Source organism: Phoca vitulina, unplaced genomic scaffold, assembly GCF_004348235.1.
Source record: "Phoca vitulina isolate PV1807 unplaced genomic scaffold, GSC_HSeal_1.0 scaffold23, whole genome shotgun sequence".
Taxonomy (NCBI): Eukaryota; Metazoa; Chordata; class Mammalia; order Carnivora; family Phocidae; genus Phoca; species Phoca vitulina.
This window is the reverse complement of record NW_022589726.1, coordinates 5,935,987-6,008,075: the sequence shown is the minus strand read 5'-3', so window position 1 is coordinate 6,008,075 and position 72,089 is coordinate 5,935,987.

The following is a 72,089-nucleotide window of genomic DNA, read 5'->3' as shown; positions in this document are numbered from 1 at the left end:
AACTTAAATGGCATTTGCTTTGTTCTTCATCCTCTCCCCTTTTCCTTTTTGCTCACCTGGAATACAGTTACAATGACTGCAAATGCAGCAGCCATTGCGTGACCATAGGGAAAATCTACTTGCAAAGGGTAGTGGAGACAGTCAAGAGAAGAAACCAGATTCCCTGATAAAATCCTTATGTTACTGCATTGGCACTGGGCTCCTGCCTCTAGACTTCTTGTTACATAAGCAAAAGTAATTATTTTATTTAATCCATGATTATAAAGGTTTTCTGCTGCTCACAATTGAATGCAATCATAGCTGATTTATCTACCCCTATAAAATACATAATCAAATATATGTAATGTTAATAACAGTAAAAAGTATGTGTTGAGTTGCAGGTGTCTGGTGGTTATGGGGCTCACCCTCTAGTTAAGTCATATGCTCATACCTACAGCCTCACAGCACATGAGGTTCAAATTGTGTTACAGCAAAATGGTAAATTTCTTCATGCAGCTGATGCCTCTTTCTTATCTAATGCTCACTTTTATAAATCATTTTGAAATGCTGGCTTCAAATACCATTGGAATCACAGTTTTCACAATTCAAATTATCTTCTTTGAGTTTTTTTAAAGATTTTTTTGGCCCTAAGTTGTTTTGCTCACCATCAGGAGAGCTTACAGACAACATCAGAGCAGCACTGACCGCTTTGCAAATTCAGGTACATCAAATTACTTCATTTCCTCTTCCTTAATTGAGACTGTTAATTGAGAATTTCAAAACTCCCTCCAGTGTAGAAAATCCTGTGACTCTCTTCTGAGTAGAGGTGTTTTGTCTATTTAATGATATCTTTTTGAGTGCTATCTTCCAATTAGTTGGACAAACATTACTCTTGCCCATCTCTATCCCAAAGGGGGAATGCGCTGGAGTAACATCTGCATCTCTGCAGAAGTATCTGACTCTCCTTTTATCCAGAGTTGATGAGGGTTACAATTAACACATTTGAACTCTATTAGCATGGTCTATAGGACTCTGAAAAATGTCTGGGGACATGGGGCAGGGCGAAGGGTGGAGATCAGCTTATTCTCAACTCCTACTATAAACAAATCAAGCAGAAAAGGACGCAGACTCCTCCACAAATAATGTAAATACTACTACCCAGAGTCAGCCTACAGAGACAGTTGTTAACATGGCAGATCAGAGTTAGAAAGGTCTTAAAGCTTTTGAAATTGCAAGAGTACCTGTTTCATAGAGTGGGCAGGGTATGTAGGAGAGCCTTTTTAACTAAATTTGTTGGGTTGGTCTTTCACTTACACCACATTTTTAGGCAGACTGCTTTTATTGTATTAATTTTGCAAACATTTACTGAGCACCCACCTTTTGCAAAGCACCATGTCAAAAATTCTGATAGTGTGGGAGATGTGTTTTCCAACTTGACCACAAAATTAACTTCCATCCCACATGCCCTTCTTAAAATGACTTTAACACTCCTGTTGGGAAATGTGGTCTCTATTCCCTCCTCCACAAAATTGCATGGGCTTTTGTGACCAACAGAGAATGGTGGAAGTAACACAATCAAGCTTCCAAAACTAGGTCATAGTAGGTGAGACAACTTCTACCTTTCTCACTGGAATTCTCTCTCGTAAAACTTCTAACTGCCATGGAATCAGTTTCTGGCCTGACGTTGTCATTCTGGGAGGAAGCCCAAACTAGCTCGTGTGGAGAAGACCACAGTGAGAAACCTTGAGATGACATGAAGTTGATAGCTGCCCAGCCGGCCCCCCAAGCTGTTCCAGTCCCTACTTTTCACAATCTCGGCTCTGGCCATCATCTGACTACAGCTGCATGCCACACCCTAAGCCAGAGCTGCTCCAACGAGCCCTCCCCAAATTCTTGACTCACAGAGAGCATGAAGCATAATGAAATGATTGTCTTAAGCCACTAAGTGTGGGGATGAAATTGTTACACCGGAACAGAGAGGTACAAAGAGAGTAGTTCATGGTCTTTGGGCTTCCAGGAACTTGAAATCCAGGTGGGAAGACCAAATACACATATAAGGAGAACAAAAGAGTAGAAGGTCAGAGGCAGACCAAAAAGGCTAGCAAGGGGCTAAATATGGGAATAGACTGACTGAGGTTTTCAAACTGGTATGCAGAAGTCACTTTCAAATTATCAGACCCATTGCTTGTTGTTGCTGAGAGTGCCAACAGGGCCTGAAGACCAAAGAGCTGTCAAAGAATGGGGCAATTTTTAAATACAACTTCTGATTTATAGTTGGTGGTAGAAATTCTTACAACTTTGAAGTAACATGAATTCACATTCCCATTTTTATGGGAATAATAATAATAAGCATTTGCATGCATTATCTTATTTGATCATGAGAAAACCCCAATAGATTATCAACTGATCCAGCTTTATAATTTTACTGGATCATTTATTTTATTTGTTTTTTTTAAGATTTTATTTATTTATTTGACAGAGAGAAACACAGAGAGAGAGGGAATACAAGCAGAAGGAGTAGGAGAGGGAGAAGCAGGCTCCCGGCTGAGCAGGGAGCCCGATGCAGGGCTCGATCCCAGGACCCTGGGATCATGACCTGAGCCAAAGGCAAACACTTAATGACTGAGCCACCCAGGTGCCCCTGGATCATTTATTTTAAAAATTTAAGAAATGTCTGGCTCAAATTAAGCAATTAAACATAACACATACTAATTCTGGGCAGAGAAGCAATATAGTAAACGAAATGGCAAAGGAAAAACAGGACATAATTCATGCCATGAAGTAGTTTAAAACCTCATTGGGCATTTGTAACATAGAGTCACACACACATATACACACAAATAGTTAACAACAGTAAAGAAGAAATGTTAGGTGTGCAACGTTAGGTACAAATGAAATACAGAGTCTGCCTTAAAGTAGTCTTTCACCTCAGGCGACCCTTGCACTAAATGCTATTTATGATTCTGACCCAGTCCTAATAATAAAAATCCAAGCTCAAGTAGATTGAATCTTCCATTCTGTATGCCCTGGCCTTTGCCCTAAAGATGATAATGAAACAGAAGCATTTCCTGGATCACATATTTTGCCTAGAAGGTCTTCAAATCACTAGGGTAGCGTTTCTCAAAATGTACTTCATAGAACTTTGTTCCCATAAGATGTCTTACTACACACACACACACACACACACACACACACACACACAGAATTTTAGAGTGACCTAAGTTCTTCATAGTATATCCTTTCAATGCACACTAATGTATTAAAGGTTCTGAGAAGTCTGGCAGGTAAGAAGCCTACATAACTTTGATTAATCAAAGGTTTCCCAAACTTTTTTGAACATAGAAACTTCCCTCTCTTCCTCCTTCCTTCCTTTTCTTTTCTTTTTTTTTTGTTATTGTTTCATGCAATACTTATTAAAACATTTTAGGCACTGCTACTTTAGGGACAAAAAGTGATAAAGTGAAGTGAGCTTTACCCCCTCTTTTGTGTCTTCCTAACTACATGGCCCTTAGGTAACTTACTAGTTTTTCTGAGTTATTCATCTGTAAAAGATAATTCTATAATAAATTCTACCTCATATAGTTACTGTGAGGTGATAGATAGATAATGGCTTTTGTTTCCCTTTCCTTGGAGAATTAATTTTCTTCTTAAAGGTGAGACCAGAACAGACCTCTCAGGCTTGCTGCAGTACAGATCCTTGCCCTAATGTTGGACCAATCACACTCTGCTCCTACACACATACACTGGACCCAAAAGGAAGTAAAACTTGGCCAAAATATTCTCCTTGCTAGAGTCTCTGGCTTTGACCCTGGCAGTCATGGACTGGGTTAGATTTGCAGAAGCACAGAGTGATTAAACCTTTAGCATCTTCATCAGAGTGCCTGGGTCCCAATTCCGTTCCCACCATATATTAGCTGCATAGCCTGGGGCAGTTACTTAACTCTGCACCCCAGTTTTTCCATCTGTAGCATGGGGCAATAGTAGTAGCTACCTCCTAGGATTGTTATGAATTTAAATAATTAATATTTTGAACAGTGTCTGGAATATGACATGTCAGCTATTATTATAGCTTTATAAATATAGAGGTAGGTATAAAATTGAATACCTGGTCCCACTTTAGATCTAAAATAGCCAAATAGTTGGGGTAAAATTTTTTTTGGTACTGTACTGTGCTTTGTTTTTGGAATTATGACAGTTTTCCACTTTGCTAGCTTGAACCTGGCCTCAGAAATGACACTACCACTATGATCTTCATGAATCACTGTAACTTCTTTGTCATGCTCTTTAGGCTCTCAAGCCTTGGGAGGTTCAAAGAAATCAGATAAATGTTTCTATATTACTCAGACAGACTCTATTAACCCTAATGGAACAAGGTGATGTCTTTTTAATGCATAATGATTGGGTTTAATAAGAGGAAATTTGGCTCAGTGTGGTTATCAGCATGGATATGCGGCATAAAAAGTTGGTGGGCACCATGAAAATTTCACAAGGTTGAAATGAGGGCAAAGCTCAGCATGTGGGGTGAGCTGCAAGAATGCTCTTAGCACAGTGGTTATTAATATCTGCTAAAGAACCTGACCTTTGTTGCTGTAAATAAGACCAGATAATGACACGTTCATTCTAAGAGCAACTTTGAGATGAAAATTGAGGCATTTGTCAAAAGGAAAAGGAAAGTAATTTGTACTAATATGAAATATGGAGCTTTAGCATTAATATCTGACAGCTTTGGCCCTTGTCATGAAAGATTTGTGACTTTAGGTAATGATTATAATTAGCATTCTTGTCCATGAGGGCTCGTATTCTCTCATTTTCTGGAAGAGAAGGCTGGAAGGAACGTGATATGTACAAATAGTCTTTGGGAAGGACATATTTTCCCCCCTCTTTTTCCAGATGAGTTTGCTGTTGTTCTCCTTACCTCAATAATTTATTCAAGATGAAAAGAACTTTGGGGTCATAGATTCACAGGCAAATAAGGTGGCCACCCTTGAGCACTGGAGTCGCTTTTTCCACCGCTGACTCACAAGCAGGTGAACAAACAAACAAACCTTCAAGGAAGCGTCAAGCCCAATTTGTTTATAGTTACAGTGTCCCCATGGCGCCCGGTTGCCCCTGTCTGCTCCTGAAGGTAAGATGTGTTTTCAGGGAGGCAGTTCATCAGAATGACCAAAGTTTAAAGGAATTCTTTTAATCCAAAGTTTGATCTTTCCCCCCATCCTTTGAGATGCACACCCAAACACACAGAGACTGTGCGGTAATGTGCTGTAAATCATCAAAATGTGCGAAAATGAGGACTTGTTTCCAAGTCAAATTTCATTTTCATTCTTCAGGGTTAAATCCTGTCTCGTTTCATCTTTCGCTCCATTCTCACCCTTTCAGGTTAAACGAAAGTTGGCGCCATATCAAGGACCGAACTGTGACTTTCATCCAGGTCACGCGGTCAGCAGGTGGTTATCTTTGCTAATAGCACTGACATTATTATAGAAACATGCCTGAGCGGCTGGAGCTCGGATGCATTGCTGTTACAGAGCCTGTGCCCGAGACCCTCCATGACTGCTGTCTGCCAGGCAACACATTTTGTGCTGCACAGGTGAGATGAAGGGGCGTAGGACGGAATTCCTCTCTAGTTGGGATGAAATAAAAAAGTTAAAAAGCATGCTAAGTTTTAAGTAGTGTATCAAGGCCCTGAAGTAGATAGGCCTCTAAGTCATGCACCTTAATTGGCAAATGAACTATCCCGAAAATAATTACTATTAGAGTATATGGTTGAGAGTCAGTACTTCAGTATGAATTTTCCAGATGATTTGGGAAGTGAAATTTGAGCTGGGTTCAATAGGAAGATAAGTGGCAGCTTTTAGGCTAGGCAGAACTGGGCCGAACTCAGGCAGTGGGCAAGCACCTGGTGTTTCGTAAAGAAAGTAAAACAGAAGTTTAGTGAGAAGGTGGTCAGGGATAAAATGGAAATGGGGGCTGTCAGATTGTGGAGGCCTTCACATTTGCAACAGAAACATTTGGATGTCTAATTTCTGGGTAATGCGGAGCCACTGAAAGCTTATTAACATGCAACAGTGAGGGCCAGAGAGTTTGCAATCAAACCTAGTATAAGAATGAAACAGAGAATTTTCAATTATTCAATTTAATCACGGATGGGAATTTGATTGGTCCCAAGCATGGACGCTCAAGGCCAATTTGCCAGGCTTCCTTCCAACCTGGCAGGCACAGGAGAGGAACAGCTGCGACACAGTGGCTGGTCTGTGGTCTGCGTGCCCACAGACCTGACTTCTAGTTAGTTCTCAGCTACATGCTTGCTGCTTGGCTTTGGGCGGTTAACTCCTCAGAGCCTCAGTTTTCTCATCTGCAAAATGGAGATATAGTATCTCCAATGGTGGTCACAGTAATGAGAAATGATACGAGTTCCTGGATCATAGCTTATACTCAATGAAACGTAGCTGGTTTTAGTTTTATTGTCATTATTACCATCATCAAGCCATCTCACATACAAGCTTGAAGATTGCAGCTGAATTAATTCTGATTTATTAACCCTGTTATTTGACCAAAAATGCTTATTAAAAATGTCTGATTGGGGCGCCTGGGTGGCACAGTCAGTTAAGCATCGGACTCTTGTTTTCGGCTCAGGTCGTGATCTCAGGGTCATGAGATCCAGCCCCACGTCGTTGGGGATGGGTGCTTAAAGGAGAGTCTGCTAAAGTTTCTCTCTCTCCCTCTCCCTCTGCCCCACCCCCTCCCACCAAAATAAATAAATAAATCTTTTTTTAAAAAAATGTCTGATTGGCAGGGGGCAGCAAAGTCATCTTCACATCTGAACGTCAACACCTTCCAGCTAGCAGAGTGTGCCCTGTTTGCAAGTGCTCTGCCTCCCCAGAGGAAAGTAGCAGGTGGGAGTCCAGAGTTTCACTGAATCTGGCTCCTAGTTTGTCAATTCCCCCTTAATGACTGAGACTCTGGGGGAGGAGAGCACAGGTGAGGGCGCTTCAGGAGCCAATTCACTCTCACTCTCACCATGGGGGACCCAGCATGGAATGGTGGAAAGCAACTGAGTGTTGAGTCACACAGACCTGGTTTCAAATTCAGACCCTGCAACTTATGAGCTGGGTGTCTCCGTACAAGTTGCTTAGACTCTCGAGCCTCACAAGTTCCATCTGTAAAATAAAAATGATTGTCCTTGGCAGGGTTGTTGTGGAATCAAATGAGCAAATCCTTCCTTCCCGCCCCCCGCCTGCCGGTCTTTCTTTTGGAAAAGACCATGATTCAGTGTAGCCCATGAGAGTTGCAAATGAAGGGAGAAATTCTTGCTTCCTTCTTGCCCCCTACTAGGGCCTCAGCTGTAATCTGCTGACTAAAACAGTTTCTCTCCTTCCATCCAAAGGGGGACAGTCAAACCAGGCACTGTGCTTGTCACCCTGGATAAAGCCTTTCAGTGACAACCCAACTGATACAGGACTAAGCAGAGTAAAATACTTGATAATGAGGTAAGTCTCCTTTGGTACCAGAAGAGACGTAAGGAGAAATGAGTGGGTGTTAGTGAGAGGTTAAGAGAAGAAAAAGTCTCAAAAATGGGAGGAGAAAGTAAAAGAGAACAAATGTAGGGCAATGTTTTAATTAAGTGTTTATTCATTTAATAACTAGAGAACAGATTTTTTTTCCAGCCAGTTGCTCTTAGAAAGTCACCATATTATGAGTAATAAACCAGCCATATTCCTTATTCAGATATCACCATGAAAGGGAAAATTTGAAATCTAGCTATTTATTTTGGGGGCCTTGCAAGAAAAACTCATTTTCTTACCCAGAATCAGTTGCTGGGAAAAATTATATAAAATTACATTATAATTATATAACTATATATAAAAATTATATATATACACATACATATATATAGTATATATATATTAGCATATATGTAGTATATAGTATATATATATATGCTACTGTATTATATATATATATATATAGTAGCAGGACCTTTCCCTTCTCTTGTTATTCAAATATAGCCCTGTTCTCTGGGCTGACTGAGGAAGAAGTTATAAGCAGGCAGTGAGCACAGATTAATGCCTTAATTGGTTATTAATACATGGTCACTGCTATTCTTAGAGATTACTGGTGTTTGGATAGCTACCTCAAAAATAGAGTCCGGATTTCATGGCTGTGTTTTATCACACATAAAACCAGGGACAGTTGATGGGTAAAAAGTTGGACCACGGTGCCATTTCTGGAAAGCCCTGTTATTGCTTTTAAAAGTCATGCTGGAAAGTCTCCTGGTAACCCAATTCATCTTGAATATTCATAATTCATCCATTAAGAAACTGCCTTGACTGTAACTCAGTGTCAGGATTGACCACCTCTTCATGCGGTTCACAAAGTAACGGTGGTAGGGTAGGAAATAAATTAGTTAAATGTGGTTAGACAAAGATCAAATAATCCAATCAAGAAATGGGCAGAAGATATGAACAGACATTTCTGCAAAGGAGACATCCAAATGGCCAACAGACACATGAAAAAGTGCTCAACATCAATTGGCATCAGGGAAATCCAAATCAAAACCTCAATGAGATACCACCTCACACCAGTCAGAATGGCCAAAATTAACAAGTCAAACGATAGATGTTGGCGAGGATGTGGAAAAAGGGGAACCCTCCTACATTGTTGGTGGGAATGCAAGCTGGTGCAGCCACTCTGGAAAACAGTATGGAGGTTCCTCAAAAAGTTGAAAATAGAGCTACCCTACAACCCAGCAATTGCACTACTGGGTATTTAACCCAAAGATACAAATGTAGTGATCCGAAGGGGTATGTGCACCCCAATGTTTATAGCAGCAATGTCCACAATAGCCAAACTATGGAAAGAGCCTAGATGTCCATCAACAGATGAATAGATAAAGAAGATGTGGTATGTGTATATATACACACACACACATATACACACAATGCAATATTATGCAGCCATCAAAAAAGGAAATCTTGCCATTTGCAACGACATGGATGGAACTAGACGGTATTATGCTAAGCGAAATAAGTCAATCAGAGAAAGACAAGTATCATATGATCTCACTGATATGAGGAATTTGAGAAAAAAGACAGAGGGCCATAGGGGAAGGGAGGGAAAAATGAAACAAGATGAAACCAGAGAGGGAGACAAACCGTAAGAGACTCTTAATCTCAGGAAACAAACTGAGGGTTGCTGGAGTGGAGGGGCGTGGGAGGGATGGGGTGGCTGGATGATGGACACTGGGGAGGGTATGTGCTGTGGTGAGCACTGTGAATCGTGTAAGACTGATGAATCACAGACCTGTACCCCTGAAACAAATAATACATTATATGTTAATAAAAAACTGTGGTTAGAAAATAAATCTAAACATGTGTTTATCAAATTTGGGAGGACTTTAGGTATTGTTAAAGGATAGAAAGTATATAGTTTTAAAGAACTGAAATGGGCAATCCTTTCCTAATTCCACATAATATTTGTTAATTGATAAACTTTGATGAACCCTCAGACTGCAAGTTCACTGACCACATAATTAATAGGAGTATTTATTGTTCATTATGGATGAACTAAGACCCTGGGGAGCTATTCAGTCCCATTTACGGAAGAATAAAATAGTCACCATGCATGAGATCAATACGTGATGAGTTGTGAGTGTGGTATTTACAACCTGAGAACCAAGTGACTCTGCCATTGCACAGTCACCCACTCTGAACTAGGAGCCCCCTAGTTGCTTGTCGAGTGCCCACCTGCTGAGTGCTCATGTGGGAAAAGTTCTAAGCAATGGAAACCATTTGCTTCTGCGGAGTTTCCCTAGTGATACCTGGTTGAGCTTCCTCCTCTATGTGGATGGCATGGGATGTAACAGAGGTAATCAGGACCAAAGACCATGGAAGATTTGGGAGTTAAAAACAAACACCTGGGTTTGAATCTAGCCACCCTTTCCCAAACACAGCTGGGTCCAAAATAACATCTGAAAAGGGCTCCTTCCTCAATTTGGCCCCAATCCTGTCCAGACGGAGGACTCCTCTGTTTCCACTAGAAAGAGCCAAGAGCAAAAACTCCATCCATCTGAAAATGTTTGGAAGAATTTCAGGGTCAGGGGAGACAAAAAAAAAAAAAAAAAAAAAAAGAAACCTCATGGTTGGTCTCACTGATAAGGATTTAAGTGTAAGGATGGAAAATGGCATCCATCAGAGATCACCACCTCTATGCGTCCCACGGGGTACCAGATACTTGCTAAGAAACAATCCACACTCCACCCTGAACTCCCAAATGCCATGAATGTCAGAACATCTGCCCCCAGGGGAGAAGTTCTCTATGAAGCTAAAGAAAAGCCACTGCGCCTCAATTCCAATGATGAAGGCAATGGGGCTTTAAATGATATAATTGATCACATTTGCATTATTATTTAGAAGATAAACTGCTTCCTTGCTTGCTTGCTTATTTATTTATTTATTTGCCACAACTGGCATAGCATTTAGTAATTTGGTTGAGGATATGAAGTAACCAGTGGTAATTTATTATCTATCTTATTAAGACATGGTGTTCAAGATGTGTGCTATATTTGTTCCCTTATCCAGAAGTGATCTCAGTGGTGAGGAGTAGAGCAAAGGAAACCAGAAAAGAAACCATCTAAGAGATATGTGAGCAACGGAAATACCTGTCACAAATCCCACGCCCTTCCACGCTCTGAGCTCCTGGGAGAGGGCCTGAGGGCACCCCTCAGTAGCTTTACTTCTACATTCAATGTAATTCTCCATAGCAAACTGGAAGCCAGTGATAGCAAAGAGAGAAAACGGATCCTGTTAGAGTCCTGCGGCTGGACGCGGCCAGAAGTGACAGAGAGCCAACGGTGATAAAGGAAACCGATAAATCAGAACGGCAGGGAAAATAACTCATCACCCTCTATCAGTATGGGGAAAAGAAAATAGTGGCGCAAAATGCAAGATTTGGTGTTTACATTAATAATGCTCTGATACTAAGGAAATGATATCTGCGCAAGGAAGACAAGCGATGTAGTCTAGAAAGTGTTCCAGCAGCAAAGGATAAACTATTTTCAATTCAGTCATTTTGAACATTCACTCATGGGCAACGCTCATTTCTCAGACTGGTCTGCATAGATAACAAAGGAGCGGTGGAAAACCATAGTTAAAGGAGTGGATATGGTAGCCAGCCTGCCTGGGTTCAAATCCCAGCCATAACACCTACTCTCTGTGAAACGCTGGGCAACTCCACCTCTCCGAATCTCAGTTCCTAAACTGTAAAATGGGTGGCAGGAAGGATTTAATGAGCTCATGTGTGTAAAGCACTAGAAGAGGGCCTGTCACACAGTAAGCACTAGGTAAGTGTTCTCTGGAAAGAAGTTCACATTTACTGAGCACTTACCGTGTGCCAGGTACTGAGTATGAGCTGTCCTCTTTATCATTTTATCCTATAAGCTGTTACTATATGAAGTATAGTATAATATCAGAATTTAGTCTTAAATATTCCTCAAGCCCAAAGTAATTGATGACAAAGAATGATCAACTCTAAGACAAGTCAGCAAGGTCTATTACATCTAACATTCATTTAACTTGTTTTCTGCTATAGTAAACTTTTTTCTTAAATTTTCTTAAAATTTTACATCCATTTAGTTTAGCTACTATTCTCTCTGTGAAGTGGCCTCTTAATTTTGCATGTATATTCATCATCTTTTCTGCAATGATTTCAGCTTAGTTACCATTTTAGACCTCAAGGATCCAATTATCTGGGAATATGAGGATAGGCATTAAATTCATCTGTGGGTATGCACTGCAACGATTTGCAAGATAAAAACAGTGTTGAAACAAGTTCTGGGTCCCTAATAATGTCAAGAAGAAATATGCAATCATTGCCGAGCAAAAGCACTGGAAATTTGCCTTTTGAAATAGGCCTACAAAAATCAAATAGGTATAGAAATAAAGTACTGTAAGTAGAAATGTGACATTTTTGAGTATCAAAAAATTTATTTTCAACACCTACAAAATGCCTGACCAGTACTCTTTAAAACTATCAAGGAATGACTGAGAAACTGTCACTAATTAGAGGAGAAACAGGAAGCATGATGACTGAATGTAATGTAGTGTCCTGGACTGGATCCTGGAACAGAAAAAGTCATTAATAAAAAGCAGATGCAATTTGAATAAGGACTGGAGTTTCATTAATGGTAATGTACGAATGATAACTTCTTAGTTTTGATAATTGTATGATCACAATATAAAGATGTCAGTAATGGGAAAAATGGGTGAAGTGTACACAGGAACTCTCTGTATCATCTTTGCAATTTTTCTGTAAGTTGAAAATTATTCCAAAATAAAATCTTCACTTAAAAATTACTTTCGCAGGGCACTGGGTGGCTCAGTTGGTTAAGCCTCTGCCTTCAGCTTAAGTCATGATCCCAGGTTCCTGGGATCAAGCCCCGAATCTGGCTCCCAGCTAAGTGGGGAGTATGCTTCTCCCTCTACCCCTCCCCCTGCTCATGATCTCTCTCTCTCTCATGTTCTCTCTCTCTCTCAAATAAATAAAATCTTAGAAAAAATACTTTCACAATAGCAAAATATGGAAAGAGCCCAGATGTCCATCTACAGATGAATGGATAAAGATGTGGTGTGTGTACACACACACACACACACACACACACACACACACACACACAATGGAATATTACTCAGCCATCAAAAAGAATGAAATCTTGCCATTTGTAACAACGTGGATAGAACTAGAGGATATTATGCTAAGCAAAATGAGTCAGTCAGAGAAAGACAAATACCATATGATTTCACTCATGTGGAATTTAAGAAACAAAACAGATAAACATAGTGGAAGGAAAGGAAAAATAAGATAAAAATGGAGAGGGAGGCAAATCATAAGAGACTCTTAATTCTAGGAAACAAACTGAGGGTCGCTGGAGGGGGTGGGGTGGGGGGATGGAGTAACTGGGTGATGGGCATTAAGGAGGGCACTTGATGTAATGAGCACTGGGTGTTGTATGCAACTGATGAATCATTAAATTCCTCCCCTGAAACTAATAATACAGAATATGTTAACTAAATTGAATTTAAATAAAAAATTTTTAAAAATATTTTCAGATCCTTGAGAACCTGGGCAGTGGGAACAGCTTGGATCTTAATATCAGAAGGTTGGATTTGAATCTTGCTTCCACCACCATCCCACAGGGTGACTTGAGGCAAGTTGGTTGAATATTTTGAGCCTCAGTATACACATTCATAAAATAGGAAAGAAAATTCCTACTTCACACAGTATTATTGAAAGAGCAAATGAGAACTCATAAACCCATATGAAAGGTGACCACAAATGCAAATATTTCACAAAGCCTCTTTGAATCGCAGCTTCAGTCCAACCTTAAAACTATTCAGTGAATCGACACATGCCTTTCTTCTTATTTTACTTTTAAAAAATGACCCATAAATGATCCATGACACCTTCAATACAAAAAAATTAAGAGTCAGATATTAATCTCATTAGAAAGTTCATATTTTCAGATTTTTCTTTTCAAAAATGGCATTTGGTCTGTTGGATTTGGGGAAAATCTGTTGCATTGATTCTGGTGTGAGTTTCCCTGAGTGTATATAGACTTGGACAAGAAATAGCTCAATAAAAATTAGTGGATTTGATGTTATTTTGTGGTTATCTGATTCTGATGATGAGCCAGAATCAGGTACAAGGAAATCATCACTGCAGAAGCTTTGAGGAAGTCCTGGGCAGAGAAAGCAGGCAGTCAGGAGAACTCCATTGAACTTTCCCTTCCATTCTCAGGGAGACACGGCTGCAGGTGGTTAAGAGTTAAGGGGAGGGTATGTGCTATGGTGAGCGCTGTGAACTGTGTAAGACTGATGAATCACAGACCTGTACCTCTGAAACAAATAATACATTATATGTTAAAAAAAAAAAAGAAGATAGTAGGAAGGGTAAAATGAAGGGGGGAATTGGAGGGGGAGATGAACCATGAGAGACTACGGACTCTGAGAAACAAACTGAGGGTTCTGGCGGGGGATGGGTTAGCCTGGTGATAGGTATTAAAGAGGGCACGTATTGAATGGAGCACTGGGTGTTATATGCAAACAATGAATCATGGAACACTACATCAAAAACTAAAGATGTAATGTATGGTGATTAACATAACATAATAAAATATAAAAAAAAAAAAAAAGAGTGAAGGTTTTTCATCCAGACTCCCTGGACTTGGAGTCAAGCTCTGACTCTTACCTTTTTGAATGTGGACAGGTGACTTAACCTCTCCGTGTCTTGTTTGGAGAGAATTGATAAGGATGTGATCTTATTTGTGTTTTGAAAACTCCTCTGGAAACAGCATAAAGAATCAATGAGAGCAGAGCCAGACCCAAGGCAGCAGTGGCAGTCAGGAAACCAGACCAATGTTGAGAAGAGATGACGAGGAGTCTGGCATGGGAAACATGAGGGAGGCAGACTGGAGGGGACCCGGATACTGGGAGAAGGAGAGGGGATCAGGGAGAGAGAGAAATGTAGATGGACTCTTAGGTTTCTGGAAAGGGGGTCTGGTCCACTCACCGAGACTGGGAGTCACAGAAGAGGGAGGGATGTAATACATATCATTTGGGACATGGTACAGGTTTGCATTTTGGGACATTCACGAAGACATACCTAACTGGCATAGGGGCTTGTATTTTAGCTTGTGTACTACTCTGAGTGAACAGGGGCTTAGAGAGAGAAAGTACGAGATGGTGCCTAAGAATCCTATTTCTACTTCTTACTAGCTGTGTGACTAAAGCAGTGAACTGCTTCACTGCCTCCATTTCTTCATTTTTTACACCATCATCCTCACCCTCATCCTCATCATCACTATCTTACAGAGTTGTTATAAGAATTAATACATAGACATCTGAATTGGCAAAGAAGAAGTGAAACTCTCACTTTTTGCAGATGATATGATACTTTATGTGGAAAACCCAAAAGACTCCACCCCAAAACTACTAGAACTCATACAGGAATTCAGTAAATTGGCAGGATATAAAATCAATGCACAGAAATCAGTTGCATTTCTATACACCAACAACAAGACAGAAGAAAGAAAAATTAAGGAGTTGATCCCATTTACAATTGCACCCAAAACCATAAGATACCTAGGAATAAATCTAACCAAAGAGGCAAAGAATCTGTACTCAGAAAACTGTAGAATACTCATGAAAGAAATTGAGGAAGATACAAAGAAATGGAAAAACGTTCCATGCTCATGGATTGGAAGAATAAATACGGTGAAGATGTCAATGCTACCTAGAGCAATCTACACATGTAATGCAATCCCTATCAAAATAACATCAACTTTTTTCAAAGAAATGGAACAAATAATCCTAAAATTTGTATGGAACCAGAAAAGACACCCCGAATAGCCAGAGGAATGTTGAAAAAGAAAAGCAAAGCTGGTGGCATCACCATTCCGGACTTCAAGCTCTATTACAAAGCTGTCATCATCAAGACAGTATGGTACTGGCACAAAAACAGACACATAGATCAATGGAACAGAATAGAGAACCCAGAAATGGACCCTCAACTCTATGGTCAACTCATCTTTGACAAAACAGGAAAGAATGTCCAATGGAAAAAAGAAGTCTCTTCAACAAATGGTGTTGGGAAAATTGGACAGCCACGTGCAGAAGAATGAAACTGGACCATTTCCTTACACCACACACAAAAATAGACTCCAAATGGTTGAAAGACCTAAATGTGAGACAGGAGTCCATCAAAATCCTTGAGGAGAACACAGGCAGCAACCTCTTCGACCTCAGCCGCAGCAACTTCTTCCTAGAAACATCACCAAAGGCAAGGGAAGCAAGGGCAAAAATGAACTATTGGGATTTCATCAAGATAAAAAGCTTTTTTTTTTTTTTTAATAGTTAGAGCTGTTTATTAAGGATTACAAAAAGAAAAGCCCAGAAACATTGGATCCCAAAAGCTGTGAGAAGCAATTTCCAAGTCAAATCTCAGAATGAGGCAATATTCAAGCCAGAAGCCAGGGAAGTGACTGACAACGAGTTGTTACGGGATACATTCCCACAAATGGTTTAGAAGTATGGCTGTGAATGTGAGAAGGTGCTAGAAGCACACTTTTACACGCCGTAGACTGTGTAACCCAAGCAGGCCCAACCATCCAAAGGGCCAGAAGAGCGTCAAGATAGTGTGGCCAGGGAGGGACAGGCAAGATAAAAAGCTTTTGCACAGCAAAGGAAACAGTCAACAAACCAAAAGACAACCAACAGAATAGGAGAAGATATTTGCAAATGACATATCAGATAAAGGGCTAGTACCCAAAATCTATAAAGAACTTATCAAACTCAACACCCAAAGAACAAAGAATCCAATCAAGAAATGGGCAGAAGACATGAACAGACATTTTTCCAAATAAGACATCCAAATGGCCAACAGACACATGAAAAAGTGCTCAACATCGCTCGGCATCAGGGAAATCCAAATCAAAACCTCAATGTGATACCACCTCACACCAGTCAAAATGGCTAAAATTAACAAGTCAGGAAACAACAGATGTTGGCGGGGATGCGGAGAAAGGGGAATCCTCCTACACTGTTGGTGGGAATGCAACCTGGTGCAGCCACTCTGGAAAGCAGTATGGAGGTTCCTCAAAAAGTTGAAAATAGAGCTACCCTACGACCCAGCAATTGCACTACTGGGTATTTACCCCAAAGATACAGATGTAGTGATCCAAAGGGGCACCTGCACCCCAATGTTTATAGCAGCAATGTCCACAATAGCCAAACTATGGAAAGAGCCTAGATGTCCATCAACAGATGGGTGGATAAAGAAGATGTGGTGTATATATATATATAATGGAATATTATGCAGCCATCAAAAAAATGAAATCTTGCCATTTTCAATGACGTGGATAGAACTAGATGGTATTATGCTAAGCAAAATAAGTCAATCAGAGAAAGACAAGTACCATATGATCTCACTGATATGAGGAATTTGAGAACCAAGACAGAGGATCATAGGGGAAGGGAGGGAAAAATGAAACAAGATGAAACCAGAGAGGGAGACAAACCGTAGAGGGGTTGCTGGAGTGGAGGGGCGTGGGAGGGATGGGGTGGCTGGGTGATGGACACTGGGGAGGGTATGTGCTGTGGTGAGCGCTGTGACTTGTGTAAGACTGATGAATCACAGACCTGTACCTCTGAAACAAGTAATACATTATATGTTAATAAAAAAAAATGTCAAAGAAAAAGAATTAATACATAGAAAGAATTAGCCCTGCCCCTGACCGACCACTCATTGTGAATCAATCCTCAGTCCAGCTAATTACTATTAGCTGTAATAATTTGTAGCTAAAATAATAAGTAACTTCCCTAAAGGGATGTAGCCAAAGTAGTCTGAGGTGTTATTGGAACCTAGAACTGCCTCTTTGCATTTAGCACGGGGATTTGAAGAACAAGTTGATCTCAGTGGGCTGCAGTTTCCAAAGTTGCACAAGATCAAGGCAAGTGACAACCTTCTACCACTCCCCCTCCCTAATTTTTCCATTTGAAAACTCCAATGTCAATGATGACCTTTAGTCAGAGGATCTCAGGAAAGCCAAAAACACAGTGAAGAGTTTCAAAAGTACTTGGGAGTTGAGGAAGTTTAAACATCAAGTGTAAGCCTTCGTTTTCTTCAATGAAGGAAGAAGGCACTAAAGGGGGCACAGGTGAGGGGTGGAAGTGTGAGTCAGGGAAGGGTAGAAACCAGAGGGAAGTAGCACTAACGAGAGAGATGAGAGACAGTAACAAATGGAGGCCCTAGGCCTGAAGGAAGCAGGCTGGGATGTGACCGGAGTCGAGAAAGGTCCCCTCTTCCACTGAGGGCTGGAAAGGAAGAGGGGACAAGGGCAGGCAAGAGGACGCCAGAATAGGGCTTTGAAGGGACTTTCAGCAAAGTCAAAGGTGAGGTTAAATGGTTCAGTGGAGAGGAGAAAGGGCAGAGTGGAGATTTTGAGTGCATTGCTGAAGGTCTGAAATAACCACTGGGAGGGAACCGAGAGGAAGTTGACTGGAAGCCGCACAGGATGTATAGATTCAAAAGACCACGTGTGTAGAGGCCTCAGTCTGCCTTGTGATGGGGTTTTCTCCCGTATTGCTGAGCACCTATTTAAGAAATCAGTAGACAAGGCTACGTTCTCATTGTATTTTGATATTTCTAAAGTATATCCATGACTTAAAAAGCTTCAAGAACCTTAAACTAAAATCTATGCACTTGACGAGATGATCCCCCATGTGAACAGTGGAGCACTTTTCTGATGAAAGGGCAGCACTGGCACAAATTCTTTACAAGACTGAAATCTAGAAGATTCTCTATCATGTATCTTTGGGCTCTAACAATCCTCCTTCTCCATCCAAATTAAAATGCAGCTGATTCCATAATTATATCCCTGTCCAAAACGTGTGTTCCTTTATTAAGAGAATTAATTGAGTTATCTCAGAAGAGAATATTGATCACATTGAGATTTGACTAATAAAAAATTCTTGCCAGAACTTGTCTAAAGTGAGGTCCAGAACTAGGTCACTGTCACTCATGAGAAAGCCCTCAGAAACCAAAATGAGAAAGAGGAAAAAAAAGTGCGTTCAACATGAGGGTCAAGAAGCCAGGGCCAGGGGCATCCTTCATGGGAGGAGTCAGTGATTGACAGCGGCCTCTAGAGAAAGTGGAAAACGTGCAGGGCTCACATCATTGGGTAGATTAAGGGGAAACAACCTGTGCGGGGAAAAGAACTGTGAAAGAAAGTCTGTACAACTGACTGAGGCATTGAAACAGATGACTGATTGAAAGAAATTAGGGCGTGGGGGGGCAGAGTGTTGCTTGTAGCTTCCACTTATGCTCTGTGCCTCTAAGTGGTTCCCCGAGTGGACCTTGCGACCACTCACCAGCATGTTGAGTCTCTTTCTTTGATTCTCCATTCACGCCAGTTTCTCTCATTTCCACCGCATTTTAGCCAGAATAAATGACATCTCCATGCCTGCTCATTAATCCACACAGCTCCGTAGAGGCTGAAAGCATCTTTGAGGTGTTTGCATTTAAATGGGCTAGACGCAGGCAGGGTTTCCCTGCTTCTGATCCCAGAGGACTGAAGAAGAAGAGGCTGGATCATATTTTCCCCCTTCTTTTTTATTTAGCAAACCTGCTTGGCGACCAGCAAGGAGCTGACAGATTGCATACTGTCATCATTTAATCTTAAGACTAAAATTCAATTTTCCTTTTTCAGGATCAGAATTGGGAACAGGGGGGAATAAACCACCCCGAAGACACAAGGTGACCAGTCTCAGTGGGGTGACCTAGTGCACAAGCCAGCTAATGATGCCCGTCTGTCAGCTGGGCCCCGGGAGCCAGAGCCCAAGGGAGAGGACACCAGCCCTGACAGATGGCGGTGGCTTTGCTGATTATAAAGCTCAGCTGGACCAAGGCTCTATTTCATTCCCAGCACCAAGGTCCCGTCTGAACATGGGCTGTTTACTTAAAACATATTCATTCCTGTTTCTGCTCATCAGATTCCGAGGATAAAAATGAACATGAGCAGCTGTTGGATTTTTGCTAACTATTCAAGTCTGCTTTGTATTAAGGAAACTCACAATCCATTTTACCCCATAATTATTCTTTATGAGCGAGAAATCAAATCGGAAGTGGCAAAAGAGAATGGACGCTAGGGAAAAAAAAATTCAAATAGGCACTGCCTTTGGTTGATGCTCTTTCCCTGCATGGGAAATTCAGACTTTTGTATTATCCCACTAAAAAAAGAAGCAGCACCAAATTTAGCAAGCTGATGTTTTCAAGCACAAAAGAATGTCGAGCCAGGAGCTCTGCTCTTACTCTGCCTTCTGCCTAAGAGATCTCGGCTTTCCTTCTAGGAGTAATGAAGAAGTGGCTTCAGGACGTTATGCCTCCCAAGTCACTGAACTTCACACCCAGTCACATATAGACATTTAGGACGAGAGGGAGTAAATGCCCAGTGCTGCTATGACAGAAGGGTCCTGAGGAAGAAAAGCAGCACTTGGAAAAGATCACTACCCTCTGCCACCCGAAACCTCAGGGAGGAAAAATGTTATTCCAGGCGGCAGCTGTGAATTACAACATGCCCAAGAACTTGCAAGGGCCCCTTCAGGCCAGGTCTTATGCTATTTGGAAAAGTGACAGGGGTTATATTTTCACACCCAGCTGTTGCTTTATGACTTCGTAGGCAAGGAGTTGTAGAGGTTTCTCTAGCTCCCCAACGCTGACTTATTTAGAACTCCTGTGGGAAGGAGATCAGGGCTGCACACAGTGGCTGATGGAGGAAGGGCGATGTGGCAGGTGTTCTTAGCAGACACATATTCTGGAACAAGTTGCATGAGGTAGGGTATGAGACATAGTCTCATTATCCAAGGCGAGGCTCTGTAATCCTGTTGGCCAGCTGTCTTGGGAGCCTCACAAGGCTGCTCCTTTTTGGCATAGCCTTAGGAAAACAGCCCCTCCATTTTTAATGAATGCAGCAGGAAAGGAAAGGTAGAGAGTGGAGGAAACTGCTCTCTGACTTCTTTTCCTGATTATCATCTAGGACAGGCTTTGGTAAATGACAAATGCTCAACAAAATACTGTGGCTGAGAGAAGAGACCCTGCATAGGGAATCTGGAAATTCGTATTTTATTCTCGAGTCTGCCACCAACTGGGTGACTTTGAAAGAGTGACTTGATCGCTCTGGACTTCAATTTTTGCAAGGAGTGAATTGCAATAGATAATGTCCACTGTGCCCTGAGGTCAGTTCGCCTTTTCTGATTCTTTGATTTATCAATAACAAGGTTTGCAACTAGCAGATCAGGAGTTAATAATCCATCTCTGAGCACTATGGATTCATTCAAGAATTAATGGGTCAGGAATCTGTAATTCTGATGACCTATCCAGTTTGGGGAACAACAAACTAGCTCTCCACTACGATGAGATGGTTTCAGATCTCCAGGACCCTTCGCCAGGGCAAGGGCATCAAGAGTGGAAATTCTACTTTTCTCTCAGCATCAATAGCATGACAGGGACCTAGTCAGCACCATCCAATAGAACATTCCACCATGATGGAAATGTTCAACATCTGCACTGTCCAGTACAGTAGCCACTTCTCATATGTGTTCACTGATCACTTAAATTGCAGGTGATGTGACTAGGAACTGAATTTTAAATTTTGTTTCATTTTAATTATTTTAAATTTAAGTAGTCACATGTGGCTGGTAGCTACCAAAATGGACAGCACAAATCCTACCACATTCTGCTGTAATAAACTCACAAGTGGTATGCTGTGGGGAAATGAAAAAACAGACCTTATTCTACTCCCATTTCCACATTTCTGGGTAGTATGGGGCAAGGGACAAGACTCTGTGACTCCATTTCCTTTTCTCTCCAATTAAGATGGTAATACCTACTTCACAGTATTGCTCCAAATGTTTACTTACACTGGATACACGAACCGCCTTTGAGAACCATAAAATGCTATCTAAAAGCAAGGTATAATGGGGATCATTCACTGTTGAAAGAGGATCTTGTTTCACTGCAAAACACAATGACGTCTGAGAACACGTGACTAAATTTGAGAAGAGGTTGATAGTACCAGATGGGAGAGGTTGAAAATAAAGTGGAAAAACCAAAAAGTAAGGGTTAAAGAAGGTGGAGTAGAAGGGAGGGGATGGAGATGATGGATTTGGGAAAGTCAAGACGTGTGATGTAAGGGCGGTAGTGAGAAGGCAGAGGCGGACCTGGCTTTTAGGAAGATACTTTGGGGTTGAGAACTACTCCTGATGACAGCAGCAAAGACCAATGCCCATCCTGAGCTGCAGGGAACTAGAAAATCACTGACTGGAATTAGGGTGCATTTTCTCCCCTTACATGACGGCCTCAGAGAAAAAAGTCTGGGGGAATTTGAGCAGCAGCTACATAGGCCAAGAGAGTTGACGCAGAAGAACGTGTTCAACAGTAATGTTCGGGGCAGAAGGGGGTTGACAACACTGGATTGTTTGCGATGAACCCATAAGCCTCTTTATATTTAAAGCAAATCTGGAATAAAAACATATACTCTAGTAGAGACCAAGAAATAATTGTTTGATAAAGAGTTGCTGCAACCCTATAGGAATCATAAAATGTGTGGCACATTGCCGTGAAGGCAGTTTGGATGGAAAAGGGTAATGATGTTGGGCTTGGCTTGGCACCACGGCCCCCCTGCTCAGGATAGAAAGAACAATGGGTGAGAGACAACAGGAGTTCAACAAACATCCTAGAGTCCCCTAGCACTTACAAAAGTGCTCAAAGTGGCCATTTGGACTCCATCTCATTGAATTTTTCTGTCTTTTTATCTCAGTCCCTAATAAGCATTACTTCCAGAGAATGCCTGGGTTCAAATCCAAGCACTCCCATGTAATCACTGTGACCCTGCGCTGGAAACAAACTCTCTAAACCACACAACCCTCATCACGAGAGTGTAATAGTACTTGCCTCAAAGGAGTACATAAAGTACTTATGTGCAAACTAGCACAGTCTCTGAGCACTCAGAAACCGCTCAAATACGTAAGTAATTTTTATTAAATACTAGATTATGTGTCTCAAACTTCCAAACATATCACTGAGGAAAAAACAGCCTTTCACTGGATCAAATTAAACTTTACAACCAGAAACATGACTTTTTATGAATCAATGCTTTTCGTTTTATTTTTGTAAACATAGTCGATTAAGTATTGCTTTCATTCATTCATTCAATCAAAATTTTTTTTCCCCTCATTTTGAAAATGAGCTGTCTTTTTTTTTTAAAGACTTATTTATTTATCTTAGAGGGTGAGGGGCTGAGGGAGAGGGAGAGACTCTCAAGCAGACTCCATGCTGGGTGCAGGGCCGGACATGGGGCTGGATCTCACAGCAACCCCCACCCCCCACTTCCCAAGATCATGACTTGAGCCAAAACCAAGAGTCAGAAGCTTGACCAACTGAGCCACCCAGGCGCCTGAAGAGGTCATATTTGAATGGAGTGAGGAAGTGAACCACATGAATGCTCTGGGGCAGACAAATGCTGGCCCTCCCTCTGGGAAGGCAGTGTCCCTGAAGCTGAGAGGGCAGGGGAAACAAGAGAGGAAGGAATCTGGCTGTAGAAAAGCCAGGAGTCAGGTCATACAAAACATTAGTTTCCAGAGTAAGGCCTGTGAGTTTTGTTCTAGGTGCGATGAGAAGCTACTAGAGGGATTTGAACAGGGAAATGACACAATCAGATTTACATTTTAAAAGAGGCTCTCAAGCAGTTGTTTAGAGAATAGACTCCAAAAGGTTGAGTGTAGGAACAGGGAGACCCCTGAGGAGGTCAGTGCACGCATGGGCCCAGCTGAGAGAGAGTAGAGGCTCAGACCTGCAGTGGACTTGGTGAGGAGGGATGAGATCACAGGAATATTTTGATGACAAGATTTCCTAATACCTGGATATGGGGCTTGAAAGAAAGAGAAGGATCAAGGATGACTCCAAGGATATTGGCCGGAGTCTCCTTAGGCTGGGGGGCAGAGAGGGAGGAGGGTGGTTGGTGTGGGGGTGGGGAGGTAGGAGCAGGCTTGACAGGGGTGGGAAGAGCATGAAGCAAGAGATCTGCGTTTGACATTTTTATTTTAGATGCTTATTAAAAGTTCAAGTGGAAATTGCAAGAGTCGTCCATTGTATGTACTCTCTTGAAAAATAAAGGCTTTGTAGTGGAGGATTTAAAGGGCAGGCAAAAAATGTTCCTAGAAGCCGGGATCAGCAGAGCTGAGGGCTCTGCCTCAAGTGTGTTGCATAGGACTCTGTATTACAAAAAGACAGCAAAGCCTCCAAGACTATTTGCTAAAAAACCAGCTAGACAATGAATAAGACAGAGAATATATGTGGCAAAAATTAGTTTGTCTTATCCCTTTAATGTGAGAATTTGGGAGGAGCGTGTTAGAGAGAGAGTTCTGATGACCTGATAAACTGATGGGGAAATAAACTAAGCATCAGATATCCTGAAGGCAAGAATGGAGAAAGATCTGTTTGAAAACAAATACCCTCTTGCTGTTTTATTGCAAGAAAACAAACTAGACATTCACAGCATGCAGGCTATAGGATTATTTTTCATTTAACACCAAGAAGCACTTCTTGAAATTTTTTAAGTTTTCTCACTACAAGATCCAAAGATGGCTGTTAAAACTGGGTGTTTTTTTGAGAAGGATTAAGTGTATTTCAGTATTTGTTCATTTCTCAATCCAGCAGTTAAGTCTTCAAGACAGATCCGTATTTCAGAGTATAACTTCAGTGGTTTTCAACTGCTAGGAGCTTATTTATCTGGAATGTCAAAGCTACAATTTTTCTTACTCCTTTCCTTTCAGGGATCAGCTTCCCCAAAGGTTAACCGGGAGAGCTGACAAATGCCTCCACTGAGTGGATGAGTTTAACAGTGAGATCTATACAACATATAAATATTCAACAGGACATCAGAAGTTCTTAACTATGTTTCTCACCATATATAGCAGTTCACATTATTCAAGTAAGAGAATGCTATAGGATCAGAATTTCTGTGATGTATCACGTGGAAGGGTGGGGTGGGTTCAGGCTTCTCTTTAGTCCTTATGTAGTTGGGGAGATAACTCCTGAATCTTAGCTCTTTATGTTAACCTCAAGATGTGGTTCCAGCCAATCAGAAAATATATTCTGACCATATGCATTGGGTGAGGCATTAGTTGACACTTATTCAGAGAACAAAAGAGGATTTGTATAACCCCTCTGTATACTTCTGTGACCCATCTAAACAGTATACTGTGTGTACTTGTGTGATTCCATCTTTAGATGGAAATTGGCCTTCTCTCTAAATATTAGACTAATACATGTCCTAATACCATAGGAAAATAGATTGTGAATGATTATGCCAAAGCAATCTATGGTCCTTTCAGGAATATGATTAAATGCTTAGACTTTCTTCTTTTCTTCTTGCCCCTCATATTTATATTTCCAAAATATTTAACCTGAAAGTAATGGAAAATTAGTGGATTTTTAGCCTCCATAACTCCTTTCATTCATTAGCCCTCAATTCTTGACCTTTTAATTTCCAAAGGTTCTTCTGAGATTGATAAGGTCCGCTCCTCTCATTACTCTGCCTAGGAAACTTAAGAACAAACAATATAGCCTCCTTATGTAATACTTGATGCACAAAGTAATTTTCTGCCAGCCAGCCTTGAAAACCCTGATCAGTCCACTCCCCAAAGGAAAGAAAACATTGTAGTCAATTATCAATTATTTATATACATAAAATATATATTAATAAATATTAAAACATTTATATAATATATATTAAAACATTTACTTGCTTCACATGGATGTATATGGATATATATTAAATTGATTTATATAAATGATAGAACATTTCCTTCAACATTTCCTATAACTTGTGTTCTACCCTCATTATGTTGTGCCTTTTATTCCCACATGACTTACTCATTCCATAACTGGAAGCCTGTATCTCCCACTCCTCTTCACCCATTTTGCCCAACCCCCACCCCCTTTCCCTCTGGCAACTATCAGTCTATTCTCTGTATTTATAGGTCTGATTCTGCTTTTGTTTTATTATTCATTTGTTTTCTTTTTTTTAAGATTCCACTTATGAGTGAAATCATATGATATTAGTCTTTCTCAGTCTGACTAATTTCACTTAGCATAATACCCTCTAAGTCCATCCATGTTTGTCTCAAATGGCATGAATCTCATCCTTTTAATGGCTATGTAATATTCCATTATATACACACACACACACACACACACACATACATATACATATATATACACATACATACATATATATACACACATATATACACAATATGTATATCACATCTTCCTTATCTATTTGTTTATTGACGGACACTTAGGTTGCTTCCATACCTTGGATATTGTAAATAATGCTGCAATAAGCATAGGGATGCATATATCTTTTTAAATTAGTGTTTTCATCTTCTTTGGGCAAATACCCAATAGTGGAATTATTGGATCATACGGTAATTCTATTTTTAATTTTTTGAGGAATCTCCATACTGTTTTCTACAGTGCTTGCGGAACCAATTTACACTCTCAATAACCAGAGAAGACCCCCAATAGCCAAAGCAAACTTGAGAAAGGAGAACAAAGCTGGAGGTATCATAATTCCAGATTTTAAGATATACTATAAAGCTGTAGTGATCAAAATGCTATGGTACTGGCACAAAAGCAGACACATAGATCAATGCAAGAGAACAGAGAGCCCGCAAATAAAGTCATGATTATATGGTCAATTAATCTATGATAAAGGAGACAAGAATATACAATGGGGAAAAGACAGTCTCCTCAATAAATGGTGCTGGGAAAACTGGACAGCTACATGCAAAAAAATGAAATTGGACCACCTTTTAACACCATCCACAAAAATGAAATCAAAGTGGATTATAGACCTAAATGTAGGACCTGAAAGCATAAAAATCCTAGAAGAGAGAACAGGCTGTAATTTTCTCTGATTCTGCGATCTTTCAATGTGATTACATATGAGTGCACTTCATTCTTTTATATATTGCATGGCATTCTGTATTTGGGTGTATCAGTTTGTTTCACAATTCTAGAAATAATGGATATTGTTCCTGCTATTTCATTATTAAAATGATCATGTCATGAATCTCCCTGTATAAGCCTCCCTGTGCACACATTTAAATACTTTTCAGGGTAAATGTGTGTAGCTCACATGTGCACAGACACATACACATATAAAGACACAGTTCTTCAATCCATCAAAAATTTATTTTTGTGAATGGATTATCAGTTATCTCAACAGCATTACTGAGCTGTTCATCCCTTCCACAGGGAGTTGAAACTCTATTGTTTTTCTAACAAAATCATATATGTAACTAAATATATGTGCACCCATCTGGACCCTCTAGTCTGTTCCATGTTTCTATTTATCTAATTTTAAGCCACAATTACATTATCTTCATTATAATACTTCATAATATCCTATTTTGAAAATCATCTTTGCAATTTTTGCACATACACTCTTCTATGACAAATGTGGGAATTTTGATTGGGAATGCATTGTATTTGAAGATACCTTTGAGAACTTTTATCTTTATAATATTGAGTCCTTACATTTGTAACTCTTGTTTCCATTTATCCAAACATTCTCTCACTTCCTTCAGTATACTTTTATAGTCTTCTCTATAAAGTTCTGGTATATTTTAGTTGATTCTTGAGTACTTTATAGTTGTGTGGCCCCTGTGAGTGGGAGTTCTTTTTTTAAGAAATTGCATTTTCTAATGGTTATTGCTGGTGGGTAGAAAGACCAACGCTGCCTGTGTGCTGCAGCACTCACCACAACAGCCAAGATGGAGGAGAGTCTCACACCTCCACGACACGATCTCTATAATGATTAGACGGACAACATATTTTAACACGAATGTCAACAGCTGGGATATAAGAAATAATCCTTAAGGTTAGTTTCTTTAACTCATCCCTTTGTCTTAAGATTGTAATAATAAGACAGAAGGGAACAAAGAATAGTGCCTAGGAACATGCTGTGTGCAATTAAACACATCTTCTGACACAGAATTGCCATATGTGACTAGGCACAGCACTCTGCTCACATCTCCAGACATTCGTTTGAAACAGCTTTACTTTGCGGGCGGGGATGGAGGGAGAATAGTTTTACATTGAAACTCCCATGTACAGTGGCATCATCCAATATCCAAATTCTTGATTCTTTTACCCGAAGATTATGCTTTTGCAGAGGCCCCTTCTTTTAAGGTACTTGTTAAGGTAAAGGCTATTTCATAAACATTTATTCTAACTCTCACTTTAAAGACTGAATTGCAAAGGAGTAGACGGAATTTTAAAATAATTTATTGGATGATTGCAACATTTTGAACTTTAACATACATATCAAAACAATGGGATTTATGATTATGACTGACAACTCAAGTTGCTCTTATAAATGCATCTATTTAGAAGCCAATTATATCTCTCTAGCTTTTGAAGAACCAACTTCAAAGTCATCTCGGGGGTCTGAGCATACCCAGGTTGCCAAGATGCAGTAAATGTTTTGATCTTGGTTTCCCTGTTTTCCTCTTTCTCATCCACCTGCTGAGCTCAAGGCTATATATATACATACATGGCACTAACCTGCACCTGGCAGGCAACTTACCCTGTAATTATAGCAAATTATCTAAAAGTAAATAAGAGCCTGGGGTATTTGAATTTTAAAAAATGTAGCTCCATAAAGTGATGCTGCCATCACACCTTCTTGGATTTGGCACTGGATGTCACTGACCCCCATTTCTTGAAAATCTCAAAAGTATGTCTTTCAGTTGACCAAAAAGACAACAAAACATTTTTAGTTGTTTTCATACTTTCCAGTGGTATGGCTATGCCTTATCTGATTATAGTGATATTCAATCTGTTGGCTTTCACTTTCAAAATGTACAAAAAATAATAATATTATGTGATCCCATCAGGCTTTCTGCAGGTTTAATAATTTTGATTGTGCTAAGCTACTTATATAAATCATATTTCAAAAGCATAAATTGCAATCTCTCAATGTAAAAGAGATGAACCTGGTATTAAAACCCCAAATGGCCCTGAAATGAGGCTCTTTAAATAGAAAATCCACCAGCTAATATAGGTCAAGAAACCAGTTTGCTCAAGCAATGAAACATTTATAGCATCTCTCCCCTGTACAAATTCTTGCATGTTGGAAAAGGTGATGATTCTGGCTGAAGGCTTTCCCACATTCATTACCTTTATAAGGTTTCTCTCCAGTATGAATTTGAATTACATCATGGGAAAGCTAGTTTCATGACTCCTTCGGAATAGTTGTGGTTTTGAATATGATAAGTCAATTAATCTGTAGCTTAAAGCATAATGGTCAAGAAATCATATGTGCAAGTTCTTTGTGAACATTAAAGTGTTATGCAAGCATCAGATATGATCATCCATGACCATCAGACTGAGCTTGTTCAAGGGAAGAACCATGTCTTATTATTTTTTTGGTACCAGCTTTAATTCCTGGCACAAAATAGAAATCATAAATGTTTTTGGCTGAACAAATAGACATTGAAAGTAGTAAGGTGATAGCTAAAGCTAAAAGAATGTTTAGGAATAACAGTTACAACAAAGGAAGTATTTGTGTCCTACAATCTCGGTCATTAAAACTGAGGTTTCGTGGATGAAGGGAATCAGTCAGATAGAGCCTGACCCAGGAGGCCCTACAAAGCTGGAAGAGAATCAGATGAGACCAAAGTATTAGACCACAGACGGAGATCCTAGAGAGACCCAAGAGAAGATTGTGGGCTTCCATCAGGCAATCTGAGTTTTGGGGAAGTTCTCCTATCTCTGAAATGAGTAGGAGGGAAAAACTAAATCTCAGCCACAAAGGAAGTCATTAGTGACCAGCAAACCAACACACGGACCCAAGCACAGAGGCACAAGATAGGAAGTCAGTTGTTGGAATCCCCACACAACAGGGCTGATTTAATATGAACCTGTTACATGAATGAGAGGATGGGAGTTTATTATGACTGTGTCCTAGACCTAGAAGAGTCAGCAATAACAGCAACCAAGAAGTATTCGTTCACAATGAGAAAGCCATGAGAACGTTGGCTGGAACCTTGGGCTATATCAAGGGTCCACGCAGGGAGAGCTGGGACAATGTGTTTGGTCCTTAGTTTTCTAATCTATGGATCTTATCTGAATGATCAGAGTCATCCAGAAAATGGAAAACAGAGAGTGTGAATCTCCCACTCTTGTATTACTAAGTATTAAGGACCATTAAGGACCAGTATACTGGACCTTGACCTCTTCTTCATGTATTACTTAAAATGCCTTATTTTTCTAGAATTCCAACTCTCTCAGCACTCACATTCAAATGCCACACCTTCTCCTAACACCACACACAAGGCGGTGATAGTTTTGTCTTGATTTTTTTTTTTAATTGAAATGAACACTTGGCCTCTTGAGATGAATGAATTTATTCACTACCATGCAGGGACTATTTTAAAAATGACTTTCCCATGTCATCTGATTTATGACACATAAAAAATAAAGCAGTTCTCTAAGCCCATTGGATAGGGATTACGTATGGTAAATGTAGCAATTGCCCCTCTTTGGCTGTTCTGTCTACACATCCAGTAGAAGAGCAGCTGCACCATTTGCCATCTGGCATTATACAAGAAGGGGCTTTGTCTGGGAACAACAACACAGAATAGACATTTTCCACTTAGGAAACGAATTTCTCACATTGGCTTTGAGGCACGTGTGGATAAATGATTTTGGATTGCCTCAGGATTTCCCTGCTGATGGGACACCATTGCGTGTTGACAACATTTGGTATCCCTGATAGCATCCCTCAGTGCCCATGCATTCATGATCCGTGGCAGTCATGGAGCCCGAGGGTGCCTGCCAAATGAACGTGCGACAGGTCACACTTGCAATCCCCGTGCGCAGTTCACCTCTGCAGAGCTTTGCTTTCCTGGAATGCTTCCATTCTTGGCTATTATCAGAATTTAATTACTAGCAGGCACTGCATCCTAAAAGTTACAACCAGAAGCTAATTTTAAGAATTTGAGAAGCCCCAGCATTATTCAGGAAGGCCCATTTACCCAAAGTCCCTAAAATAGCTGCAAGGATCTCACGTGAGTACTCACAGTAAGAGAAAAGAGTGCATGGTGGCCACGTTAGGAGTGGGGTGGGGAAGCCCGCCTCTGGTTCTTGGAAAATAAAACAACACAGCAGGCCCCTTTGTGAACAGCAGCATGGAGTAAACCGAGGACTCCTTCTCTGCCTTTAGAAAATGTTTAGTGCTGCCATTATAGAACTCTTTTCAGGCTTCCCGTTATGAATTCTGGTGAGAGAAATGAAAGCATCATTTCCTGACACGTTAGGAGGTGCCCAAGGCACACAGACAGAACAGGCTGCTTTTAGTCTTATTTCTTATCTTCCCCCAGGTTGTCTGTGCATCTCCTGCTGAATACACCTTATACTCTCTCCTTTCCCAACACTTGCTTCTTTTGATTTCTGCCAAATTAAATGACTGTCCTGCCTCACCCCACAACCTCCACCTTTCCAGATCTTTCCAGCCCTTTGCTTTGAGGCTTCACTGTCCCTAGCTCCTTCCTAATGCCATGGCCCAAAGTGTTCTCTACCTTTTTATGAAAACCTCAAGTTCTTGTCATCTGGCAAATCTCATGTAATGGTGTGGGTGGCAATTTGTTCACACGGACAGCTGGTGACCGAAACAGCTAGCTTGGCGAAGTGAAAAGTGCACTGGGTTAAGAATCAAGTAGCCTGAACTTTTGTTCCAACTCAGCCACAAATGTGACCTTAGACAATTCAGTTAATGTCATCATGCTTCCATTAGCTCGTCTTGAAAATGAGGTGATGGGACCAGATAATCTCTTTTTCCCCCTTCTAACTTCAGTACACCACAAATTGGGTTTATTAATGGCAAAGTATGCATATATCTTTTTGTTGTTGTTGCTACAATGCATAATATTTAGTATAAGTCATTTACATAGAAGGGGCTTAAAAGCAGCACCTGCTACGTGCCAGGAACTATTCCCATTCAGTTATATCTCCCAGTATTCCCAAAACCTCTTGCCCAGGATTACCTAAGTGTTGATGCATTAAAGAGATAAAATAGAATTATGCTGGGACAGAAAAAAGATTCTGCAGGAGGTGAATTTTGAAATGAACCTTAAGGGAAGTAAGACATAATCTGCCAGAGAGAGGTAGGAGATATAATATATGCAAAGAAAGAAATAAGTCAACCATGTGTTGGGATAAACAACACACACAGATTAGATTGACAGACATGAGTTATAATAGTGAAGACTGTGGAGTTTGACCGAAAGTTTGGAATGTCAGGCTATGGTATTTATATGTGATGGGTCGGGCAACATGGAGCCTCATGAACAAGGAAAGTAACTGAATAAACTGTATATTTCCCCCCCAGCTTTACTGAGATATTATTGACATATGACATATGTAAGTTTAAGGTGTGCAACATGATGATCTGATACATATATATATTGTGAAATGTTCCCCACCACAGGGTTAGTTAATACCTCCATCTCCTCATATAATTGCCATTTTTATAGTAATAATGTTAAAGATTGCTCTCTTGACAATTCTCAAGTATATAATACAATATTGTTCATGATAGCATGCTGTAGGTTAGCTCTCCAGAATGTATTCATCTTATAGCCAAAAGTTTGAACTTTTGACCAACATCTCCCCATTCTCCTACCCCTCAGCCCCTGGTAAGCACTATTCTATTCCCTATTTCCATGAGCTGTGAGGAAACTCTATCTTAAGAATAAGGTTCCATCCTGTAGCATGATGACATATCAACTGGAGTGGCAGAGGCTAAGAAGAGAGATTGCGTGATACGATGGGCCAAAAGAAGACAATGGAAGAGAAGCCAGAGGGATAGATATGGGGAGAGCATCTCTCAATGATGCTCTCACTGTTCTAGGGATATTGACAGATGTGCTACAAAATGAACACAACCACCACCAAAACCAACAAAAAGTTATGGGCGTAAGCACTGTGGTAAAATAAGTTTGAGAAACAGTAGTCCAAATTAAAATACATTTCTTTTCTGCAGGACTTTCCAGAGCCTCATGTAGACTGTGATTATCCAAGAAGTAGACATGTTGGACCTAAGATTCTTCCTTCTTTTTTCCCATGGCATCTCTTAGAACCAGTGTTCTGTGGCACACAAGTTTTAAAATGAGTTTCTCAGAAAAAGAGAGAACTCAAGCATATTACAGAAATGAAAGGAAAGAACTCCAAAGCCCAGGATGTCTGAAAATATGTATATTGTATGTAGGTAGACAGAATAGATATATAAATCAAAAGTCTGAATAAAGGACAAATGAAAAGAAGATAAAATATGAATTTACAAAAAGGTAGGTTTTGTGTATGGAGATAGTGTGAAGCCCTGGGGCCCCTAGGACCTCCCTCTGCAACAAGGAAACAATGGAAGAGAGGCTGGAGGGACGGATGTCGGGAGAACATCTGTCAATGACGCTCTCACTGTTCTAGGGATATTGGTTTATGCTAGTTTCCATCAAAGGACTCAGGGGTTCTCCCTCTTTATTATGCCCCTGAAGCATTGAGGTCCTTCAACGGTTTGCAATTCTAAAAGTGTGCTGTCAGAGTGAGGACACAATGTAGACACAGGTGACAGATTGACCGAGACATCCATCTACTAACATGTAAGCTGTGCGAGACCAGGGATCTATGTTCCCTCAGTTCACTGTTGTGTCACCAGCATCTAGATCCATTCTTGGCTCACAGGAGGTGTTGAGATGTAGTGGCTGATGGGGTGTGCGGACCGGATTCCCCATCCCCCTTCAGGACCGGGTGCTGGGGGCTGGGAGCTCCCAGCTGGGTCTCATTCCAGGAATTGCCCTGACTGAGGAGAGCTGAATGGCCCAAGGTTTTGTCACCTTTCCAGAGGTATAGAGAACCAGCACTCTTACCTCAAGGTGGGATGACCCTGAAGGGCTATCCCAACTCCAGTTTCCTGCGGGACTGATTGAAGCTTTGCTGTGACTAGATCACAAGCCAGCTCTGCCCTCTCTCCAATCCTACAGCCTTCCCTGCTCACAGGTGTTGATCCCAAAGGCTCCTGTCAATAAACGATCCATCTGAAAGTCTGCTTCATGGGGGACCTGACCCAAGACACTAATGAATATGTAAATGAATGAATTAACAAGAAATATTTATTGAGAACTTTCTATATGCCTAGCACTCCTAGTGCTGAGGATAGAGATGTGAATGAGACAAACAACATCTCTAATCTCAGGTAGCTTTCATTCTAAAGAGCGGACATGAACAAGTGTGATTTTAGGTAGTGAGGAGGACAATGAATAAAAGGAGGTGATGTGATAGAGAGGGATTAAAGGTACAAGGGCTTCTTCAAATGGGTTGTTCTGAAAAGGTCTCTCTCATTAAGTGTTGTCTGAGCTGAAACTTGAATAATAACAAAGAGCCAGACGTATAAAGATGTGGTGAGAGTGTTTCAAGTAGAAGGCATGGCTAGGGCAAAGGCCCTGAGGCAGGGATAAGGTTGGCACAGTTGAGGAACATAAAGGTCAGTATACCTGTAGCACCGAATAAGCAGAAGGGAGGCAGGATAATGCTGGAGAGGTAGGTTAAAAATCAATCACATAGGTCCTTGTAGATTAGTAAGGATTTACATAAAGTACTAGGACACAACTCTGCTATACAACTGAGCCTTTAATTCAAGATTTTATAACTGTCACTTTTCTCACTTGATAATTCTTCCTCGTTTGTTTCACTAGTCTAGAGAGAGTTGTTTTCTTCTAGGGATAGAGTATATTCAGACTCTTCTTAATATGTTATATCTTTACTCAGTCTGGCTTCTGATGTCCCCCTACATATTCCATCAGAAAAAATCAGTACATGGCAAAACCCCAACTGAGGACAGAGTGAAAGCTTTCCCTGGGATCACATGTGATTGGATTAGGGGTAGAGGGTGAGTGATTACTTCTCATGCCGGGATACCTGAACACAAACCTCCACCCTATAAGAGCCACCACTATAATTATGTACCCAGCGTATTTCAAATAAAAAAAAGAGTGAGAAGAAGCTAGAGAAAGATAATTTTATCAAGAACCAGAATTAAGCTATTACCACAATTAAGTACTAATTGATTCCGAGCTCATAATTACCCAAGGTAAAAGAGCAGTGTCACGGGACCTCTTTATCTAGTAGAAGGAAAGATGAGTTTTTAAGTTGAGAACAACTTTTTTACAGGTTCTAAAATCAAGGAGCAAATTATTCATATGGATCCTAACTGCAGAGACTCTGAGATAGACAATATCTGTTTTGCAAAAACATTTTGCGTGTGTTTCAAATGGCCATTTCTTATGTCAAATCTTGATTAAAAGAACTGAGATCACAGTCTGTAACTGTGGTTAAGTGAAGACATTTGGATGGGGCAGTGGGCTTATGTGTTCCAAATGTGTTACAGTTACTGATCAGAATGTTATCAGATGGACGGGTAGTATTTTCTTTGGCAGTTTGCAAATATCATTCATTTTTAATCAAGGTTTTGACAGTAGGTTAAGATCAGGATTTCTGAAAAGTATCTCAACTACAGATGGTCCATCTTATCTGAAGAGAGATCTGTAGGATTTTCAGATACCAAATGGTGAATTCATACCTGAAAAGACAATACTCCACAACACCAGCTTGCAATAATCTTTCTTAATAAGAGTCCGTCCCTTCTGGAAATAGGTTCAGAGGCTCAGGACAGTTCACATACCCAGCGTTCTCTGCTCCCATGGGCTCACTACCCTCCCATCAGGCTCCCTAAACAAAATTCTTTTACTTTTAGTGCCTGAACTTCTAACCTATCTCACGTTCCATAGTCAATATATATGGCATTGCTGCCTGGCCTTATTATTTCTTTCTGTCAAGTAATCATTACATTACCAAAAAAAGAAATGAGGGTTTTCAGTAGAACCTATAGCAGAAGAATGAGAAAGGTGTTCAGTACAACAATAAAATCACATTAAAACTGTGTGGTAAATCCTCCTCCCTTTAAAGATGTTTGTGCTATAAATAATGCTATCCAATAGAAATATTATGAGCCATATGTGTAATTTAAAATTTTCTGGCAGCCATATTTTTAAAAAATAAAAAGAAGCCAATGAAACAAATTTTAATATTATATTCAACTTAACCTAATATATCCAAAGTACTATCATTTCAATATGTAACCAAAATTAAAAACATTCTTAATAAGATCACTCAAAACCCAGTGCATACTTTACTTTTACAACATCTTAATGCATTCTACCCACATTTTAATGTGACTACTGGCTACCATATTGGAGAGCATAAATCCGTAACATAGGATATGTCTTTCAGGAAGCTTTTTTGGTGAGCCTCCATCTATAGTACTGAAAATTTTTAAGAATGAATAGTTATTGCTAAGAAATCAATATTCAAATTCTGGAGAAAGTTCCATGTGCACTTGAGAAGAATGAGTATTCTGTTGTTTTAGGGTGGAATGTTCTGTATATATCTATGAGGTCCATCTGGTCCAGTGTGTCATTCAGAGCTCAAGACTGAAACAGGAAGAAATTGACAACCTGAATAGGTCAATAACCAGTAACGAAATTGAAGCAGTGATCAAAAACCTCCCAAAAAACAAGAGTCCAGGTCCTGATGGATTCCCTGGGGAAAAGACCCTATCAAAAAGGAGAATTTCTGGGGCGCCTGGGTGGCTCAGTCGTTAAGCGTCTGCCTTCGGCTCAGTTCATGATCCCAGGGTCCTGGGATCGAGCCCCACATCGGGCTCCTTGCTCGGCGGGAAGCCTGCTTCTCCCTCTCCCGCTCCCCCTGCTTGTGTTCCTGCTCTTGCTATCTCTCTCTCTGTCAAATAAATAAATAAAATCTTTAAAAAAAAAAAAAAAAAGGAGAATTTCAGACCAATATCCCTGATGAATATGGATTCCAAAATTCACAACAAGATCCTAGCTAAGAGGATCTAACAATACATTAAAAGGATCATCCATCACGACCAAGTGGGATTTATCCCCAGGATGCAAGGGTGGTTCAACATTCGCAAATCAGTCAGTGTGATATAACACATTAATAAGAGGAAAGAGAAGAACCGTATGGTCCTCTCAACTGATGCAGAAAAAGCATTTGACAAAATACAGCATCCTTTCCTGATTAAAACTCTTCAGAGTATAGGGATAGAGGGAACATTCCTCAAGTTCATAAAATCCATCTATGAAAAACCCACAGTGAATATCAACCTCAATGAGGAAAAGCTGAGAGCCTTTCCCTTAAGATCAGGAACACGACAAGGATGCCCACTCTCACCACTGTTGTTCAACATAGTACTAGAAGTCCTAGCAACAGCAATCAGACAACAAAAAGAAATATAAAGTATTCAAACTGGCAAAGAAGAAGTCAAACTCTCTCTTTGCAGATGACATGATACATTATGTGGAAAATCCAAAAGACTCCACCCCCAAATTACTAGAACTCATACAGCAATTCAGTAATGTGGCAGGATACAAAATCAATGCACAGAAATCAGTTGCTTTCTTATACACTAGCAATGCAACTGTAGAAAGAGAAATTAGAGAAACTATTCCATTTACAATAGCACCAAAAACCATAAGATACCTCAGAATAAACCTAACCAAAGAGGTAAAGGATCTATACTCTAGGAACTACAGAACACTCAAGAAAGAAATTGAAGAAGATACAAGAAGATGGAAAAACATTCCATGCTCATGGATCGGAAGAACAAACATTATTAAAATGTCTATGCTACCCAGAGCAATCTATTCCTTCAATGCCATCCCGATCAAAATTCCAATGACATTTTTCAAAGTGCTGGAACAAACAATCCTAAAATTTGTATGGAATCAGAAAAGACCCCGAATCACCAAGGAAATGTTGAAAAAGAAAAACAAAGCTGGGGGCATCAGGTTGCCCAATTTCAAGCTATATTACAAAGCAGTGATCACCAAGACAGCATGGTACTGGCACAAAAACAGACACACAGACCAATGGAACAGAATAGAGAGCCCAGATATGGACCCTCAACTCTATGTTCAAATAATCTTCGACAAAGCAGGAAAAAATATGCAATGGAATAAAGACAGTCTCTTCAATAAATGGTGCTGCGAAAATTGGATAGCTATATACAGAAGAATGAAACTCGACCATTCCCTAACATCATACACAAAGATAAACTCAAAATGGATGAAAGGCCTCAATGTGAGACAGGAATCCATCAAAATCCTAGAGGAGAACATAGGCAGTAACCTTTTTGACATCGGCCACAGCAACTTCTTTCAAGATTCATCTCCAAAGGCTCGTGAAACAAAAGCAAAAATGAACTTTTGGGGCTTCATCAAGATAAAAAGCTTCTGCACGGCAAAGGAAACAGTCAACAAAACAAAGAGGCAACCCACAGAATGGGAGAAGATATTTGCAAATGACACCACAGATAAAAGGCTGGTATCCAAGATCATAAAGAACTTCTCAAACTCAACACCCAAAAAACAAATAACCAAGTCAAAAAATGGGCAGAAGACAGAACAGACACTTCTCCAAAGAAGACATACAAATGGCTAACAGACACATGAAAAAATGTTCATCATCATTAGCCATCAGGGAAATTCAAATCAAAACCACACTGAGACACCACCTTACACCAGTTAGAATGGCAAAAATGGACAAGGCAAGAAACAACAAATGTTGGAGAGGTTGTGGAGAAAGAGGAACCCTCTTACACTGTTGGTGGGAATGCAAGTTGGTACAGCCAAGCACTTTGGAAAACAGTGTGGAGTTTCCTCAAAAAAATTAAAAATAGAGCTACCTTATGACCCAGCAATTGCACTACTGGGTATTTACCCCAAAGACACAGATGCAGTGAAAAGAAGGGCCATATGCACCCCAATGTTCATAGCAGCAATGTCCACAATAGTCAAACTGTGGAAAGCATCAAGATGCCCTTGAATAGATGAATGGATAAAGAAGATGTGGTCCATATATACAATGGAATATTACTCAGCCATCAGAAAGAACGAATACCCAACTTTTACATCAACATGGATGGGACTGGAGGAGATTATGCTAAGTGAAATAAGTCAAGCAGAGAAAGTCAATTATCATATGGTTTCACTTATTTATAGAACATAAGGAATAGCATGGAGGACATTAGGAGAAGGAAGGGAAAAATGAAGGGGGGGGAAATCGGAGGGAGAGATGAACCATGAGAGACTATGGACTCTGAGAAAAACTGAGGGTGTTAAAGGGGAGGGGGTGGGGGGATGGGTTAGCCTGGTGATGGGTATTAAGGAGGGCACATACTGCATGGAGCACTGCGTGTTATACGCAAACAATGAAGCATGGAACACTACATCAAAAACTAATGATGTATTGTATGGTGACTAACATAACATAATAAAATAAAATTTAAAAAAAAGACATCAATATTCAAATTCTAAGTAAATATCTACCATGTAGAGAGAATTAGAGAATTAACGTATTGATTGATTACCCTGTTCGTTCAACAAATATTTACTGAATCCTGAAAATATGCTGTGTAAGTTAAGATGTTTCTAGATTCTTTGAAGGCACAGTCAACAGTTACTTCCTGATTGTTCTACAAAATAACAAGCAGCTTTGCCTCTTCTGAGTATATAGATAGGATACTTTAGTCTTCCTTGTTCTTCTGTGTAGAAGGGGGAAAGGGGAGCTCCGAAGGCCTTGGAGCTTGCTGGGTATCAGGTTAGAAGCAGGTATCTGAGAGCAGACAAAGGAATGATTCACAGAATGGAATAGTAGGAATGATTCCATGTACCGCAAGACTAGGAGAGGCTGCAATGTCACCAAGATTGAACAGTGCCTAGGGGGCTAAGACCAAACATAACAGATAACTTTTATAAGATGCTGCTATTTTAATTGTGGAAGAAATTGCACATGACTTGGAAATTACAGGGAAAAAGAAAAGAAAAAAGAAATTGCTTAGCATTCAACAACTTATATGTATTTCTATTCCACATTTTGATGCATTTCCTTTCATCCGGTCTTTTTATCCATGTCTATTCCCCACCACTTAATGTCCCAGGTGGCACAAGTCTGCAGCATGACAAAATGTTACACTTTTTATATCTAACTTGTCAGAATGTGAGCCCCCAACCCTCACCCCATAAGCTTAAGTCCCAGGAACTAGCTGCCTCCAGGGGTCTCCTGGCAGGTTTTCCGGGCAAGTGTCCTGCAGTCCCAGGAACAGGCCAGCTCCCTCCCTGTCCAGTGTCTCCATGCTGGCTCCTATCTTGCCACTTCACTGTGTCTCAAAGCCCACCATCCTTGTGACATCACTGCTCTTCGGGGACACCAGTCCGTAGCAAATATATGCTCAATCTAGCCCAGCTGAGGGGCTTCTGCACATTTCAGCCTTCAGTTGCTACTAGATGTGGTGACTCTATGGAGACCAGTTCACAGCCAGCGTCCTTCCTTCTGTGGTAGGGACTACCTCAACCATTAGCCATCAGAACCCTCTAGACATTTCCACACCTTACAGTTTAGGTTCAACTTAACCCCATGTTCAGATCCAGAATTAGCTTCTTCCCAAGATGGCTGACAGTGGGAACATGTGTTCCTTTATGGAACATGACTTTCACATAAGGGTGTGGTCTGGCCCTGTGACCTTAACGAGATAATCATAGCCACCCAACAATGTACTTCTCAAGGCCTGGGCTAGTCTTTTTCTTATTTTCTCTTCTCTTCTCTTCTCCTTCCTTTTCTTCTTTTTCTCTCTCTCTTCCTTCCTTTCTTCCTCCCTCCTTTCTTTCCTTCCCTCTTTTCTTTTTTTTCCTTCCTACCTTTCCTTCTTTTTTGTCTCTTTCTTTTCCCCCCTTTTTTCCTCCCTTACTTTTTCCTTTTTATAACTTCATTTATCTAAAATGGTATTAAAAGTATCTTCCTGTCATAAAAGTACAATATGTTCCCATTGTAAAAAAATGAGAAGATTAAAAAAAAGAGAAAATCCAAATGAACAACAAAAAAGAAAACAAACAGACTCATAAACTTACCATTTCAGAGTTTTGCCAATCTAACACATTGGTATATCTTAAGAAGAAACTTAAAACTAAAGTGACCTCAAGTATAAGAGACTTAGGCTACCTTAGAATGGAGAATGCTCCATTTGAATCAATAATAGACTAAGAGGGTGCACATGGGTGGCTCAGTCGGTTAGGTGCCTGACACTTAGTTTCAATTCAGATCATGATCTCAGGGCCCTAAGATCGAGCCCCGCGTCCAGGTCCTCACTCAGCACAGAGTCTGCTTGAGAATCTCTCTCCTTCTCCTTCTGCCCCTCCCCCCACTCACTCTCTTGCTCTCTCTCGAGCAAATAAACAAATCTTAAAAAAAGTAGACTAAGAAGGGAAATTCTAATAAAAATCTGGAGAAAATCTGAGGGCTAAATTAAGCTATGATTGATAATAACTTATTATTATCAATTAGTATTATCCAGTAAGTCCCAAAGTGTAGCTGAGATTTATTTATGTAAAAGTTTATTTGTAAAAATAATTTCTTTTGCTGCTTTATTAAAGGAATTTTAAATTTTAAAAAGTTACTTATCACTATGTTAGACTACCGAAACTATCACCAGAAAATGATCTAAAAGAAGAGAAAGAATTTGAACTTGAACCCCTAAGCTATCAGTAGCATCTTACCCACACTTGGGAAATGTGGACCTCTGCCAGGAATTTTCAGCTATTACCATTTCTTTTTCCTTTCTTTTATGAGCTAGCAAAAATAACACCAAATGGGGAATCAAAACATCTAGAATCTAGCCCTATCTTTCTTACTACCTGGCATCTGTTTCCTTGATGTCAAATGGGGATGGGAAAATCTGTCTTAGACAATTTTGTAAGGACAAAATGAGATATTTGATATGCAATAATTCCAAAATGCTAGAGCAACTGTATAAAATATGATACTTTTAAGAAAAATATACCTTTTAAGGGCTTATTTTTTTAAAAAAAAACACAGTTGTTGCATTCATTACAAATCTTTTTTGGGGAAAATGACACCTAAAGGAAAGAATCATTTTGCACCACTTTTTTTCTTATATTTTAAAATGTTGGCATCTAGATGCTTGAGACTGAAGATATGTGAGTGATAAGCTCTGTCTTTCCCATATGCATCTTTAATTCCAGCCTTCTAATTTTAAGCTAACACCATTAGCTTAGTTTTAGCTATCGTGTTTTTAAAAATGTACAAAACTCTCTTTTGTAAATATCTTAGACAGAACGCCACACTCACACCTCCATCACTGACACCAATTAATCTTAGACATGATTCTCAAGACTTCAGTTACAAAACTTCACGCAAAACAAGCAAACAAACAAACAAAAATTGCTTCATGCCATTTGAAATGAAATAGATTTAGTGTTTTCTAAACTTTGCAGGGCACTTGACTAAAGAGTTGATGGCTTCCTCATCTCAGGCGGTGGTATATTCAACATTTAGGTGAGCACACGTGACCAAATCCTTTGCAGCTCTACTAAATTTTGGATGATGGTAATTCTCTCGTGCAACGTGCAGGACACACATACTACCAACTGGCAAAGGAACGAGCCTTTAGCAGCTTCACAAATGCCCTTTCTGCCGCTGCCCCAGCTCTGGGGCCAGTGCGTCAGCAGGCGTAAAGCTGGAGGCACCTGGCGTGGGAGTGGGTGTGGGCACCTCAGACCGCCAACCCGCTGCAAGCATCTCCAACCGTTTTCTTCCTCCTTCACTGTGTTCACGCCTCAGAGCTCACCACCAGGTTAAAACAACCTCCACCTAGTGCCTTCCCATGACGGATTCTAAAGTTAGGCGGCACGATGGTGGATATGGTCCAATTTAAAGGATGCCCCAGAGCCTTTGTTTTCTCCTTTCCTTTCTGTCTCTCAGTTTCTCTCTCTTTCTTTTACACGCACACATGTACACATACATATATGCACATGTGCACACAGGTGAACCCATACACAGAGACACATGTGCGTAACACAGAACCCAGGGTACCTGCTTCGATTTGCTGCTCTCATTAGCCAACTCTCTCCTTAGAAACCTAGTTGTTCACAGAAGGGAATACAAACTAAATGAGGCCCCTCTGCCTTCCATGGAAAAAATCATGAAGTCCCAAATAAGAGTCGATTTCTGGAAATGAGAACACCAAGAGCTATGGGCTGCTGTCAAATGCATTTCAGCAGAGCTTCCAGAAAACAAGACAGTTGATAACAATTTGTTTATCAAAACCAAGGTAAAATGTAAGCCATGAACTTGAAGCAACAGCAGAACAAGTCCAACGGAAAAACATTGCTCACCTCCCTCCCTCCACACACTCGTCTTGCTTTCTGAGTAAAGTTGTATTACCATGGGGACTGTGCTAAGAATATATGAGAGAAAGCAAAAGACGGCTGTCACAGGGGGGTAAATTATCTGGCAGATCTGCATGGAAATGTTGCTTATGAAAGTGTGGTTGAAGTTGTACCTGGCTAGACAATACGCAATGAAGATTTTTGAGGTTTTCACTTCATTTATTAGCTGCAAGTCTGAATTCATATGAAAGTAATTTGCTCTCTAAACTCCTGTTTCCATATTAATTTCAGCTGAGAAAACTCAGCAGCTACTATATGTAAAAATCTGCTGAGATGCTGGAAGAATCTCTTGTGAGTCTTCCTTGCCCCCATGTCTATCCCACTGCTTGCCTCCCAGACATTCATAAGCTGCTTGCTGTGTGTGTCAGAAGCTGTGTCAGATACTTTGGGGGCATCAGTCAGACACATCGGAGCTGAGCAGATACACAAATAAACGTGATATCAAGTAGAAAGCAATATGAGCCCTCAGGAAGGCAGAGACATGGGGCTACAGGAATTCACAGGGGGCACCCCTGAGTAAAGCTCTCATGAAAGCCTTTATGGAAGAGGTAGGCTGAGTCCTGAGAGTGAGAGGGTCCTGCATTCCACTCAGAGGGGAGAGAATGAGTAAAGCAACCACCATGGTACGTGTGTCTATGCTAAAGCAATTCTGTCTAGCTAAAGCAAGTGCTATATGGAAGATTGTCAAGGAATGAGAGTGTGAGATTATAGTTTGGGGACAGATGTGAAGGACCTTGAGAGAGATGTAAGGATGTGTGGACTTTATTCTGAGGGCAATGGAGACCAATGAGGGTCCAGAAGCCCAGGGAAGTGCTGGGCCTTAAGAGTTTATGTTAACAACGATGTTGACATGGAGGAGAGATCCTTCCAAGGCCATTACAAGAATCCATACGAGAGGGATGACGGCCTCACTGAGGAGGAGTGGGGGGAGAGGAACAGAGCAAGAGACAGAAGAAACAGATCAATGCTGACTGATGCATTTCTTTGGCCTGATGTTCCATGACTCAGAAGCCCACAGCTGAAGGGGCCAACATGAAAGATTTTCTCCATGCATCTTGGTCTTCTCCAGCATATTACAAATAGCAGCAGTGATGTGGGTAACTGAGGATGATTGGCAGCACCTGGGAATTTTCCTTTTGTTCCAAGCAAGCTGCTTGTAAATATGCCTGGAGGAGGTGAGGATGAGCAAAGCAAAAGAGTAGTTCTACTCTCCCAACAAAAAGGGTAAGGACTGACAGAAAATATGGTGAAGTTGTTTTGAAAGAAAAAAATTATATGGAGTGCCATATCTCACAAATGTTTAGACAACGGACATATTCAGAATATTTGTGTCTTTCAGAAATAATGCTCAAATTAATTTCACCAGAGGGAATAAGGCTCCTATTCATGGCTTTTTAACCATACCAGCAAAGTATCAGTAGTGCAAGGGGGGCCTGGAGCCTGGGACACTTTGAGAGCCAGACACAGGTCTGGGAAACTAAGTTGCTTTAACACACTAAGTCATGATATAGATGCTCCTTTGAAGCATCATCCGAATGTGCCACGAATATAGAATATACACTCTCAAGAGAGCTTTTGTGGCATCTAAACTCGTTCTCAACTGTACTGGAGAAAAAAAAAAAAAAAGCAGACACTATGCTAGATGGAAGGATCTTGGTACCTCTTCGGTGGTAGGAATGACCAAGGAAAGGGAACTCACCTTAAGGAGATGCCGTCGGCCTGATGCACAGAGCAAGGCAGTTTTTTGTTTGGCAACCCTGGGCAGATCAGTCACCATGTGAAATTCAAACCAAACAACCTGGAGAAAGATTCATGAGGTGTCAAAGCAGATGTTTAATTTCCACAGAAAGTACAAGAGGGGAATATTTTGAAATCCTGTTTCACAGCCATAATTCACGCTCTTTGTACTTGTATGTTCCCACAGGTTTTCGGTCACATGAAGCAAATATGGAATTTAATGAGCTCTACACATAGAGGGAGACAAGAGCAGCCCCCCAAGGTGTCAGCTTTTAAATGATGTAGTGCATCTAGGGAGTAAATTGATAACAGTCTAGAACCCCTTTGGCCTTATGTGGCCTATGGACATTAAAGAGGTCACGATGGTGTGACTTTTTATATTACTATTTACGTATGCATGCATGAATGCCCACTGTGTGCTTGGAATTTATGTACATAATCACATTTAATCCTCACAGCCACCCTGTGGGGAAGAAGTATTACCCCTATCTTGCATTGAGAAACGTGAGAAGCACATGAGTGAAGTGCAAAAGTCAGAGCTGGGATTTGTGCCTCCAATTACTTGCCCTCAAGGAGCAATCAGCTTTGCAGACACTCCCATCTCCTGCTCTTCCCAGACACTGTATTCTCTTCCTACTTTCCTGGTTGATCCCCCTGTAGTTCTTTTTCTTTAGTTGTCTTTTAAACGCAGGTTGTTATGGGTTGAATTGTATCTTCCTCCAAAATTCTCTGTTGAATGTCTAACCCTCAGTACCTCAGAATGTGGCCTTACTTGGAGATCGGGCCTTTACAGAGATAAGCAAGTTAAAGTGAGGGCATAATGTAGGCCCTAATTCAATAGGACTGAATTTGGTGTCATAGAAGAAATGTGAACACAGACACACACAGGGAGAGCATCAACATGACATGAAGATGAAGGCAGAGATCCGGGTGATGCTTCTACAAGCCAAGGAAATCACCGCAGACGCAAGGAGAGAGGCCTGGAACAGACTGTCACTCGTGGCCCTCAGAAGTAACCAACTCTGTTGATACCTTGCTCCTGGACCTCTGGCCTCCAGAGGAGTGAGATAATAAATTTCTGGTGAGCCACCTAGTTCGTGGTACTTTGTCCCAGCAGGCCTAGTGAACTAATACACTGATGTTCTTCATTAAAAGGCCTCTCATGGCAAAAACAACTGCCTACCCCCTCAGGACCGCTTCAGTCCTTCCTCTCATATGCCCCCCCGACACACTCACCCCACCAAGTAACTAACTCCTTTAGTTTCCTGGACAGCTCATACCATGCTATGCCTTTTTCCTTAGTTATGGTATTCCCCCTTTCTGGAACACCTCTATCCCTGTTCCAGCTCAATTATCACCTCCTACAGGAAGCCTTCCTTCACTTCCTCTTATGCCCATGGACCAAGAAGAGTTAATCATGCTTTCTTGCATGCTCTAGCTGTTTCTTGTACCTGCTCCTATGGTTGTACTTACACCACAGTGTAGCCTCGGTGTTATGTGCTTACCTGTCTGTGTCCCTTACCGGGATGCCAGCCCCTAGAAGGCAAGTGCCCAGCTTATTCCTCTCTATATCACAGTACTAAGATGGTGCCAGCTGCTGGTCCTCCTTAGAAGCCTTAAAAAGGTTTCTCCAACTGCCCTCCCCAACCGCAATCTAAGGGACTTTAAATGAACACAGTGTGAGGAGAGACAGAATGGTACCCTGATTACACATGTGGACACAGCTAGTGAGAGAATATGTCCTTCCAGTGGGGATGGAGGTGGAAAAGAAGCATCTGTATGAAAGCATGAAAAGGAGAAACAAGAAGTGGTGGGACTCATCTAAGAACTCTCAAATAGGGAATCTTTATCAGGCTTGAAATCTTTGTAGTCACATTAGGAAAGTGATCTTAAGAGATGGATGCTTCCGAATACCCTAGCTCTTTGCCATTAAACCTTGTTTCATCTCATCACTCTTGATCTGCTTTCATGCTTACCAAACGATGTTCTCATTCCTCTCTGACCCCCATACAGATGAAGAATGTGTACTGTATGAACTCCATGTGTTTCTAGTCACTTGTGGTGAGCAGGTAAAGTGACTTTGGATTAAGTTTGGCTCTCGGGGAGTCTGACAGGGAGAGAAGGCCTGCATCACACCAATGGGAGCCTTCCTGGTCTGTCTGACAGATACACTTGTCAATTTGAATGAATAAACTGGCATTCTGCAAGCTACCCCAGTCCCTCTTGGGTTTTGGGTAGTGTGAGCTAGGGAGTCTAATCAATCTTCGTTTGTATTTATTAGGTAAATAATAACATTCTCTGCCAAAACAGAAACACCTTACACACTGATGATTTAACAAGAAAAGAGTCACTTCTCACTCATGGCCTCCTGTTGGCTGCAAGTTGGGGTGGGTGAGAACTCTCCCCCACACAGTCACTTAGACCTAGCTCTGAGGACACACTGAGGTGTGTCTTCCTTATTAAGCTTGCAATTGTGGAAAGAGAGCAATTTTGCTTTTATGAGGAGGATAAAAGGAACCTGAAAGACATATACAGGGCTAGACTGAAATGATTTGAGTATCATGACGTATAAGAGAGAAAGTGAAAAACACATTTTAAAATATTTTTAAATGTAATAAACATTTATTAAATATCAAACACTATTCTAAGAGCTTTTCAAATATGAATTCATTTCATCCTATGACAAGTTGAGTATCCTGAAGTGGGTACTATTATCATTCCCATTTTAAGCTGAGGCATAGAGCAGATAAACAACTTGCCCCAAGGGCACAGAGCTTAAGCTCAAACTGAGACAGGTTGGCTCTGGAATACATATCTCTTTCTCTCTCTCTCTCTCTTATTTATTTATTTATTTATTTATTTATTTGACAGAGAGAGACACAGCAAGAGAGGGAACACAAGCATGGGGAGTGGGAGAGGGAGAAGCAGGCTTCCCGCTGAGCGGGGAGCCCGATGTGAGGCCGGATCCCAGGACCCTGGGATCATGACCTGAGCCGAAGGCAGACGCTTAATGACTGAGCTACCCAGGTGCCCCTCTCTCTCCCTTTTTTAAAAGATCTTATTTTTAGGTAATCTCTACACCCAATGTGGGGTTCGAACTTATAGCCCCAAGGTCAAGAGTCCTGTGCTCTACCAACTGAGCCAGCTAGGCACCCCTAGAATAATCTTAATATTCTTATTCTTAGCATATTCTTAATCACTATGCTAAGCTGTCTATCACATTCATTTTATATTTTCAAAACATTAGTTCTGGTTGACCTTGTACCCAAAAGGACATTTAACTGCATGTCACATTTTTCCAAATGCAATAAATCCAAGATATCAAGTGAAGATTCTCTTGCCCATTTGCATTTTCCTTCTTAAAGAGGAGAGAAGGGAGAATTCCCACCAGTGAGGCAGGAATGGCACAAATCCCACAGCCCATCTCTGCCACAGGTCTTTGAGCAACCCTTACTGCTAGGTTCTTCATAGTCCCAAGCATTTAATTATTTCTCTGCTAAAACATCATTAGGCCTAACCTCCTCACAAGAATGTGGACTCTGGTCATAGTGCCAGGTTACTGGGCCTTTCCTGAAAACCTTTAGTTTTTGGTTGGTATGTGCTCCTTAGACATGAAAGCTGATGATTAGCTGATTCCATTAGCCTTTTCCAAAAATCGATGTTTGTGGAACTATCTCGGCCCATAGCAAAGACTTCTTGGATGAAATAAACTCAGGAAACTATTTTCTTTTTCCTTTGAAATTTCACAATATGCATCATCTTACTAAAGGCTCCAGAAACAAAACAAGAAACCTGATTATTTTTACATAAGGTGCTGTTCTCCAAATTAAGATTTGATCAAGAAACCCTTAAGTTTTTACTATGCATATTATCATACCACAGAACTAGTGTCCCATTGAGTGTTGAGAAATCTTGCTATTAATTTCCAAAAGAGACTCTCTTCGATGTTGAGAATTTCTCCATGGCCCTTGAAAAGAAGTCACCTTCTCATTGTATAGACCCAGAGACACAATTTGTACTTGTTTGGGGGGTTGTTAGGCAGGTAATGACCCAGCCCAGAGAAGAAAATGAGGAAACTGTGCATGAAGATTGGATGTCTTATGTGATCAACACGCAGAGAAGACATGGAAGCTTCTCCCTATCTTTCCAGCGTTCAGAACTCCTGCCGCTCAAGAATTCAAGTCCAGTTGCAGGAAGTAATAGAAGATATTTACATAAAGACCCTTGCTTACAACATTTACCATTTACACGGCCCCTCTTTCCTCCAGGTAATTTGTTACTGCTGTTACTAATGATGATGTTACAAAGGATAAAACACTTGGCTGCCACTTCTCACCACGGAGCGGCGCAGTATCAAACAAAACGAAAGACTTCTGAAACCGACAGCTGGAGAAAACCCTGTCACCACAGTCACAATGTCAAGTGTGGTGTGACACCTCTGTGTGTGTTTCCTCTGTACCTAAGAACTCCTTTGCCAGTGTGGGTCAAATTAATGAAAGAAAACCGAGTTTTGGCGGCACAGAGGATTAGCTGTACTGTTGAGAAAACTGTAGAGATATTTGGCCTGGGATTGTGATTAGAAAAAACTTTCCCCCAAGGACTCTGCACAAAGTATTTTTCAATGAAGGGTTGAAATAGAGTTACTTTTCCTCACATTGGTCATGGAAGAGAATTAGGATGTTAACTGTTGATCCAATTTATACTGCCATTTGATCCCATAAGTGCTATACAGGACTCGGTTACTCATGGAAAATGCCTTCTGCCAGAGCAAACACTCCCTAGGCCAAAGTCACAGGATTCTGACTTTACATGCTCTGCTCTGCCTCCGTTCATTTTGCCTCTTGGAGTGTCATGAATTCCCTGAGCAAGGAGGTCATCTACCATGCAGTCTAATCTCTTGCCACGAGAATTAGTATTCAAGCGATTTAGGTTTGGGCAAGAACTTTCCTCATGAAGATCTTCCCGAGTGCAGTCAAACCAGTGCCTTGTATCCTTTTCCCTTCTTGTCCTATTCGTTCATACCTTGGAACAAAACTGAAAGCTTAACCCTGGGCAGAGGAAGATCGATACCTAATGGTATTTGTTGTATCTCCAATCGTGGAAAGGGCTATGTGTGCATGTGCACGTGTTTATTTGGTTCTTGTATCTAACAAACATCCTTCTTTGTGAAATGCCTTGTGGACTATTGATATTTGGATGTCATCTCAGATTTAAAATTTCTACAGGGCAGGATAGATGCCGTTAGGTCTAACAGGCACTGGATCACGTTTCCCTGTGTTCTCTAGAACATTCGTAGTCATGGATGCTAAAGTTTTATGATGAAAGGGCTCATTTTTAAATAAGTTTGAGGAACACTGTATTTTCAGCCCTTTTAAAGAGGCATAGAATTCTTTAATGCTGAAAACACCTGTCATACCTATCATGAAGAATCATGTTTAACTTTGACTCAGTGTGTCTCTAATTTCTTTGGCTATGGAATTCAAAATTCTTGTAAAAATCCATAGGCCAGGCAAGACTTGCCAAGAGTCAAAATCTTTGAGAAAGAGACACATAACTGGGTAGCTGGGTGGTCTCCCTTCTTCCAGTTTCCTTGCCCATATTCTCTCCTCTCCGCCATCACCAGCAGGATCTTTCTAACGCATCCCTGTTCTCACTCCTCCGCTAATTAAGGTACAGGTTCATTGCTCCGATGGAGATACCAAATGGCAGTGGCTCGAACAAAACAGAAATTTATTTTTCTTCCACATAACAGTCTGTACATTAGCAGTCTGGGATTAGAATGGTTTCTCCAAAAAGATAGAGACCCAGGTTCCTTCTATCTTATTCCTCTACCACATGCAGGGTGTTTTCCCATCCATGTGGCCCAAGATGTCTCATCTCTATGTCTACATTCCAGTCAATAGGAAGGAGAGAGGGGCAGGGGAGGGAATTCTCCCTTTCAAGAACATCATCTGAAAGTTGCACTTATAACTTCTGCTCATATCCCATTGACCAGAACCTGATTGCTTGATCACACCTATGTACAAGGGAGGCTGGAATATGTAGTTTTCCTTAATCTGGTGACAACTGCTACACTACGAAGTTTCTATGGTATAAGAGAAAGAAAAAATAGCCAACAGTCTCTGCCACTTATATGACATCCAATTTGAGCCTTACAATGATTTTTTGAAGTAAGGATTTTCATCCCAAACTTACAAATGAGAAAATTAAAACTCAGAAAGCATAAATAGTGTTGTAGGAAAGACGAAAAGGCTAAAAAGCATAAATAATTTGCATATCGCCACCATGTCAAGAACTACTAATTTTACCCATTTCCAAACTAACAAGGTAGCTTGTCCCAGTGACATGGATTCTTGCAGAAGAGACAAGACTCTAAGGTCAAAGACAAAGGGCATTATGACTCATGGCACAGCAGACAGCATAAGCTTCATGTTCCTTTGGTTCTTCTTGGCCTCTAAATCCTAGAGAGCGACATGGAACAGTCCCCGTAGACGCTGCACACACAGTGGGTCTGCAGCACAGTCGAGGAGACTCCAGCTCAGGAAACACCAATCTTTTAAAGAGGCAGCAAGGAAACCTGCCCAACCTTTGCCTTGGAAGGAAACATTTTCTTTAATATCCTAGTAAGGAACAAATCTCTCTACCCTGGAGGGAGAAAACATCTCTAACCTCCAAGGTGTTTGCTAGCTACGCAAACATCCTTGAAAGACAGTTCAAGGTTCAGTCAAAGGCTCAACATCACTCATCATCAGGGAAATGCAAATCCAAACTACAATAAGATATTACCCCATACTTGTCAGAATGGCTAAAATCAAAACCACAAAAAACAAGTTTTCGCGAGGATGTGGAGAAAAAAGGAACCCTTGTGCACCACTGGCAGGGAGGCAAACTGGTGCAGCCACTGTGGAAAACAGTATGGAGTTTCCTCAAAAAATTAAAAATAGAACTATCCTAGATCCAGACACTACTGGGTATTTACCCAAATACAAAAACATTAATTCAAAGGGATACAGGCACCCCTATGTTTACTGCAGCATTATTTACAATAACCAAACTATGGAAGCAGCCCAAGTATCCACTGATAGATGAGAAGATAAAGAAGATTATATATATAAATATATATAATGGAATATTATTTAGCTGTAAAAAAGAATGAAATGGATAAAGAAGATGTGCTATATATACATATATAATGGAATATTATTTAACTGTAAAAAAGAATGAAATCTTGCCATTTGCAACAACATAAATAGAGCTAGACAGAATAATGCTAAGCAAAATAAGTCACTCAGAGAAAGACAAATACCATATGATTTCACTCGTATGTGGAATTTAAGAAAAAAAACAAATGAGCAAAGGAAAAAAAAGAAGAGAGAAAAACCAAGAAACAGACTCTTAACTATAGAAAACAAACTAATGGTTACCAGATGGGAGGTGGGTGAGAGGATGGGGGAAATAGGTGATGGGGATTAAAGAGTATAATTATCATGATGAAAAATAAGAATAATAAAGCAAAGGTCTCTCTGTTGACAAAGCATGTAGAAAATGAGAGACCCATGGAGAATTTTCTCCCAACTCACAGCTAGCCTTGTATTTCAATTACAGTAAAGGCACTTCGTCAACAAGTCCCCCTATGGAATACTGACCATGACTCCATCATGGCAATTCTCACTTTTTATTATAGCTGTTCATACCTCTGGCTCTCCACACCAGAATGTCAAGTCCTTGAAAGCAGGCGCCATGCTTTTACTTTTATATCCCTAGCACCAACACACTGTTTGAAATACAGAGCATGTTTAATAACTATTTTGAATGAAGTTTTATGACTACGGTATGTTAGGATGAGGTTTACTTAAGAGATAGAACAAATCAGCAAACATATGTTATTGAATTCAGTTAAAGTTCCTTTTGCATAGATCTCAGAATAGATAGCTAATTTTCATGACTCAGACCTCAAACCACTCGCCTGACCACTCTATTGAAAATATCACTCTAGATAAGTCTTCACAGCATTTATCAATATCTGATATTCTCCTGCTTGTTTCTTTACCTGTTTATTGTTTGGCTCTTCCTCCTGGGATATAAACACTAGGATTGCAGGCACTGACCTATCTAGTTCATTACTGTACCCTTACAAAGCTAAAACACTGTTGGGCCTATAAGAGGAGTTTCATAAATATTTTTGAATGAGTAAAGGAATGAGTAAATTCATCAAACATTTACTAGGTTCATACCACTTGCTAGGAATGAAATGCTTTACAGGGTCTTAGTATGAACGAGGAATGTTGTTACTTTAGGTGGCTGAAATAATTCTATACTAGAGTTAAGTGGCAGCATCGCTTTTGTTGGGGCACTGAGCTTTCAATCCTCACTACAGGCCTTCCACGGTCAGCTTGGCCTGAGCCACACACGTTGCCCTTCCCCAGTCTTGCTGGCTACTGTGTCCTATGCCAGCAGGACACCTTCTGGCTCCTCCCAGGGCATCTTCTGCCTCTTAGGGTGGCCATCCTTCTTAGTGGGCACTCTCAGCCCTAGTCAAGTAGTCTCAGAGACCTTCCTGATAATTCTGTGAGTCCCACAGATCCAAGGAAATTGGGTTCTTGCCGTGGGGATTAGCCTCTCAGTGATCTCCTGGAGCAATCTTGCCCATACATTCTTCCTAGGGATCCTTTGAGAAACCCTGTTGAGTGTCCCAGCACCCTTCTCCTGAAACAAAGTGGCCGATTTGTTTCATAAGGATGTATCGATACTCATTTTGTTCATTACTCACGACTTCCAAAAATGATATGAAGCAAAAAAATGTCAATAATGAACCACAAAAATAGTAAAAACCCTTGGTGAGGGAAAGATCATTATAATTTGTTTAAACACTGGCAAATATTGATATCAATGGTGAATGTGGTGGAGATGGGGCATGGGGGCAATGACCAGAGGGAAATTACAGGTATATTTAATTTTTCAAGCCGCCATTGATTCTAAATGAATTATGATAGTAGAGCTTTGTATAGAAAATTAGATTAAAGGCCTCATGATAATAATAAACATCAAGCATTTCCCCACTTTTATAGAAGAAGAGATTACCTCAGAGTCGTCAAATAATGTACCGGGAGTTAGAGCAGAAACAAACGACGGAGCTCGCGTTCTCTGACCTGGTGTCGGTGGAACTGGCTGCCTCAGAGACCACTGGAGCGCCGACAAGGGGCAGACCGGAAGTGCCGAAGCGCCGGAAGCGCCGGAAGCGCCGGAAGCAGTCAGTGTGAAGCCACGTCCAAGTGGAGGCACGAGGAGGAACGCAGAGCCTGGCTGGTGGGGCATTTTTGGTGCATTTTAATAACAAATACAACAAGGTTGTACTCGAAACTGAATATACCCCAAACTGTCTCAATGTATGCTAATTTAATTTTTTAAAATAGGAAACAGTTCGGGCCCATTTTATTTTAAAACTGTGCCAGTGATAAGAATCATCCAAATTTCAGTCACGGACAATTCGCGTCAGAGAACGAGCGCGGCCGGAAAAAAATCTCCCGGAAAAGATTCTTGCAACTCAGAAATACATTTCCTCCGAAAGTTACCAGGAACTAGAATTAAAGGGGAGATTTTTTTTAAAGAAATAGAACCCGAGTAAAACCCTGAGTTAAATGACTTTTTAACAAAATTCAATGGACTCACTTTGCGCTCGTGTTTGCCTATGTAATGAATCGAGTGTTATTGATGACAACCTACAGGTGAAAAGTTCTCAGTGGTGGGCTTTACTACAGCACATTAATTAAAATTAATTTGCCATCATTCCCTACAGTTACTCTTTAGTCTTTTCCTGAAGATCTTCAAACACACACACACATGCAAACACCCGCATATAAACCTCACACACTCCCCTGCCAGGGAAGAAGTGTAAAAAACATTTTACCCCCTATCCCATCACTGAGAAGAGGACTGATACCCGGTTTTGCGGGTAGGAAGGCTCAAAGATGAGAAGGAGAAGGGGCACGCAATGGAAAATGCGTGCTCAAGGCCCATGCAAAATAATGTCTACAGTTTTCAGATATTTGGTCCCTCTCTGGGTTTTTCATTTGGGTGTTTTAAACTATATAAAAAATACATGACTCAAAACTCAATATCCAAAGAGAGATACTAGTTCAATTTAAATAGAGCTTCAAAAATAGAGGCTCCTTTGCTTCTTCTATTTCTGATGCAATGTTGAGATTTGCATTCTCTTTTCCCGTTTAATGGCAGTCTTGCCATCAAAAAGTCAGAGTCCACTCTAGCATTGTTACTAGATGTATTCTGATAATGCCTTTTACAAACGAGCCAAAGCACAGAATGTGTGTGTATTGGGGGGCGGGGGGGACTATTTTGTTTCAGCAAGAACCATCCTTCACCTGGTATGAAGTGACAATGCTGGCTTCTGTTTCATAAGCAAGGAAAGTTATGATAGTTGGGCTGTGTGTACAGAGTTAGACTTGATTATTCTCATCTGCCAAGCGAAGAAATTACCCCAAGCTTAATTTGGCCCAAATGATAGGACCTTGCTTAAAATCATGAAGAAAATAGTTATAAATTTATTTTCTAATTATCAGAAAATATCTGAGAAGGAGAAATGACTCCAGAGACATAAGTAGCCTAATGGAATAATTAAAATTATAATTAAATAAAACTAAGTCATCCCAAGCCTACTTAGCTCTATAATTCCCTCCAGGGTTATTGTGGCATTTGAGGGAGAAGGGAAGAAGAAATCACTTTTCAGGATTTTCCAGTGTGAGGGAGCCTTCCAGACTTTCAGAGCCCGAGAAAAGGCCAAGAAGAAATAAATCCCAGGGTAGATGAGGCTGACATTACATCCCTCTCTAGTCAGTCCTACTTTATCACCATGTGTCCAAGGAAATTGACCTTATACTCTTCACCTTCAATTTCCTCATGTCCAAAACTTCTAGGACAATGACAACATGCATCACAGGGATGTTATAAAGATTAAATAATACCATGTATAATAAATACTATCGGTATATGTGGTATTTAGCTTCACTATTAATATGAGTAACACATCAAATGTGGAAGTAAAGAATATTCCAGAACAGCTGAAGAAGATGATTATAGTAAATACATTGAGTGTTAACAGTAGAAGAGTTTCTGTAGAGAGTTGGAAGTTAAAATTGGAGAAGCTTCCATGTACACTGGGAAGAGAGAGAGGAGGTGAGGCCTCCAGCAGCTTCTTCTCTCTTCTGTTAAGTGCAGACGCTAGAAGAAAGACAGAAGTCTAGCGAGGAAAGGGGTTTCTGTTCCACGGGCCACATAACCCACTCTCCTGGCTTAGAAAGTGACCCAATGTCTCTGCCTGCATATCTTTTTGTTATTGCTTAAAAATCAATAGCGACCACACTGACTAGGATGGCTATAATCACAATGAGAGACAAAACCAAATGTGGGCAAAGATGCAGAGAAACCGGAGACCCTCATGCAGTGCTGCGGGGGTGTAAAAGGTACAGCTTCTCTGCAAAAACAGTTTGAGAATTCCTCAAAAAGTTAAGCACAGAGTTACCATATGACTCAGTAATTCTGCTCCCAGGTATAGGCTCAAGAGAATCGAAAATGATGTATACACAAAAACTTGTACATGAATGTGCACAAAGGCGTTATTCATAATAGCCCCAAAGTGGAAACAACCCAAATGTCCATCAACTAATGAATGGATAAACAGAGTGTGGTATATCCCCATCCAATGGTATATTATTCAGCCATAAAAAGAAATGAAGTATTCATTTTGAAAATAGCATGCTAAGTGAAAGAAACCAGACACAAAAGGCCACATATTGTATGATGCAGTTTACAAGAAATGTTCAGAATAGGCAGATCCACAGAGGCATAAAGTAGATCAGTGGTTGCTGGGGGGCTGGGGGAGAAGGGGGGTAAGGGGATCAGCTGCTAATGAGGATGGGGTTTCTTTTTGAAGTTGATAACAATGTTCTGGAATTAGATAGTGGTTATAGCTGTACAACTTTGTAACTGTTAAAAACCAAACTGTATACTTAAAAGGGTGAATTTATGACATGGGATTTAGATTTCAATAAGTTATCTGAAAGAAAAATCTATTGCTGATTTAACACATTATACTTTATTACACTGAAAGTAAATGGGAGTGACGTTTTACAAAGGCTTTAGTGAGCCTGCATGAGTCACGTAACTCCTTTCTGCTTCTGCATTTTCCTCCCCTGGAGGAAGAAAGAAACAACACCTGCCACCCACACTTGTGATAAGACCAGAGTATTTTTTTGAAAAGCCTGTGTTTTCCAGCAAAAGGTGACATACAAACACAAGGCAACGAATACAGGCAACACCGAACCCTGGGTAGCTTTAAATAGAGTCACAATGTGGGAGCGGAATCTCAAATATATGGGCAGGTATTCATTTCTCACAGCCAGGGAGTGGCCCCTGTGATGCACCTTGGCTTTAAGTGGATCACTGTTCAGGGCAAAGCCTGAGACACCCACTCCCCCCTCCCCGGCACACATGCATACACACACACACACATACACACACGAGTGCATGCACACACATATGCGTGCACACACATACATGCATACAGACATGCATGCACATGTGCACACACATGAACTGCTCTGAGACTTAAGCTCTAAGTTATTACTCTAGTCATCATGGCATCCTGAATATTCAATTCTGTTTTCAAAATAGACAATCTTGACAAAATTCTCAACTCTGATGACTCTTCTAGAAAATAACACAGAACATTTTTCAACTGGCTGGGAAGGAAAATGATGCTTATGAGGTGTTGTTCAAATCACTTTTGGTGCAATGAAAAGGTTCTTAATCCTCTTCTTTCAGATTTCGTTTAAGACAGCAGACAGCGAGAATAAGATACTGAAATAAGGAAAGGGTACCTTACCCTATTCTAGATAGTAAACATTGTTAGCTTAACCTTCTATAAAAGGGAGGGCAGTCTGGGAAGAGCCGTGCCTTGAATCCTGAGTTCCAAACAGCCATCGCAGACCATGACTGCCTTTCCTTAATTCACTATAAAATGCAAGGAGACAGGACCATGGCATATTCTCCCCACAGAGCCCTTTGTGCACCCCTGCCCCCCACTGCTACCCAGACTCACATGGGAGAGAGCACGCGCACCATCGCTGAGTAGTGCTTGCTTCCTGCCTGCTTCCTGCATCCCCTCGCTCATCCTCAGAGCCACCAGCTGGAGACCTAAAGCTGGGTGGCACGTTGGGCTGAAAGGCGCTGGACCCAGTGACCCAGCTCTTCACTCCAGTCCTTTCCTCCCTTTAAAAACCTAGAGAAGTAGAAATGACAGGCCAAGACTGATGTAGAAATCGAAACATATGTAATGAAGTTGAGGATTTGTGTCTTTGGGGATATTTTCTCTTCCTCCTGCATTCCCCTCTTATCCTACAGATGAATTTCCACCAACACTACCCTTTTAGAAATAATATAAAGGAAATATCCACCCTTCTTGATCTCTCTTTAATTGCTCTTCCTTATGGAAATGGAAGTGATTATCAAGAGATAAGATCCTGCTGCCATCCTGGATACCTAAAAGCACATGGGACTCTAGGGTTTACAAATGCTGAATACCTACATTCAGTGATGGTAGACATCCTCTGTGCTTCCAGTTCTCATGTTTTAAGCAGGTCAAGGACAGGGTTTATTAGTTGGAGATGAGAAGCTAAAACCAGAACAAAAATTGGGGGCGGAGGGGTATAAAGTGGGAGGGAAAAGGTGGAGAAAAAGAGGCAGGGTGGAGCTATTTCTCATTAGGTGACTTACATATTTTTTTGCAACACATTAGGTTCTGCATTGAACAAAAATCCAAGTAACAGTGGTGAAAAAGATACAAGTTTACTTTTCTTCCTCCCAAGTAAGTGTGAAGATAGGTAAGCCAGTACTGATAATGTGCTCCACAATCATGGGGGACTGAGGATCTATTTTCAACTCCACATCCTTAGCTTACAGCTTCTATTTTCAAGGTCACCTTGAGTTTGTAAGATAGCTGCTATAGCTTTAAACATTCCATCAATGTTCTAGGAAGGAGGAAAGAAAAAGGGGCCGAAACATTCCATCAATGTTCTAGGAAGGAGGAAAGAACCAGAGGCTCCCAGGGGAGCTCCACACAACTTCTGCTTATCTCCCATTGGCCACTTCTAGCCACAAGGGAAGTTGGGATGTGTGGTCTATTACCTCAACATAGGCTGGCCCAAATAAAATCATACAGGTCACAGCATATTAGTAGGGAACAAGTGGAGAATGACTGATTAGTCCCAGGGACCAATCAGACTAATCACATCTCATCCCATGGGGAGATAAGGAGATAAGAGTAGAAGATGGAAAGAGAGGGGTGCCTGTGTGACTCAGTCAGTTAAGCATCTGCCTTTGGTTCAGATCATTTAGGGTCCTGGGACTGAGTCCCGCATCAGGCTCCTTACTCAGCAGGGAGCCTGCTTCTCCCTCTGCCTGTCACTCTCCCTGCTTGTGCTCTCTCTCTCTGACAGATAAATAAATAAAATCTTTAAAAAAAAAAAAAAGATGGAAAGAGAAGACTCAGTCCCCAGTGTATCCATGAGAGAGCAAAAGAACTGGCAAACTTTCCTTCCCCTGTGATCTAAAGATAAGTAGAAAACAGAGGGATATCTCTGAATAAAATAGGACTATCACCCTGTTACACACACACACACACACACACACCCATGTGCAAAAATGGACCCATTTTTCAGGGGCAAACACAAAGAAAGGAACATGATTAGGGAGGAAAATGCTCCCATTTGCAACTGTATCTTCCAGTCAAGCACCGTGTGTGTGTGTGTGTGTGTGTGTGTGTGTGTGTGTGTGTGTGTGTGAATGCAGTCCAACTCTACTGAGCTCCCACTGTAAAAAATTAATAACCCAAGTTTGTTCCTATACAAGGACATTTCCTAAAGTATAGATGGGGCTCAGCATTTCCTCTGGGTCCTATCACTAAGTTAACTCTCAAAATTACTTACAGGGTGAGCAGTCCATCATAGTATGAGACATTGGTGTGGAGGTTAAGCTTCAGAAAACAATGGGAGAGAGACAGACCAGACAGGACAGGCCATCTGGAACGCTGCCCAGAAAAATCCCACCACCTCTGCCAGCTCTTGAACTGTTCGTGTAGGGGGATTTCTGTTGTTACACAGTCAGCTGGTTTATCTCGCCGGCATGGCACGCTGAGGGGAGTCTGTTTAGGTGCCAGCTAACTCAGCTTCTCTGGCTACTGCAATAGCAGCTTTCATAAATATAAAGCTGAAAACCACTGTTAAAGCTAGAGCTATTGGCTATCCTTTTCAAGAAAATGATGAATCATATTATAAACAGGAATAACAAATGTTTCTGGGAAGAAATACAGCAGAGAAGTTCTGCTGGTATCCTCTGGATGAGGCAGTGGGACCCCCTGTGACCATTGTCCCAGAAGCAAGGGGACATGGCCCTGCAACTCTATTAACACAGACACGTTAAATTGTTCCTGGAAGAGAGGTATATACATATACTTACAAATATGCAAAAACTGGCCCATTTTGAAGTGGGCAAAAGCCAAGGCAAAAAAAATTTATGATCCATAATGGATGATATTTAACTCCTTTTTCAAAATGACACAAACACTTAAATCTGTCTAACGAGAATTTAATTTTAAGAAAATTCAGTTGCGGGCGCCTGGGTGGCTCAGTTGGTTAGGCGACTGCCTTCAGCTCAGGTCGTGATCCTGGAGTCCCGGGATCGAGTCCCGCATCGGGTTCCCTGCTCGGCAGGGACTCTGCTTCTCCCTCTGACCCTCCTCCCTGTCATGCTCTCTGTCTCTCATTCTCTCTCTCTCAAATAAATAAATAAAATCTTTAAAAAAAAAAAAAAGAAAAGAAAATTCAGTTGCCACTTCTTAAAGTTGTATTAATTACTCCTGTTGGTTTTCCATAACCATGAGCGTGGGTGTTTTTAAGAGTATCTGCTTTTGAGCTGAGGGTTCTCCTTATTAAAGGAATAACAGTGAAAGCCCTGCTTTCTTGTACTTCAGGGTCCCCAGAAACCACAATTGTCAATATAAATAAAAACAAACAAAACAGAACAGAAATTACAGTGCTACCCATCTCTGATGCCTTCAATGCTCCTGTAGCTTGAAGATCAGAATTTCTGTGTCTTTAGTCTCTGGGATCATCTAGGGTTGAACTTGGCTGACCTATCTCAGCCCTTCAGAGGTCAGCAAGAATTAGTGCTCCCAAGCTTCATCCTGGTTACATCCAAGATTGCCCTCGGGTATAATAAGTTAACTTAGCCAAAGTAAAGGATTAAGCGTGTCCATTTTCTACTTTGCATTTGGTTAAATCCTAATTGTCCATTTGCAAAAGGAGTGATTTGTACAAATGTAATCAATCTGTTATATCAGCAAATTGATTATTTTTAAGAGATGTCCCACCTCCAAAATGCATGCTGAAGTGAACTCCCTAACACCAACTACAAGACATGGTTGAGTGCTAAGTTTAGATTTTTCCACAACTGATTTAGGTTTGTCCATATTTCAGTTCTGATTCAGGAATGTTCGGGAAAGGCTTGAGGTCTGGATGGAGGTGGAAGAGATTGTCAGTTACAGAACTTGGTGCTCTCCTTCTCTGGAAATTAAGTTGTCAGCAGCCAGGTCAGAGCACAGGAGAGAGAAAATCACCATCATCTTTTCTTCTTAATGGAAATGACTTAAATAGTTACCTTGCAGGAAATGGTTTTTAAAAATTGATCCCTCTGGGGCTGAGATAAACTGGATATACTCAAGGGGGCAAAGAACAGGGGTCCCCAAATTTATTACTGGTTTCACCACTTACTAGATGCGTGGCCCTAATAAAATTTCTTAACTTTTCTAAACATTCAGTTTTCTCATCTCTAAAACTGGAGTCTTGGTGGTATTGCAATTTTTGAAAAAATGATCAAGATGCCGCCCTAGAACAAAGAGTAGAATACCAAATAAATGGTAAGTTTCCTTATCTCTCCTCAAGAAGAACATTCATTAGCAGATCAGAAGATAAAATTAGAGACCGGAGCTTGCCCTACAAAGCCAAGTTTTACCTCTAACTTGCCAAGTTGCTTATGTAGTGGTACTTCTACCAGCATCACAAGGAAGCCTTGTTAAAAACACATCACCTCTCCATACTCAGGAGGTTTGGATTCAGTAAATTTGGGAGGAACCTGTATTTTAACAGCCTTGCTGATGATTTTGAAGGACGCTTGAAACCTAATATGTTCGAGTGATGTCAATATGACAGAAAACAGTCATTTTGATTTACTCTCATAACTTTATCATTAAAGTAGATTAAAAGATACAGCTGATCAGTTAATAAAATTTTACAAACCTAGGCTTTTAAACACTCTGTAAATATTGCCCAAATCCCTTAGTGCCTCAATTTAACTAAGCCATGAAGTATAAACTGTAAAGCTTCCTGACTTCACAGATGGTAACATTCGAGTTCAAATGTCATGTCTCTCTCTGAAACCTCCCTGACGATCTCACCCTCCCTTAGGGATTAATCAAATCTCTTGGTTCCTGGCTCTTAGCAAATTATATTTAGATTCATTGTATACATGGCTCCACCAAGTGTAAGCTTCTGGAGGTAGAGACATCAGTCATGCATAGTACCAGGCACAGAAGAAGCATTAAATAAATGTGTGCTACCTTTCACTATAAGTTTCTTAAAGTAGTTTATACTTATTTTATAAAGTTAAGATATAGAAAATTTAAACATAACTACTTGTAACATTTTGAAATATTTGTTTGAATTTGCTAGTCCATTAACTTCTTTAAGAAAATGTTTCCCAATCTCATTACTTCTCTTAGAAAGAAAAAATGAAGTGATTTGCTTAAAAACTTCCCCTTGAGCTAAATACTGATTTAGTATCTCTTATAAATACAATCCCCTCTTCAATGCTGTGTAACTGTTTGTAAATGGATTGGCAATGGATGAATAATAATAAGCAACTCCTTTTACAAATATTTGAAGACATCATCCAAAAAAAGTCCCAAACAACCCAAAAACCTCTTTTCACATTAATTTAGTGAGCCCTGAATTATTCTTTCTAAGCACATAGCATTATAAAACACAGCACACACACAACCCGTTTTATCTCTTGCTGAAATGACATTGGAGAAAATTCTAGGGAAGTGCTTAGAGGACTCTGTAATTGCCTACTGACTTATCCTGCACCGCATTAGCACGACAAAGTATCTCTACCTTGGAGCTGGAAGCCAAGGGGCAGGGCGGCAGCCCTTTTTGTGGAGCTGGCCTCCATCCTTAGGGATCTCACAGTCTGGAGAGAAGATGGATCCATAAACAAATAATGACCAGGTAAGGTGAAAAATGCTTCATGGAAGAATATGCAGCTATGCCACGGGGCAAAGGAAACAGAGTGCTGCGTGGGGACCAGGTTTGACAAACTAGAAAACACTTGACCTGAATCTTGAAGGATAAATAGGACATTCCTAAGGACAGGTGTTACGTTGATCAAGTTTGCTTTTTAGGTAGTTCAGGTCAGCACCCTCAAAAACAGTCTTTAACAAAGTTTAACAATAAAATATCTGAACGAATAAAGGATCAAGGGAAGTACAGTTGCCTTAGCAGATGCTAACAGCCCGGCCGAAACGTTTAGGCCACATAAAATCTAATTATGCTCATGAAAATGCAGGCAGCAGGATGTCCAATTTAATAGGAGAGAAAAAAGGAAGAGCACATAAACTATAAAGGATTTATTCATTTTCCCCAATAAAGACTAAGCCCTCTCACGTGTTCTTGTTAATTCATGAACTTTCCAGTTCATATTCCAGGGACTCATCCTGCTGTTTTGAAATAGCTGTTATCGATAATCTACAGGATTTTATTTAGGCCACATGACCTTAATTTTTATTTCTGCCTCACTTAGTTCAGTGTCTTATTTGTTGGAGTCATAAATTGGTATTTAATTAGATTACTTAGTGACACCTAGTGGCAGAGGCTGGAACCAAAGGCTATTGTAACTGAAGTTTGCTCCTGTTTAATCTTCATACTTTGGTCCAAAAAAGCTCTCTCATATTCCAATTTCTCTCTTCAACTCATCTCACTCTACTGAAATGTGATGGTTAATTTTATGTGTCAACTTGATTGGACCAATAGATGCCCATATTAAACCTGATTTCTGAGTGTGTCTGTGAGGCAGGTTCAGAGATTAGCGTTTGAATCAGAGGACTGACTGACTCAGTAAGGTAGATTGCTCGCTCCCATGTGAATGGTCACCATTTCTTGAGGAACTGAATAGAACAAAAAGGCAGAGGAAGGAGAAATTAGCCCTTTTGCTTCCTGCCTGTCTGCTTGAGCTGGGACATTGCTCTCTTGCCCTTGGACTAGGATTTATAGCTTTGGCGCCCCTGGTTCTCAAACTGAAATTACACCACTGGCTTTTCTGGGCCTCCAGCTTGCAGACAGCAAGTTGTGGGACTTCTCAGCTTCCATGACCGTGTGAGCCAATTCTCCATAATAAATCTTTTCATATATATGTACATTGAAATATATATTATGAAATGGTTTTGTTTCTCTGGAGAACCCTAACTAATACATGATACTAAAGCAAATCTACACAAGCAATTTGACCCGAAAAGCAAATGCTTAGAGCAAGAAAAAGAGAAAAAGAAAGGCAAGACAAGAGAAAGGGAGAAAGAGAAAGAAATGGTTGGTTGAAGAGGTGTGTTGGAATTGCCGAGGAGGCAAGAACAGCCAGGAGGGCATGTATGTATGTATGTATGTATGTATGTTTTTGGCTGCATTCATATCAAGAAATAAAAAGAAAGGTAAGCCCACCTCTTGACGCAGAAGATGTAATGAGAACCTGTGGCAGTCTGAAGGAGAAAGGGTCAATTAATACTTCATTTTTGTCTTTTTTACTCAGATTTGAAAGTATAAGGTAAACACATTTAGGATGATTTTGAAGTCCAATATACATCCAAAGTTAGAATTTTTTAAACAAAAAGAGTTCTTATTTTCATAAATTATAATGTTTTAAATAATTGTCCACTTCTCAATTTCTGATCCCCTCATCCCTTCTTTATTCACCTTATCGTGTCACCTTGGTTTTTCCACTAAATGATCATTTGAGATGTGAATATTAATCCCATTTAGAGCAACACTGAGTGTTGCTCTAAAATATAAAGCAGTGATCTACTACCCTAGCATATATGATCAGAAAACCAATCTACCCAAGTAATAAAAAAGCAAAATAAGTATAATAATAAAAAATTTAAGATTTTATTTATTTGAGAGGAAGAGAGAGAGAGAGGGCATGAGCAGAAGGAGGGGCAAAGGGAAAGGGAGAAGTAGACTCCCTGCTGAGCAGGGAGCCCAACACAGGGCTGGATCCCAGGACCCCGGGGTCATGACCTGAGCCAAAGGCACTCTTAACCGACTGACCCAGGGGTCAGTGACTAACCCAGTCACCCCTAATAATAAAATTAATTTTAAAAATAAAAATGTAACAAAACTTCTAGGAGAAAGTGTGAATGCATGGGACAGCTCTAAATGAGTTGAAGATGCCAATCCTAGACATATTTCATCCAAGGGTTCTCAGGGAAATCACATGAGAAACCAATGCCATATATCTTTGAGAAAACACAGAGAACAGAAATAATGCTAAAGGACTGGATTCAAGTTTAAAAACTAAAACAGATTTTTAAGAATGCAAACCAGGGAGCCCTTAACCTGTAACATGATTTTAGTGCAGCTAATTGAGCAGTGGTCTTCCCCTGCTTTTTATGGTCCAGCTCCCTTTCCAAGAATAGGACTTACCACCTACAAGCTGAGTCCCTTTAAGGCTCTGGGCCAATAGGAAATTTATCTGAAACCTAAAGAACTCCTTGCCCCTTGAAGGTGGGATCCCAAGATGGTGTTGTACATAGCATGCCTGAATGCCTCATGGGCTCCTTGCTCCCCAGTTCCAGGCAGGACACTGGCCAGTCAGTCTTCACTCATCTGTTCCTTGTCTGCCCTCTTTCTTCTGTCTGAAGTCTTACACCGTGTGACCACTTAATACACTGCCATTCACCTTCAAGATGCAGAGTCTATCACCTCCTTTGGGAATCCTTCCCTAATTTCTCCTACCCAGCTATTCATTCTCATTCATAAAATAACCCAGTTATTGTACTTCTAATATTTATCATTGTATCTGTCTTTTCTATTAATTCATGACCTCTACCTGTAGAACCATTCAATGTAGCCTTCACCTACCAGTCCAGCCTATGTAGCTATTAAGTGAATATTGAATAAGCATCTAGTATGCACTGTGTATAAGATGGGCTGTGGGAACACAATGATGACTAAGATACAGATCCTACCCCCAAAGTGTTTATAATCTGGTGCGAAAGTCAAACAGGAAAATAGATCATTTTGCTATATTCTAGTAAATGCTAAGCACAGAGTTCTGGAGTGTACAGAGCATGACAACTTGGCTTATTTTTGGGAGGCTCCCTGGGGGAGAGGAGAGGGTGAGAAAGGGCCATGAGAAGGGCATCCCAAGCCGTGGAAAGACACATGGCCTTCACCAGCACAGTGTGTGTTGTCACACATGAGGCCTGGTGGTCTCCCTGTTGCTGCCCTTGATCCTACAGATCCATCCTCCACATTGTCACCTGAGTGGTGCTCTTAATATGCAGATACAAAGAAGGTCTTTCCATGATCAAGTTTCTTTAATGGCTCTCCGTCACCTTCAGGAAGAGTCCAGCTCCTTAACATAACCTGTGAGTCTCATCATGCCTCACCTCAGCTTTTCTGCCTATCCTGGCACAGTGCCTAGTACAAAATATTTTTGGATGAACAAATAAATGACTAAAAGATTGAGCAAATGGTTAGTGAACTGTAGGGGGAAGAGAATAGGAAGGAATAAAAGACACTTATTCCATTTTTAGAGTCCATAATTCTCCCATATACTATCTTCACAGAGCTTTGTCAGGTGTCTGAATAATGTTTGCGTAGCAATGTGTCAAAAAATAGTAATGAATAAAAATACATTTTTAAGTTACTTACTTATTTATTTATTTAGAACTCACTTTATTTTGGAAATGGCTTTAAGTGTCTGGAATAATATTGGTACTTTGAACTTTTGTTTTAAGCTTCCGTTTCTTGAACTTACTACATACCATAATATATTAGGTACTTTTCAAACATTTATCTTAGTAAAAAGTCATAAACATGCAATGAGGAAGGTATTATGGTAACCTCATTTTCCACATGAAGAAACTGGAATTTAGGGAGATTAAAGCACTGGCAAAATGTCACAGTCGTAAGTGGCAGAGCCGAAATTTGAACACAACACTGCTTGACTGCAGCATTCATGTTCTCACACCCTGGGTGTGCCAAACAGGTTAAGTTGGTCTAGACCTTCCTATGGATCAAAACAGAAGGGAGGAACCAAGATCATTTAGGTTATGATACAGGGATTGGCTCCCAGAGGGGTAGCAACCAGAAGCTTAATCTCTACTATCCCAAACACAAGCCCCATTCAAAGTAGCTATCAGCATGTGTATGCAGGGAATCTAATCCAGTGGCTGGGGGTACAGGATGGAAGGAAATCCAAACATAAGCTGTCCTTAGGTTCATACTAGTACTTGGGTCACGATTTAAGTGAGATATATCTATATTAAGTGGCATCTCCAAAGTGAACTGAGATTATAAAACCAAGGGTTTGGCCAGTTGACACAGAGGAACAAGTAAAGGATAGACAGGAATCAGTACTGCCCTCCCCACCTCATCAAGCCAACTTGGGATTTAAGAAACTGGAGAAAGAGGCAGAAAATTAGTGTGACAATCCAGTCCATATGGACACCAAGTACACGGGAGCTGGCAAAAGGCTGATTTTGTGGGCACCTGGGTGAAGCTGAGGTATTTCCAAGACACCAAAATACCAGGCAGCAAGACTAACTCTACCCTCCACCTGTTGGTAGCATGTGGCATCTGTTGGTCTTCCTATCCTGGTCAGATTGTCCAGAAGGACCAAGGAAAGCAGGGAAGTTCTTGGCATTGAAGAGTCTTAGCATTTTTACAGAATCTCCCCCAAAAGCCATGAAACGAGAGTGGATTTCAGGCAGATGTGGGAAATATTTGGGTAGAAGAGAACCATTGTCTGGTGTCCTTAAATAAAACCAATACCAAAGGTCCTCATTTAATGAAAACCATCTGTTCCTTATATTTTCAACATTTAAGGCACAAGAACAAAAATCAGATGCATGCTAATACTTAACAGTCTTACTTTCACTTGATGCTTTATCCTAAATGGTACCGGCCAAGTTAGTAATCATTTATTAATATTTTTGGTCAAAAGTTAACATTTTCAAGTTGTTATAAAAGTAATTAAATGTTAAAATAAACATACACATTACATTACATAGATATTTAATGCTAATCCTTAAATTTCCTCACCAGCAAAAGATAATATTGTATTTTCCTCAGGAGGGAATCTAACTTGTGGTATCTTTTCCTATAGAGTAATTTTGAATGAAGACTTGCTTAACTGAATGACACTATGCAGTTGAAATATTTTGTCACCATTAACATTAGTAATAGCAATAACATTTATTAAAGTCAATGTGTAAATATACTATGAAATGCATCAAAAATAAGATGGATTAGAAGATCATGGGCGGAATGATAGATGAATAGATATAAAATGTTGCCAGTAAACTGTCTACAGTAGAATCTAGATGGTGCATACCTATCTGTTTCCTTTAAAATTCTTCCAACTATGATGGATGCTTTAAAATTTTCATAATGACTTGTTGGGAAAAAGCATCAGTAGGAAACAAAACAAAATAGTTCTATGGTTAAAAAAATATTAACAGATCTACTCAAAATTGTTTTACCAGATACTTAAATAAAAATCAAAGACAATTTCAAGAGGTCTTTCCAATTTCAAGAGGTATGTGTGTGTGTGTGTGTGTGTGTATAAAATTATATATATGTATTATATATAAGTATTCACCTGGATTATCTATATATATGTATATGCATATATGCATACATCCTCCCATTACGAATTGAAAGGATGTTATTTTCTCCAAAGCTCCAATAAACCATCATTTCACACGTATACATACATATACATATATACATGTGTATGTACATATGTATTAGAAGATGTAAAGGATGAAGAGGTGTTGGAGAATAAAAGAAAGGACTCACGAAAGATTGCACAAACTTCTTAAACAGATCTGAAAGATAAGGTCTGACCATTTTAGATCAGAAAAACAACCAAAAAAGTTTCATCTAAAATATGTTGAAGAGGGCGCCTGGGTGGCTCAGTTGGTTAAGCGACTGCCTTCGGCTCAGGTCATGATCCTGGAGTCCCGGGATTGAGTCCCACATCAGGCTCCCTGCTCGGCGGGGAGTCTGCTTCTCCCTCTGACCCTCCCCCCCCTCATGCTCTCTCTCTCATTCTCTCTCTCTCTCTCAAATAAATAAATAAAATCTTTAAAAAAAAATAAAAAATAAAATAAAATAAAATAAAATATGTTGAAGAAAAATAATTAATTAATTAATTGATTAAAAAACATGTTGAAGAAAACCCAGGATGAATTGTTTAGTAACTCTAATGGTGCAAGATGAATGTTAATATGCCTGCTCCATGTAAGAAAGGGCTGTTGGGGTCAGGGGGACTTAATTTGTTCTCCCTGGCTGTGAATTCGATGCCCTGGTGAGGCACTAAAAAGGGACAGACACTGGACAGTTCACCCTCTAAAACGGACTCAGCAAGTCTGGGACGAGACTTGGGCATCTGCATTGCTGTTCATGCCAGAGGAGAGTCCCATGCTCAGCTGGCTTTGAGCACTATTTCCTTGCCCCTGAAGCGGCAGACAGCACATTACTTCTTAGTCATGAGATCAGCAGACCTATAAATTTCTCTTTAAATTATTAGTCCTCGCTGTGCTCTCCTCCCATTTTGCTCAGCTCTATTCTGTTAGTTGAAAAGATGTTATTTTCCCCAAGTCTCAAAAAAACGGTCATTTTGCACTTGAAGAAAATACATTTATAAAACCTAATTGTGGTCTTTCTTCTCCAAAGACTTGAAGTTAGAGAAGAGGAAGTTGGTGGAACGGGGTTTCCAAAGAGGATGTGAACATGTAGGGAGAAGGTCGGAGAAGGGCGATATCAGTTCACAAAACACTGGGGAAGAAACACTTTTCTGTCTCTTGTCATTCTGAAGAACTGGTCCAGGGTTTGAGGTAGAGTATCACCAGCTGGTCAGATGGGCAGCATGGAGGGCGACCATACACTGCCCTGCGCTTGGGAGAGTCCTGGCTTATTCCTACTGTGCCAGTGTCACTGGTAATAATGTCCCTCTTCACTCTTAGAGCTGCCCTGGACGTTAGACAATAAATTATATGTTTACCCTAAGGTTAAGCAGGAGTGTTTGGGGATCAGATTATAAATACAGACTTGGCAAGTTTCTTAACCTCTGAGCCTTTGTACCTTCCACTGTGAATTGAGAATGCTATCTTGAAGACTGTTGTGAGGGTTAAATCAAGGTGAGGCCTGGCCCGGAGTCGGGCACCGTGTGGGGGCTCAACAAGCAGGAGTGGTTAATGCCAGAGTTAATCCCACGGCTCAGCAGCCAGCCTGCCTGAGTTAACTGATTAATTAATTAATTTTAAAGATTTTATTTATTTAATTGACAGAGAGAGAAAACAAGCAGGGGGAGTGGCAGGCAAAGGAAGAGGGAGAAGCAGGCTTCCCGCCAAGCAAGGACCCTGGGATCATGACCTGAGCTGAAGGCAGATGTTTTACGGACTGAGCCACACAGGCGCCCCCCCAACCTGCCTGAATTTAAATCAAGACTCCACAACTTCAGAGCAGTGTGACTTGGAACAATTTTCTTGTCCTCTCGATTCCTCAGTTTCTTATCTGTAAAATGGATATCAGAAGAGTCCTTGCCTAACAGAATATGTTGTGAGGATACAATGCATTAGAATATACACAGTGCTTTGAACAATACCTGGCATGTAGTAAATGCTCAATAAATGGAATATATTTTTATTAATCCAAAGAAATTTAGATTTTTAATCTCACCTTGTAGACAAAATGACATCTCACTTAATTTGAAGGTGGCTTTTTGTGATACAAAAATATTTAGGGTAAAACCAAGACTGAAACTGTTGGCTTCCATTTTGAACTTCGCCATTCTGTTATTTTGCATTCATGAACCATAGCTATTTTTGCTTTGTTTTTTTTCATGAGCACTCAGAACCTGTTCCAGTTTGTTCTCTTGCTGCCATTTACTGTCTTAATTCCCTTTACAGGAAAGTGGGACCCCACAGGACTGATCTATTCATGACCTCGGGGTCCCTGCCTTAATAATGAGATGAAGGGTTGGGGAAGGAACAAAAAAGCATGGACCATGTGTTAAACAGGAGACTGTGCCCAGAAGGTAAAGGGAAGTTGACAGCTAAGCACTTGTTTCAAAGCTTTCAGACAAAAAGACCTAGAAAGACACAGCTATCTAGGTACCAGGCTTAGGGTGGTAGGGAGGAGGAAATAGGAGGCTTAAAATTTTTCATAAGAACTTCCAAACTCAAAGTTCATAACTAACATCTCTTTCTCTCCATATAAGTAAAATAAGATGGTAGGCTAATAAGATGGTAGGCTAATATCACAGATGGAATAAAGTTTATATATATATATATATATATATATATATATCTTGCAATGAATGATCCAGTGGAAAACTAATACAATTAAATGTATAGCAATGTTTCACTTGCCAAGCAAAAATATTTTTATATTGTTTTGTTAGCTCACACTGAGCTCTCAGTATAGCTACTTCCACTGACTCAAATAAATATACGTGACTTATAACCAGTTTGTTGGAAGAGCTGAACTTATGGGATGCAAGCACAGAGCAACTTAATTTTTTTTAAACCTTTTCTTTCAACTTGTTCTTCCCCAGTCCTGGATGAAATCTTGGCCACTCTCAGATAATAAATCTTAAGTTTAATTTTCAACACGATAAAAAAAAATCCAGCCAGAGTAATATGAAGATTTCACACTCTCATCCAATTTAAAACATCTTCCTTTCCCAGGTCTGGATCTGCTTTATGTTTGGAAACCTGCCAAAGGGGAAAGCGGGGCATACGTAGCATGTTTGAGATTCTCTAACAGATAGATCCTGAAACATCAGTGGCTTAACAGAATGAACATTTAGGTTTTGCTCATAAGAAGTAGAATCAGCTGTGGTGGGGAGGGGCAATGCGGTGTTGGCGGGGGTAGTTATTCAAGGATCCAAGACGTCTGAGGCTCAGCTATCTTCAGTAATAAGGATTCCAAAGGTGCCCTGGTCTTAGTTTGGGTTTCCCCAGAAGCA